Consider the following 69,183-nt stretch of genomic DNA (forward strand, 5'->3'; position numbering starts at 1 on the left):
CATAAAATTGTCAATCTTGGAAGTGTAATAGGCCTCATTCCCTATTCCAGACCAGGAATAAAATAAATGAGAGAGAGAGAGAGAGAGAGAGGAGAGAGCCAGAGAGAGAGAGAGAGAGAGAGAGAGAGAGAGAGAAGGCACAGAGAGACATAGAGACAGAGAAAGAGAGAGAGATATTTCCCTTATCTCCCTTTTGTTTATGATCTATTCCACTTGCTTTGGGAATGTAAACATATGTTTCCCATGCCAATAATGCCATCTGAACTGAATTGAGAGAGAGAGAGAGAGCTACTCATTAAACAACCAGACACTACAGCCAGGCAGGCAGGGGGCATTGCCTCAATGGACTTCTGACAAAGGGAAGGCAAAGACATCCTTTCCCTTTTCTATCTTCAATCTCAAACTGATCTGTTAAGTGTGCGTGTATGCTTTTTTGTGTTTGTGCATGTGGCCATGCCATGCAATGCGTGCGTGTGTGTTTGTGTGTGTCGGTTTGAGTGAGTATGTCAGACAGACAGAATATGAATATTCATGTCTCTCAGAGAGGTTTTAATGCTCGCACCGCTACCCCTGTCATTCAGAATGACGTGCGTTAGAAGGCTCAACTGACGAGTTCCTGTCTTGATGTGTGTGCCATGTTGAGTGTAACTATTAGGAGAAACAGAGAGGGAAGGTGCTGTAATGTTGGTCACCCTGACCTCCCTGTGGGATTCCATTCCTTCATATTGGAGGGATTTTAGCATAGCAAAATGATTTGTTTAAGCAATTAGGCACAAGGGTGTGTGGTATATGGCCAATATACCACGGCTAAGGGCTGTTCTTAAGCACGACTCAACGCAGAGTGCCTGGATGCAGCCCTTAGCCGTGGTATATTGGATATATACCACAAACCCCTGAGTTGCCTTATTGCCAACGTAACTAGAGCAGTAAAAATCTATGTTTTGTCATATCCGTGGTATACGGCCTGATATAGCACGGCTGTCAGCCAATCAGCATTCAGGGCTCGAACCACCCAGTTTATAATTAGACTTAAGACCAAGTCTAAACAAACTATTTTGCTATGCTAACATCCATCACTTATTGTCCATCACTTATTAGAATGGATTCAGAGCCACCTGCTTTACCTACTCAGGTGCAGTACACAGCTACCACTCCAATTATAGCATCTCTCACAAAGGCCTTTTCACCTCTTTTTTCATGATTGCTGTTTGGCTTTAGGGGTGGTAGTAGGGGTCATTCCATCAGCACCCAGAAGAGGGCCTCCAACCCAGCTAACTCAAGGGCCAACGTGGGACTGAAGTCTGAACAGGAAATAGGAGAGTGGAAGTGAGAGGTGGATGTAAAACAATAGAGTGAAAAAGGAGGTGGGGATTGTTTACATGAGTGAGAGGGAACAAACCCTTGGCATTCTGAGCTCGAAAATGCCTTTTCAAGACGTACACTCTCAGAACCAGAGAAGATAATTAGCTATAATGTGCAACACATCCCCCCCTCACTGTTCTCACTGTTCTCCCGTCGAGACTAAAATAAATCAATACACTTTCTCACTTGCATTAATGGATATAACTTTATAAGATAAAACATTGTATTATCAAAGGCTCACCAGTTCAATGTTTACAATGTTTACAACATTTTAATAATGACAATCACTGTACGTGTCAGACATGATGCAAGGTTATACGGTACCAACAAAACTCTAAATAGCTACATCTGCCCTTGAAATGTAGCCAAATGTAGCCAACTTGAATTCAAATCCCTGTTTTGATTGCGCATTAACACCTTCAAAACAGGCTTGGTTAGGACTGAAAGACAACACAGACAGCCATCTGAAGTGATTGGTTCTTCAACCACAAGACAACTTCATTTGTGGTAATCTATCTATAGGATTATCTGACTGTGTTTGAGAGCCCGCTGAACCTCTGAGAGTTTACAGACTCATGAATAAAATATTCTGTTGATACCCTTGAGCAGCGATGTTGCATTATTTGATTCATTCACAAGCCTTTTCATTTGATTCATTCACAAGCCTTTTCATTTGATTCATTCACAAGCCTTTTCATTTGATTCATTCACAAGCCTTTTCATTTGATTCACACTGTTAATATCCATGACTTGGCACAGTTGGCAGGCAGAGTGAAAGGAAAGAGATTCATGTGAATTGAAGGAGGGCAACTGGGCACCACCATCCTACCAGAAGAGGGCGTCCCAGCATCGTATGAGGACACTGGTGCGCAAGCACTCGTCAATGGGATTATTGATCAAAAATGAATGTAACTTCAATTCCTATTCTAATGTAAAGAATGCCTAGAAACTGGATAGATATGGGAATTGGATAGAAATCAGCTTTGAAAAAACACAGTATCCATTGAACAGGCCCCTCGTATGCCTATCAGACTCAGTGAGTCTTACTGATAAAACAAAGACATCTAAGCATCTGTGCCACAGTAACCCCTTGTTTACTTCAGCTGCTGTACACACTACTTTACTCTGATGTAGTCCAACGCTAAGCCTTCCTATTTAAACCCTCTAAATTCTTTATCTCTTCCTGGTTTGTACAGATGTGTTCTTCCTGGGTTCCCCCTGGTCTGGGCAGTGGGTCAGTAGTAAACAAAGAGAGGCAGAGGGGCCATTTGGGTTTGGACAGGGAGAACCAGAGGGATTAATGAAAATGTCACCAAACCTTGCAGCTGTGTGTATTTCCTATAAAACAAGTGATCAAATACCAGCCAGTCCACTGTACACAACCAAAACGTCTTTTTTATCCTGTGTTGAAGTGTTAGCAAGATTTCAGTAGACACAGAACACTTTCCCATGTACATCCGTCTGTAATAAATCCTTTAGCTCAGGGCATCATAGAAAAGTGCTGGTACTGATATCCCTGTAAGAACTTAGAAACTGGCAAGGCAAGTGTTAGACATTAGTTTCTATGTATCATATGTTCGATGTATTCTCCTCAGCACCTAGTAGTATCATCATGGTTAATAATAATCAACATGCTATTACCATGTTATTACCAACATGTAATTCATACACACACTATTATCAATGGGTGGAGAAAGGGTCTTTTCACACAGGCCATAGCATCAGATATGTTGCGTCTCTGCTAGATGTTATTTCAGAGGGGACCGACCAGTTTGTTTACAAGTCTTTTCTACTTGGTGAAACTGTCCACAGCTAAGTTGACAGGCCCTGTCAGGATGGTGAGAGTGTGTCACCATCTTAGTGGTGACTGGAGGAGACATACATTAGCTTATGCTGGCTAGCAACTCTTCTTGATGTGTGAAACTGTCACATACGTATTATAAAAGCTTTCAGACAACATCCGATTCTGATCATTTCAGAAAGTGTAGAGTAGAATCTCTGAGGACGATTTGTGTGATGATCTGTAAAAAAATAAAAAATAAAAAATGGTTCTCCATAGACGAACCCAACATGTGATTCCAACCATGTGGCTACAGACATATTCAGAGTTCTGTTTTATTCCTCCAAAGTATCCATTTTTGTTGTGCCTGAGCCAGTGCTGTTTTACTAGTGAGGTAGCTACGTTGTTCACCATGACCATACTTAGATGACCATACTTCACAGTATGACACTTTTTATTGACCAGAGACTCTTTGTTCCAGAATGAGCTGCCTCTGTATACTTGAAGAGTTGCCTTTCAAAACGAGAAATCCACCAATTTTTCACATTTGTGTTTTTTAATCAGAAATCATTGCTTATGTGTAAAATACAGTACCAGTCAAAAGTTTGGACACACCTACTCATTCAAGGGCTTTTCTTTATTTTTAGGATTTTCTACATTGTAGAATAATAGTGAAGACAGCAACACTATGAAATAACACATATGGAATCATGTAGTAACAAAAAAAGTGTTAAACAAATCAAAATATATTTTATATTTGAGATTCTTCAAAATACTCACCCTTTGCCTTGATGACAGCCACCCTTTGCACACTCTTGGCATTCTCTCAACCAACTTCATGAGGTAGTCACCTGGAATGCATTTCAATTAACAGGTGTGCCTTGTTAAAAGTTAATTAGTGCAATTTCTTTCCTTCTTAATGCGTTTGAGCCAATCAGTTGTGTTGTGACAAGGTAGGGGTGGTATACAGAAGATAGCCTTATTTGGTAAAAGACCAAGTCCATATTTAGGCAAAAACAGCTCAAATAAGCAAAGAGAAACAACAGTCCATCATTACTTTAAGACATGAAAGTCAGTCAATTCGGAAAATGTCAAGAACTTTGAAAGTTTCGTCAAGTGCAGTCGCAAAAACCATCAAGCGCTATGAAGAAACTGGCTCTCATGAAGACCGCCACAGGAATGGAAGACCCAGAGTTACCTCTGCTGCGGAGGATAAATTCATTAGAGTTACCAGCCTCAGAAATTGCAGCCCAAATAAATGCTTCACAGAGTTCAAGCCACAGACACATCTCAACATCAACTGTTCAGAGGAGACTGTGTGATTCAGGCCTTCATGGTTGAATTTCTGCAAGGAAACCACTACTAAAGGACACCATTAAGAAGTAAAGACTTGCTTGGTCCAAGAAACACGAGCAATGGACATTAGACTGGTGGAAATCTGTCCTTTGGTCTGATGAGTCCAAATGTGAGATTTTTGGTTCCAACCAGCGTGTCTTTGTGAGATGCAGAGTAGGTGAACGGATGATCTCCGCATGTGTGGTTCCCACCGTGAAGCATGGAGGAGGAGGTGTGAAGGTGTGGGGGTGCTTGCGCGTGACACTGTCGTGATTTATTTAGAATTCAAGGCACACTTAACCAGCATGGCTACCACAGCATTCTGCAGCGATATGCCATCCCACCTGGTTTGCGCTTAGTGGGACTGGCATTTGTTTTTCAACAGGACAATGACCCAACACACCTCCAGGCTGTGTAAGGGCTATTTGACCAAGAACGAGAGTGATGAAGTGCTGCATCAGATGACCTGGTCTCCACAATCACCAGACCTGTACCCAATTGAGATGGTTTGGGAGGAGTTGGACCGCAGAGTGAAGGAAAAGCAGCCAACAAGTGCTCAGCATATGTGGGAACTCCTTTAAAACTGTTGGAAAAGCATTCCAGGTGAAGCTGGCTGAGAGAATGCCAAGAGTGTACACAGCTGTCATCAAGGCAAATGGTGGTTACTTTGAAGAATCTCAAATATAAAATATATTTTGATTTGTTTAACACTTTTTTGGTCACTACATGATTCCATGTGTTATTTCATGGTTTTGATGTATTCACTATTATTCTGCAATGTAGAAAATAGTAAAAATAAAGAAAAACCCTTGAATGAGTAGGCGTTCTAAAACTTGTGACTGGTAGCGTACATGAAGATGTCGAAACTGAAGGCGCCTCATGGGGACACATACGCACGCACGCACACACACATACATACACACACATTCACTTACAGAAATACAGAAATGCATGCACACAGAAACACACACACTCACACTTCCCCTTTAACCCTTTCAAATCCAATCAGACCTAATAGACTGGCTGGCAGTAGCAGCATATGACGTTATCATTATCACCTTCTCAGTCTAACTCATAACCTTCTGTTTCAGCCTCCCCCCACCTCCGGCACTTTCTGCCCTCTAACCCAGATTTCGCAAATGTATCATTTGTACAGTTCTATATTAAAAATGTAGTTATTTGTTACATTTGACTGTCAAAAAATTAGCAGTACTACGTATTTCTCTGAGAGTGAAGCCGATATACAGCATTTGTCTTTCTGAAATGAAACCATCAAGTGATAGATTTTGAACAAATACATGTCTGTCATTGAACATGATTAAATAGTGAAAAAACACACCAATCTCTTTCATAATTTCTTCAATTGAACAATAAAGGCTAATTTACCAGCTTTTCTGAAAATGGATATATAGCATTTTGGAATGAAACTCTTCACTTTATCCCACTGGACTGTCGTTGGTTGGGGTTGGTTGGGCTCAGGGCTGATGAGTAAAGGTTGAGGGCAGGGAGAGAGGGAGGAAAGTAGAGGGGCAGAGGAAGAGGTAGAGAACTCAGCTGAGAGCAATGTATCACCCAGGTACGACAATTTCTTCATTAACGAAGACACACAGACATCAGAGGGTGAGGTGGGATGGGGAGAGGGGGAGAGGAGTGGTAGGGTGTGGGTGAGGGGGCGAGGGGGAGGTCTGCAAACACACCACCCCCTCCGCTGCGCTGACTAGCTGTTCCAGATTTGACTACTTCTTTTTTGGGCGGTGGAACCTCATAAATCACCCAGAATGCTTTGCTCTCTGGCTCTCTGTCATAACCGGGGTATTTGCACTGCTGAGGTCGCTCTCTGTCTCTCTCTCTTCTACTGCCTGCCCGCTCTGCAAAATATTCCTGGAAACAGAGGGATATGTGAGAGAACTCCTAGCCAAGGACAGGATAGGAGAGTAGGCCTCACTCCCAGAATAGCTTGTGATCTGAATGTACAGGTTGATGAAGGTTAGCCAATCAATCTATCTATCTACACTGAACAAAAATATAAACGCAACATGTAAAGTGTTGGTCCCATGTTTTATGAGCTGAAATATAAATCAATATGCACAAAAAGCGTATTTCTCTCCGATTTTGTGGACAAATGTGTTTACATCCCTGTTAGTGAGCATTTCTCATTTGCCAAGATAATCCTTCCACCTGACAGGTGTGGCATACCAAGAAGCGGATTAAACAGAATGATCATTACACAGGTGCACCTTGTGGTGAGGATAATAAAAGGCCACTCTAAAATGTGCAGTTTTGTCACACAACACAATGCCACTGACTTCAGGAATGTCCACCAGAGCTGTTGCCAGACAATTGAATGTCAATTTCTCTACCATAAGCTGCCTCCAATGTCATTTTAGAGAATATGGCAGTAAATCCAACCGGCCTCACAACCACAAACCACGTGTAACCACGCCATCCCAGGACCTCCACATCCGGCTTCTTCACCTGCGGGATCGTCTAAGGGGAGGTGAGGGGTGCTGAGGAGTATTTTGCATGTTGCGTTAACATATTTGTTCAGTATCTATCCATCTTTCTTTATATCTATATATTTATCTATTCAGCTCTCCTTGTGTTTTTAGTATACAGGAGATGCACCTAGGGTACCACTATGAATAAACTATACACAAATAAGTAATCAAGAGGACTTTCTACTGTCTGATTGGAGTTGCCTGACCCCTTAGGTGTTCAAAGAGCTTATCAAAAGTCAATTGACATCTTCTGTTTGGGACACACAGACCAGCCCTTCACAACTTAGTGCCGGGCACACTCTGTAGAGCGTATTTGGACCACACACACACACACGCACACGCACACACACGCACACACACACACACACACGCAATTAACGAGGACCAACAGAGACTGCAGGTCGTAGTGATCGGAGCAAGCAGACAGGCTAACACGCTGTGTACTCAGCTCTCTGGATGGACAAAGACTTGTATGTATGTATGTCTGTCTGTCTGTCTGCAGCTATACACACATCCCATAACAGAGCAGAGAGATGGCCTAACTCAGCAGGACTCATTTACCACTGGAAGACTAAGCAAAGACCAGCATGTGCTGCCCAATCAGCAAACATCTTCAATGAGTATCCAGAAATACTCACACACAAGCAAATGCACACACACACACACACGCACGCACGCACGCACGCACGCACGCACGCACGCACGCACGCACGCACGCACGCACGCACGCACGCACGCACGCAGGCAGGCACGCACTCACACACACACACACACACACACACACACACACACACACACACACACACACACACACACACACACACACACACACACACACACACACACACACACACACACACACACACACACACACACTGAGTTATTTCAATCGTTAGCTGATCCCATGTGAAAGCGAGTGCTCCTTGAAGCGCCAATAAAGTGGACAGAGATATGGAGTTTGAAGTCGTAAAATGAAGGTATGGAGGTATTCTGACTGGGGGAACCTTTGCTCCTTGCTCCTGCGCGCAGGCCTGCTGTCCTCCGGCCTGCTGCAGTCTAACCCTAACCCGGCCCTGCCAGTTGGATGTCACATTGCTGCTTCATTACTGTTTGCCGGTGGCTCTGTGACCCTGCAGCCTTCATTTACACCCTGGTGTGGAACCCTCCATCACCTTCCAGTCCTGGGACAGGTACCTGGCTCTGCTCCCTGAGCCTGTCAGAGAAAGAACACACAGAGAGAATGGTGACGTCATTCTTCAGTACATCTCAACCTAACCTGATGCCTATAATGACGAAGATGGAATAGAAGAGTTGAAAGTGTATGGGTATACCTATGATGAAAGTGTATGGATATACCTATGATGAAAGTGTATGGGTATACCTATGATGAAAGTGTATGGGTATACCTATGATGAAAGTGTATGGGTAGACCTATGATGAAAGTGTATGGATATACCTATGATGAAAGTGTACGGGTTTACCTATGATGAAGATGTATGGGTATACCTATGATGAAAGTGTATGGGTAGACCTATGATGAAAGTGTATGGATATACCTATGATGAAAGTGTACGGGTTTACCTATGATGAAGATGTATGGGTATACCTATGATGAAAGTGTATGGATATACCTATGATGAAAGTGTATGGGTATACCTATGATGAAAGTGTATGGGTAGATCTATGATGAAAGTGTACGGGTATACCTATGATGAAAGTGTATGGGTATACCTATGATGAAAGTGTATGGGTAGACCTATGATGAAAGTGTACGGGTAGACCTATGATGAAGATGTATGGGTATACCTATGATGAAAGTGTATGGATATACCTATGATGAAAGTGTACGGGTATACCTATGATGAAAGTGTATGGGTATACCTATGATGAAAGTGTATGGGTAGACCTATGATGAAAGTGTACGGGTATACCTATGATGGGTATTCATGGTTTTATAGTGATCCTCGCTATATGAACCACGTTAAAACTCCTACCAAGTGGGTGAACCCATACGCACTATACACACGTACATATGGATTTTGCATTGTAGATATGTGGTAGTGGAGTAAGGGCCTGAGGGCACCCACTTAGTGTGTTGTGAATTCTGTAATGAATGAATTGTAATGTTCTTAAAATTGTATAACTGCCTTAATTTTGCCAGATCCCAAGAAGAGTAGCTGCTGCCTTGACACTTCGTTGGTGTAATGCGTAGGATTTTTGACTTTCATGCCAGCGACCCAGGTTCACTTCCCTGTTCGCCCTGTTTGCTATAGTATAATACGGATTAGAGGATGTGTCATTTCAGGGACACATAAAGCAAAACAACCTTGAAAATGGAGAGTCAAAGTTCTAAATAAAACATTGAGGTGTTATTGCTTTCCATTTTAATTCTCTCCATGGTGCGATGGCGATCTGGCATGCTAGCATGCGGCATTTTGGGTTGCTATACTTTTGGGGTTTAATGACAGACAGGGATTGTAAACGTGTTAGCCGTGTGCCACACCTTCATGAAGATTGTCACAAAGATGCGTCAGCGATGGAAACCCCTCAGAAGGATTCCTCTATGTGAGTGGTTCCATCTCTACCTGTCATATCAATTACACAATTCACTTAGCATAGCTGTGTTGGTACTGGTATTTATAGAACACTCCATACAGCAGCCCCAAAAGATGATTGAATTTGGGTGCAGGAGACCACAACATCAGTGTAGGCAATGTGTGATAGGTAATGTGTTGGTTATGTGTGATAACCATAGGACCTTATTTTCAACAGTTATTTCCTCACAATTTGGCTCTTTATGAACAACTGGCCTGCTTCCCGTTTGTTTGTGTGGACTGTGTGTGAGTTGTTGTTGAGTTGTGATGATATAGGGTATAATACACGACGTATCTGTGTCGATGAATACCAGTTGAAGTAGGTATTGACTTTAGTCCAGCAAAATATTATTTATGCTTTCAATGCTGACACTCACTCTTTGACTTTAAGTTTTATATTCTAAACTTAAATATGACATGGGCTGAAATGTATAGATTCAGTCCCTCGTCACCTTTTAGGAAATGTACATTTTATGATTGTAGACAGTAATGTGGTGGGTAAGAAGTAGCTAAGGTAGTGGCTCATTTCATAGACACTGAATGTGACTGTGATTGGCACGCTGAAGTCATATTTGAGAAAACAAAGGAACTTTTAATTTATTATTAAAATTACATAAATAAACAAACTGAATGAGTCCAACAAATACAAATAGAATAGATATGTACATATGATTGGCAAGGAGGGAATGTACACAGAGCGAAGGAGGAGAGAAATCTGTTCTTACTCCTTGGCTGCTGTGGGAGGATACAGGGAACTTTCTTTCTTTCTTTTCTTATTTTCCTTCAGGCCACGAAAAGCAACACACTGGATCCAAAACAAATGGCTAAGAATGAAAATGGACGTTAATTTATACTTAACAAAAATATGAACACAATATGTAAAGTGTTGGTCCCATGTTTCATGAGCTGTATTTAAAGATCCCAGAAATGTTCCATACTCACAAAAATATGATTTCTGTCAAATGTTGTGCACAAGGATAATCCTTCCACCTGACAGGTGTTGCATATCAAGAAGCTGATTAAACAGCATGATCATTACACAGGTGCACCTTATGCTGGGGACAATTAAAAGCCACTCTAAAATGTGCAGTTTTGTCAAACACATCGCCACAGATGTCTTGAAGGAGTGTGCAATTGGCATGCTGACTGCGGGATTCTCCACCAGAGCTGTTGCCAGAAAATGTAATGTTCATATATCTACAATAAACTGCCTCCAATGTTGTTTTAGAGAATTTGGCAGTATGTCCAACCGGCCTCACAAACACAGACTACAAGGAACCACGCCAGTCCAGGACCTCCACTTCCGGCTTCTCCACCTGCAGGATCGTCTGAGACCAGCCACCCGGACAGCTGATGAAACTGAGGAGTATTTCTATCTGTATTAAAGCCCTTTTGTGGAGAAAAACTCATTCTGATTGGCTCCCCTGCCCAGTCATGTGAAATCCATAGATTATGGCCATTTGAATTGATTTCAATTGACTGATTTCCTTAGATCAAATGTAACTCAGTAAAATCGTTGAAATTGTTGCATGTTGCATTTATATTTTTGTTCAGTATATTTTATATACACACATACACATTTTATTATGTTAGATCACCAATATTATTTCATTTTATTTATCTGTATCATAATAATAACAACACTAATTGTAACAATAAACAGTCAAACATACAGTGCCTTGCAAAGTATTCATCCCCCTTGGCGTTTTTCCTATTTTGTTGCATTACAACCTGTAATTTAAATAGATTTTTATTTGGATTTCATGTAATGGACATACACAAAAAAGTCCAAATTGGTGAAGTGAAATGAAAAAAATTACTTGTTTCAAAGAATTCTCAAAAATGAAAAACTGAAAAGTGGTGTGTGCATATGTATTCAACCTCTTTGCTATGAAGCCCCTAAATAAGATCTGGTGAAACCAATTACCTTCAGAAGTCACATAATTAGTAAAATAAGGTCCACATGTGTGTAATCTAAGTGTCACATGATCTGTCACATGATCTCAGTATATATACACCTGTTCTGAAAGGCCCCAGAGTCTGCAACACCACTAAGCAAGAGGCACCACCAAGCAAGCGGCACCATGAAGACCAAGGAGCTCTCCAAATAGGTCAGGGACAAAGTTGTGGGGAAGTAAAGATCAGGGTTGAGTTATAAAAAAATATCTGAAACTTTAAAATCCCACGGAGCACCATTAAATCCATTAATAAAAATTGAAAGGATATGGTACCACAACAAACCTGCCAAGAGAGGGCCGCCCACCAAAATTCACGGACCAGGCAAGGAGGCAAAAATCAGAGAGGCAACAAAGAGACCAAAGATAACCCTGAAGGATCTGCAAAGCTCCACAGTATCTGTCCATAGGACCACTTTAAGCTGTACACTCCACAGAGCTGGGCTTTATGGAAGAGTGGCCAGAAAAAAGCCATTGCTTAAAGAAAAAAATAAGCAAACACGTTTGGTGTTCGCCAAAAGACATGTGGGAAACACCCCAAACCTATGGAAGAAGCTACTCTGGTCAGATGAGACTAGAATTGAGCTTTTTGGCCATCAAGGAAACGCTATGTCTGGCGCAAACCCAACACCTCTCATCACCCCGAGAGCACCATCCCCACAGTGAAGCATGGTGGTGGCAGCATCATGCTGTGGGGATGTTTTTCATCAGCAGGGACTGGGAAACTGGTCAGAAGTCTTCCAGAGATTGGAGACTAGGACGAGGTTCACCTTCCAGCAAGACAATGACCCTAAGCATACTGCTAAAGCAACACTCAAGTGGTTTAAGGGGAAACATTTAAATGTCTTGGAATGGCCAGTTGAGAATCTGTGATATGACTTAAAAATTGCTGTACACCAGCGGGAACCCATCCAACTTGAAGGAGCTGGAGCAGTTTTGCCTTGAAGAATGGGCAAAAATCCCAGTGACTAGATGTGCAAAGCTTATAGAGACATACCCCAAGAGACTTGCAGCTGTAATTGCTGCAAAAGGTGGCTCTACAAAGTATTGACTTGGGGGGGGGGGGGGGGGTGAATAGTTATACACGCTGAAGTTTTCTGTTTTTTTGTCCTATTTCTTGTTTGTTTCACAATAAAAAAATATTTTGCATCTTCAAAGTGGTAGGCATGTTGTGAAAATCAAATGATACAACCTCCCAAAAAATCCATTTTAATTCCAGGTTGTAAGGCAACAAAATAGGAAAAATGCCAAGCGGGGTGAATACTTTTGCAAGCCACTGTAAGGATTGGCCCCTTTTGTAAAGTTGTGGGGGTTACTTCATAAACTTAGCTTTGGGTAGCTAGTGATCCTGATTGTCTTACGTCAGTGTACGATTGTCTTTGAGTCCTGTGTCTGTACTGAAGGACACAACTACAGTAACACACCAGCAACTGGAACGATTGCGGAGGAAGTATTGTCAGATTGTCTTTGGCTTGTAACTGCACCTTGGAGAAAGCCAAGGAAACTCCCAATGGAAAAACACATGCCTCTTCCACTAAGACAGCAAGTGTGTAACTTAAGAATGGCAACCTATGGACTTTGGCTTAGAAAATCTAGGATCTTTGGAATGGAAAAACCAACCATTTCATGTTGGTAAAACACAAGGCCTGAGAGGACCCTACATCTCTCTGCTTCAGATAGATCTTCTTCTGAGTTGACTCTCTGCCTTTCACAGGCGTCCACATGTAATGCATCAACCCAAAGGTTTCCTAGGTGATCGTCAGGCAGTAGAGGAGAGGGAGGTGATGTGGAGCAGGATGGTGCTTGAGGAGAGTCCATGTCTGATGGAAGATGCATTGTGCTCAGTAGCTCTGAGCCACAGGTGCCCAGGAGGCGGTGAGCCTGGCGATGGAGCTTTCGAACTGGGCCTCGCCCACGCCTACACCCACCTCACTAAGGCTGGGGTCGTACATGGAGGATGGTGAGGAAACGGGCAGGGAGGAGGTCAGGCCAGTGTAGGAGGAGCCTCGCAGGAACTGGCTGGTCAGGCCGCCAGAGATGGAACCAGAGGAGGAGCCAGAAGGAGTTAGGGTCGTCCCGGCAACAGACCACAGGCTAGGATACTGGCTGTAGGGAAGAGAGAGAGAGAGACAGAGAGAGAGAGACAGAGACAGAGAGAGAGAGAGAGCAAATGGGGTTTGATTATGAGTTTTTTTCTGGCCGTGTGACCTAACCAGGAAGAAATTTGGGCCTAGTAAAAGTCTAAGCCCAAAATGTTTCCTGATCAAGTCATGTAGTCAGGAAAGTGCTGGAATATAAACAGTGGTATCAGAAACATATAGATGATAAACTATGACCATGTGTTGCCATACCTGGAGTTGGATGTGGAGTTGCTGGTATGGGCCAGGGTTCCCATCCCAGTGGAGTTAGGGATCTGAAGGGCTGACCAGCTGTCATGGGTGGGCAGGGCTCCCGACGAGTTGTCCATGTAGTTGTCTAAACAATAAAGTACATAGACAAATGATTAAAAACAGTATATTAAACATTTCTCTGATCAAAACAATGCATTTCCTTTAGGGGTGATTTCTCAAACATCTTTTATGAACCAACATCTTGAAATGTCCATGCTGTCATCTACACCTAGAAGTCTGACTCGTGACTAGAACAAACAGTAAACAGTGCATTCACAGACCGCTGGGTTGGGCAGAGGAGGTTCTTACTTGAGCTGGAGGAGCGGTGTGGGTAGTGGCTGGGGTAGGGGGCTGCCCTGTGGCCCCTCAGGCTGGAGTACCTCTCACAATAAGACCCTGAGGAGGGGCCAGGGGCCCCACTGAATGGAGGGGGGCTGCTGCTGGAGCACATAGGGCCGTTACCAGGTAGGAACCAACCACCAACTGAAAGGAAGAGAACAGACAAAATGGTTATATTCATATGCGTCCTTTTTTCATACTGTTCTCTATGTATAGTTTCCTTGGGGACATGGAAGGCTTTGAAAATAAAGATATATGAGGATAATTATTTTCTGAATGTTTATTAATAAGAAAAGTGTGTTTGAAAATTATGTCAAATATAATGACTTGGTTTGATTGCTGGAACTGAAATGGAGAGGTCTAGAAAGAGCTTTTCTAATGTGGTTGATGTTGTGAGACTGAAGGGAAGACTTACGTTGGGAATAACCAGACTGTTGACTGTCTCCACCATGGTCTGGCATGTCTTTATGGTCGCTCCTAAAATTGAAAACATAACATCAGAATTGGCACACAAAATCAAATAAACCCATAAGAAGCATATTTCTGACACAATATCAGTCTATTCCTCTTACCTCTCTTTGGCGTCAAGGAAAGCTTTAGCGAATGGATTGTGTTTGATCTTCAACGCAGTTATCTAGAAGGTACATAAATATGACAGCTTCTATTATTTTCTTCCTTCATTGTAAGCTGGACACAATAACATGTTTATTATTGTGAACAATGAGTATATCTGTGACTGTGTTATTCAGACCAACTGACCTCTTCGTTCTGGTAAGCAGTGACAGCGATGAACTGGGTCTCGGGGAAAGACTGGCTACTGATCATCTTCTGGAGCCCTCCAACCTTCACAATGTGTATCCTGGGCTCATACTTGTGCAGAGAGTTCAGCATGATCTAGAGATAAATTATACATTATTTTAATAATTTCACAATAAAGTACAATCAAAAACAAAGGTTCAAAACACACACTCAAAATGTATAAGATAGCAGATCAATTTAGTCCTACAGATGCCCAATAAAAAATTGTGAAGTTGATTTGCCATGAAATGAACACTGTTGTTCACCAGAAAAGGCTTAACTTTGTAATTCAGCACAGCAGGGTAGAGCATCATTAGCTCTGAGAGAGCAGGGCAATCTGAACTAGCCTACCAAGTTGTCTTTAAATTGATTTACATAGTAATAAATATGCATACTGCAAATACAAACAAAGAAGACGACAAAACCAATCGGGGCCTTACCTGTCCTCCCCCGTTGAGTTTATTGGACAGTTTGACTTTGCTGAATGAGACAGGCGCTTTCATCCAGTGTGCTCCGAAGTTAGGCGAGTCTGGGTGGATGTAGACGCAGCTAGGGCTCTGTGGCTCGGGCTTGCCACCGGGAACCCACTCGCCATTCACGTACTTCCACCGGTTGTTGTCTGCAGCCACGAAGTCCAATAGGACTGAGTACATGGCATTGGGGTCCAAGCCGCTCACATTCGCTCTGAGCACTGGAAACATCCGCCTGTAGGTTAAAATAAAGTTGTTAAAATAAACATATTGCCTAAGCAAGCCTAAATATTATGTTATGTTGGCTCAGCCGTTGATCTATATAATTGAATTATTTGGCGGTATATTTGTTTGCATTAATATTTGTTTGCATTACTTTATCCTACTAATAGGTTTATGCGATTTGACGGCCGTTGCGCATTAGGCCTAATTCTTGACATGGTGTTTAAGTTGCCACAGTGAAACATAGATAGTGCCCAGCCGGGCCAACACCCTCTCATCTAGCCTATTCTGAAATGCTGAACATGTCTGTTGCATATCTAACCTGGGCGCATCAGTTACATTTAGCTTCGTGAAGTCAAATCAAATCAAATTTGATTGATCACATACACATATTTAGCAGACGTTATTGCGGGTGTATCGAAATGCTTGTGTTCCTAGCCCCAACAGTGCAGTAGTATGTAACAATTCACAGCAATACACATAAATCTAAAAGTAAAATAATGGAATTAAGAAAAATATAAATATTAGATCGAACAATGTCGGAGTGGCACTGACTAAAATACAGTAGAATAGTATACAGTATATATATATACTGAGATGAGTAAAGCAGTATGTAAACATTATTTAAACATGCCTAGTGTTGCATTATTAAAGTGGCCACTGATTCTAAGTCTATAGGGCAGCAGCCTCTAATGTGCAGGGTTGCGTAACCGGGTGGATGTGATGGCTATTTAACAGTATGATGGCCTTGAGATAGAAGTCGTGCATAAATGCACTCTAAGATCTCTCCAGATAAACTTGGCTTTTAATGAGGCAGACCAATAGGCCTCGAAGACCTCATTTTGATCCGTTGCTAACAGCAACAACAACAAAAAAACATAGTCTACCTGCCAGTCTTGGTGACGATCATTTCGTTGGTTAGTTCTTTAAACTTGGTCCATAATTCTGCGTCTTCTAGTCCCAGTTTAATATCCCTCTCCGAGGCGTCTCCTTTCTCGCTGCCCTTCTGAAACTCGCTCTCCACCACGCTCAGAAGGTGGTCCAGCCGCTGGTCGGAGTTTGAAGAAGTCATATTTCCTATAGGATGAGTTCGTGTGGTGTTCCGCGAAATATACCGTTAGAATAGGATTCACTGTTTCTAGATTAGTTTTGACAGTGAGATAAGTACTACTGGCTTGGGAGCCCAAGGCCTGATCATATAAGGCCCCCCGGGACCACATGGGGATAGGGGTGTGGCGTTGAGTTCGAGACCACACCCCGATGGCCTAATGGTTGTGTTTCGAGCGTCTCTTCGATGTCCCCAATGCCAAAATGCCCATCATAATTGCGTCAATACAACATTTAAAATGTACCTATAGGCCTCTAGGCCTACTTTAAACAGGGTCATGTATGAATAAGAATAATTTATTCGCTGCCCTTTCCTTTAGGTTTATAGCCTTCATGACCGAGGCCTATGCATTTTCTAAAAATGTTTGGATATTCGTTTACTCTTGCATAGCTTAAAACCTTTTCAGAGCTGTTCATATTTCATACATTCGTTATGTATCTTAGAATACCCTCTAACGAAAAAAATACATGTTAAAATGTTATTAGGCCGTATTGCCAATAGCATACAATATGTTTATGGTATTAAACATAATTGATTAGTATCCTAGGTTATATCATGTATTTGTCAGAGGGGAAAAAACATCGTTGGATGATTAGGCCAAACACATTTTCTGAAGCTTTGCATGAAAACAAAAGAAGGGAAGAGACACGGCAGCAGCCACGGTGCCTTTGAACTCAGTTGTATATTTGCGAATAATGCTAATCTTTTGTTGTACCAAATACACACGTGAGGAGTGTGGTGTTGACTGTAGCCGGGCCATTAGGCTGTTCCTCTGTTCCTGTACTTGGCGAAGTGTGGATAGCCCGGAGGTGACATCGGAGATCTGCATAATGGGGCCGACTGTCTGTTTCTGATCTCACATCCACTCTCACTAACATCGAGGACACATTGATTCACACTTCATTGTAAAAGTATTAGACTCTTTTAGTATGATACTTTTTTATCATTAAAATCGGGGATTGAGATTATAGGGGATTAATATTTGTATCCTATGCAAAATGATCTCATCTGCCTTTTTTTCTCATCCTAATACCATGGTCCTGAGCAATGTCTTTAGCCTAATGTCTTGCTGTATATATAGGCCTTCTTAAAGAATATGGTGATATCAACAGGGTTGGGGAGTACAGGATTACATGTAAAAATGTTACATGTATGGGATTACAAAAACGGTAACCGTAATCCGTTAGGTTACCAGAAAAAAAATTGTAATCTGATTGCAGATACTTTTGAAAAAATAGATGATTACTTCAAGGAAAAAAAATTATTTCAGAAAGGATGTTTGCGAAAAAAATCTTTACACTTCTCTGAGCGAGTCTGACCACAAATCAGAGATCACTATGAAGACACACCAAATGTGTTTGATCGATCGCGGGAAAAGCGCAGGAATAGGGAGGAGTAGGTTACAGGCCAAGGTATGTCTTCCAATGGTGAGACTGATGTCGGCGTCCAAGATTATCCAACTTGAATAATTGCTTGGAGGTAGGGATGACAGCAGTGATGTAGTCTATGGCGATACGGATATCACTTATTGATATCTACATAGCGCATTGATGTGAATCACACTGCTGCTCTCTCATTTAGCTATTTGCGCCTTGCGGATTGTGGTTGTTGTAGATGGCTGTTCACAAGTCTAAATGTGTATTTGAACCCAATAATGGTTGTATTTGAAACCAATAATGGTTGAATTCAAGAAGTTTAAGCTGCCTATCAATCATTGTTTTTGAAACCAGCGGACAGCCAGTGAAAAATGCGCTCTTGCAACAGCTGCACAGTGCGGATCCCAGCCTATGGAATAAAAGTGGGTCTTTCTAATTCATGCTGATAAAAATAATACATCCATAGACCTAATGGACACATGTTCAAACTCACACACTTTTGATAGACTTAAAGGGACAATTTGTAGTTGCTACATACATTTATAAATTATATATAACTATATATATCCATTGGTTCTTGAAGAATATAACTTATAAATGCCTCATGACCTCAGTTCAACTGTCACACTTCATGACAACCCAAAACATTGTAAATGTAAACAAATACTACATAGCCTCAAAACATGGTTAAAACAATTATTTTGATATCGTGGATGGCCAGTCCTTGCATCTATAGCTCTGTCTATTAATCTGAGAGTGGTAACATTTCTCCAGGCCCATCCCTCAGCATTTGACCTAAACAGAGGCGGGGCCACCATTTTGTTATTGTTTCATCTGTGGATTTGCCCTTTAAACAGCTGCATATTATCAAGATATCAAAGTGTCACCAACATAAAGGTAAACAATAGGCACATAGCAAATGCAGCATGTGGAATTCATTTTTCACATGTAAATAGCACTATTCAGTAGTGCTCAAAGCATGCCAACCCATGAGCACAGCATTTATTTTTCAGCTTGAATCAATGTGCCTAATCAGTCCTCCATGACAACAAAATCATAAACAACAGAGTACTGCTGGCTAATAAGTCCATAGCTCAGGTTAAACAATGTTGCTAATCTAGACTTCCATATTTCCAAGTCCTATTCTTGAAGATCAAGGGGTATAACATTTATTGGAATGACTGGAATTCTGATAGACTTTGGTTTTTAATGTAAAGATATAATTTAATCGTATTATTATATGTAGTAGAAAGCGATGGGTTAGAAGAAGCCTACATATCCAACCCATAAAGTAAAAGTTAACATCCATATATGGCCAGCTATGTAAACATTCTAATGCCTCTTAAGGGGAAAGTAATCTAAAAGTAATGGAAAGTAATCAGATTACGTTACTGAGTTTGGGTAATCCGAAAGTTACGTTACTGATTACAATTTTGGACAGGTAACTAGTAACTATAACGCGTTACATTTAGAAAGTAACCTACCAAATCCTGAATATCAATTAAAATGTAATTTTTTGTTCCAGTTTATTATCTTCGTCATTGTAAAATAAGAATTTGTTCTTAACTGACTTGCCTAGTTAAATAAAAAAATACAAATTCATTTAAAGAATCTGTGTCCCTCCTTATAATGTCAGAATATTTAGGAGGGAACTTGTGCGGCTAAAGTCTTTCCTGATGCATGAAGGTTATATTAGGTCTAACAGTTACCATTGATCCTGAGGGAGGCAGAATATGGTGGGTCTGTGTGTTCTTGTGTTCCTGTCTGCTCTGTCTCAGGCTCTGTGATGTACTTGGAATTGAGTGGGTTCTGTGGAGCGTGACTCCAGTTTACTACTCCACTTCCTGCAGCTCTACAGAGGTCATAAATGTAAAGGGGTTCTCTCACACCTTTCCATCCCATATCATTCAGCTACCTCTTCTTTTCCCCTCTTTATTTTGAGGCCTGAGAAGAGAGAATTTCACCACCAGCTACATAATACAGGACTGTTCCCCATCCCGACCAGTCCCTCTGTCTCCGCTCCTCACTATTATCCCCCACCCCCTACACACACACACACACACACGGATGCACAAAGACACACACACACACATACGCACACACACAAGAATAATCATGTCTGCCAAAACTGACAACTGAGTTTAGATTGAAAGCTTTTTGCAATTTGTTAATTAAAAATGCTCTGAGTTTTGGCCATACACTACAAAACACAAATCATGGGGTTCAAAGTGGAGTTTGGGTTCTAGTTGTCCGTATTTAATTAAAACCTGGTGTTGAGTTGTACTGTATGGGTGCTGTACTACTCAACCAATAACACATACATGTAATTAATGAATTTCTAATGTGTACGTAAATGTTATTTGTACAATGGTGTTCCCATAATGTCCTTGGCCTTGTCCATTTGGTGACGTGAGGGTTAAACCATCCAGTGTCCTCAGGCATCAACACACACTCACCTAGGTGAGAAATATTACAGAGGCCTGGTGCTTCACAAAGGGACAGTTATAAGGCCAGGCATATTTTCCAGAGGACTTCGCCTTCGTCTTCACTGGTCAAAATAAGTAAACACAGAGACAGGAATGAGTCAGCCCTGGGAAGAAAAAAGAACACACACACACACGTCTCACACACACACACACACACACACACACACACACACACACACACACACACACACACACACACACACACACACACACACACACACACACACACACACACACACACACACACACACACACACACACACACACACACCACAGGAGGTTAGTGGCACCTTAATTGGGGGGGATGAGCTCGTGGTAATGGCCGGAGTGGAATTGGTGGAATGGTATCAAATACATTACATTTACATTTAAATACATCAAACACATGGTTTCCAGGTATTTGATGCCATTCCATTTGCTCCGTTCCAGCCACTATTATGAGCAGTCCTCCCCTCAGCAGCCTCCACTGACACACACACACACACACACACATCCTTTCATCCTCCTCTCTTTGTCTGTTTCAGGATATAAGGTAACAGATATAACAGTACTGTAATAACATGCTACTTCCCATGTCACTGTCATTTCAGCAGCTTCTTCTAGCCCCACCATAGACCTATACGTCTGTGTTTCCTTCTTTTGTTCATCACCGATAATTCAAGGTGGGTTTGAGTGGAGCAAGTTTGGGGTTTCTATTGCGGCCGTTGTATTGTATTTTAATGGTACTTTATTAGTGGCTGGTGTAACTTTGGCTCTGTGTGAATGAGGAAAGGTGTTGTTGTCCATAGGGACAGATAGGACCTGAGTGAAACACACCAATAGCCACTTTCCTAAAACCTCAGCATAACCCTCCTCCTACCCCCGCCCCCTACCCTCCTCCCTCCCAGCCCTCTCTGATGTGGATTGAGCCCTAAAATGTCTGTCACTTTTGCATTTTTGTTACAAGTTCAGGAAATCTAAACTTTCCTCTTCTAATCACTCAGGCCTTTGAAAGGGAGAAAAATAATTAGTGGGGACAGTAATTCCCCCCTCTGCCCCCCTTATCCCCCCCCCCCCCCCCCCCAACCCTCTAGAAGACTAGTGGAGGTGGAAGCACCTTTGGGATGCTAATGCAAACTCAGCTAATGCCAGCTCAGCTCAGGCTCAGCTTTGACACGACAGATTAACTTTATCTGTAGAGGGGTTGCTTTTGACTTGGGAAACTGTCGTAGGATACTGTAGTAGGATACTGTAGTAGGATAATGTAGTAGGATACTGTAGTAGAATACTGTAGTAGGATAATGTAGTAGGATATTTTGGTAGGATACCGCAGTAGAATACCGCAGTAGAATACTGTAGTAGGATAATGTAGTAAGATACTGTAGTAGGATAATGTAGTAGGATAATGTAGTAAGATACTGTAGTAGGATAATGTAGTAGGATAATGTAGTAGGCTAATGTAGTAGGATATTTTGGTAGGATACCACAGTAGAATACTGTAGTAGGATATTGTAGTAGAATACTGTAGTAGGATAATGTAGTAAGATACTGTAGTAGGATAATGCAGTAAGATACTGTAGTAGGATATTGTAGTAGGATAATGTAGTAAGATAACGTAGTAGGATAATGTAGTAGGATAACGTAGTAGGATAATGTAGTAGGATAATGTAGTAGGATATTTTGGTAGGATACCGCAGTAGAATACTGTAGTAGGATATTGTAGTAGAATACTGTAGTAGGATAATGTAGTATGATACTGTAGTAGGATAATGTAGTAGGATACTGTAGTATACTACTGTAGTAGGGAAGGTGTTAGAAGATCAGCTTTGGTCAAGCTAGGATTCTAGCTACTAGCTATAGCTAGGCCACTGTGACTGGACTGATAGTTCCCTTGACAGCTAGTTTTATAAATGTCTGCCATGCATGCTCTCATAGTGAAACATACAGTACTGGTCGTGGATGGAAGTGGTGAGTTAACACACACAGACATTTATTTAGGATGTTCTTATGCAACACAATGTAACTAGAACTGTGTGGTTCAGTACTATGGCTCTTACAGATACACTGATGTATCTCTATACAATATTTACAGTAACAATTACTTTTCTAGGACTACTGTCCATCACTGCCATTGAATTGAGCTGAAACACAGATTCACAGATTGTGGCTTTAAGTCATTGGATTGATGATTTAGATCAGGTATTCCCAAACTGGGGGGGTACGCACAAAGCCATCGGGGGTACGCCAAATAAAAATGTGATTCACATTAAAAAATATATAATAATAATAATTTTTATTCACATTTTCAAACAGTCCATTTATTTTTTACAACGGGGCTATACATTTGGGGGAGTTTTTTTTCTCACCTGAGTAGCCTCGTTTCACTGCCAAAAATACAATTAAACCATCAAGTGTTTAGCGAAATAACAACACAATGTCAAATACAGGTAGCCTAGTCAAATAATTAACATCCAATCACATTAACCGTTACTCTCTCACGGGAATTTCCCTAAAGGTCCATATGTAGCCAAACGTAGCTGCTGCTCATTCCGTTTGCTCCAAAATAGATAAATGGTTAAAAAAAATAAGGCCATAGAGACATATACCAGCTCTTAATCATTACTACATCTGCACCTGTAGACGACACAAGTTGTTCTGCTTCCACGAGCACATCCAATGCTAGCATCAGTAATTCTACATTTGTTGTTAGCCCAGCTAGCATGGACACTGACAGTTGTGAAGCTGATGCAGCCTAAGTGCTACTGCCCCCTTACCCGGGAAAGCACCGAACAACAGACAGGGACGTTGGACCATTGAAGAGACGCAAATATGATGAGAACTATATTGATTTGGGGTTCACTTATATTGGGAGTAGTGCCTTTCCTCAGCCACAGTGTGTTATATGTGCAAAAGTACTATCTCACAACTCAATTAAACCTTCACTCTTGCGCAGACATTTATTAACAAAACATGCCAATTTGGAAAATATGTTTTTTGAGTGAGAATTAAGACTACTTTCGAGTAGTAAGACATGTATAAAAGCAACAGATACAATTTATTAGAAGGGGCTAGAAGCGTCTTATATGGTGAGCTATTAATGTGGAGGACTTAATTCTTCCTGCTGCCGCAGATATGGCTGGGACAATGCTGGGGGAAAAGGCCAAAAAAACTATACAGACAATGTCTTCATCAAACAACACTGTTTCATGATGCATCAGTGACATGGCAGGAGATGTTTTGAAACAATTATTTCTTCGGATACAAGCCAGTGAATTCTATGCGCTACAGCTGGATGAGTCAACAGATGTGGCGGGCCTGGCACAGCTCCTGGTATATGTCCGTTACGTTTATGAGGGGTCAATTAAGGAAGACATCCTCTTCTGCAAACCACTGGAAACCAGAAGAACAGGAGAGGATATTTTTAAAGTACTGGCAGCTTTGTGACATCAAATGGACTTTGATGGTCAAGATGTGCTGGTATCTGTACTGATGGCGCAAAAACCATGACAGACAGGTAGATATACAGTAGTGGAGTGATAATGTGCGTTCAAGAAGTTGCTCCCGACGCATCTTGGGTACACTGCAGCATCCACTGAAAGGCTCTTTGTCACGATCGTCGTAAGAAGCGGACCAAAGCGCAGCCTGGTTTGAATACATTCTTCTATTTAATGAAGAACACTTAAACAAACTTACAAAAACAAAACGAATAAGACGAACGTGACCGCTATATAAACAATGTGCTAACATGCAACATAACATAGACAATAACCCACAACCCACAATACAAACCAGGCTACCTAAATATGGTTCCCAATCAGAGACAACGCAAAACACCTGTCTCTGATTGAGAACCATATCAGGCCAAACACATAGAAATATACAAACTAGACATACAACATAGAATGCCCACACAGATCACACCCTGACCAACCAAAACATAAAACATACAAAGCAAACTCTGGTCAGGGCGTGACAGTACCCCCCCCAAAGGTGCGGACTCCGGCCGCAAAACCTGAACCTATAGGGGAGGGTCTGGGTGGGCATCTATCCGCGGTGGCGGCTCTGGCGCTGGACGTGGCCCCCACTCCACCATAGTCAATCCCCGCTTCCGTGGCCTCCTAGGAACGGCGACCCTCCTAAATGACCCCACTCCACTGAGGGGCGCCTCTGGACTGAGGGGCAGCTCCGGACTGAGGGGCAACTCCGGACTGAGGGGCAGCTCCGGACTGAGGGGCAGCTCCGGACTGAGGGGCAGCTCAGGATTGAAAAGCAGCTCCGGACTGAAGGGCAGCTCCGGACTGAAGTGCAGCTCATGACTGAAGGGCAGCTCATGACTGAAGCTCATCCGCTCATCCGGAGCTGCCCCTCAGTCCAGAGGCGCCCCTTCAGCTCATGACTGAAGGGCAGCTCATGACTGGAGGGCAGCTCATGACTGAAGAGCAGCTCATGACTGAAGGGCAGCTCATGACTGAAGGGCAGCTCATGACTGAGGGGTAGCTCATGACTGAGGGGTAGCTCATGACTGAGGGGTAGCTCATGACTGAGGGGTAGCTCATGACTGAAGGGCAGCTCATGACTGAAGGGCAGCTCATGACTGACGGGCGGCTCTGGCAGCTCCTGACTGGTGGGCGGCTCTGGCGGCTCCTGACTGGCGGGCGGCTCTGGTGGCTCCTGACTGGCGGGCGGCTCTGGCGGCTCCTGACTGGCGGGCGGCTCTGGCGGCTCCTGACTGACGGGCGGCTCAGGCGGCGCTGGACAGACGGGCAGCTCAGACGGCGCTGGGCAGACGGGCAGCTCAGATGGCACTGGGCAGACGGGCAGCTCAGACGGCGCTGGGAAGACGGGCAGCTCAGACGACGCTGGGCAGACGGGCAGCTCAGGCTTGCCGAGGTGCACTTTAGGCCTGGTGCGTGGTGCCCGAAACTGGTGGTACCGGGCTGGGGACACGCACCACTGGGCGAGTGCGGGGAACAAGAACAGGGTATACGGGACCCTGGAGGCGCACAGTAGGCCCGGTGCGTGGTGCCGGAACTGGTGGTACCGGGCTGGGAACACGCACCACTGGGCGAGTGCGGGGAGCAGGAACAGGGCATACTGGACCCTTGATACGCACAGTAAGCCTGGTGCGTGGTGCCGGAACTGGTGGTACCGGACTGGGGACACGCACCACTGGGCGAGTGCGGGGAGGAGGAACAGGGCTTACAGGGCTCTGGAGACGCACAGGAAGCCTGGTGCGTGGTGTTGGCACTGGTGGTACTGGATAGACCGGACCGTGAAGACGCACTGGAGGTCTCGAGCTAATGGCATGCACAACCCGTCCTGGCTGGATGGTAACTCTAGCTCGGCACGTGCGGGGCGCAGGCACAGGGCGCACTGGGCTGTGCAGACATACGGGAGACACAGTGCGCAACGCCGGCGCAGGATATCCTGGCCCGAGGAGACCCACTGGCTGTCTGGAGAGCAGGGCTGGCACCATCTTCCCTGGCTGGATCCTCACCCTAGCTCGGCAGATGCGGGGAGCTGGGATGTAGCGCACCGGGCTAAGCACGCGTACTGGAGACACCGTGCGTTCTACCGTATAACACGGTGCCTGACCAGTACGACGCTCTCTCTCTCCATAGTAAGCACGGGGAGTTGGCGCAGGTCTCTTACCTGGCTTCGCCACACTCCCCGTGTTCCCCCCCCAATACATTTTTGGGGCTGCCTCTCGGGTTTCCTACCACGCAGCCGTGCTCGTTTCGCCAACTCCATTCTCCTGTAACCCTCCTCGCACTGCTCCAGCGAATCCCAGGCGGGCTCCGGCACTCTCCCTGGGTCGACCGCCCACCTGTCTATCTCTTCCCAAGTTGTATAGTCCAGATTCTGCTCCCATGTCCAGAAATCCTGACATCGCTGCCTCTCCTGCTCCTGCCCGTTACCACGCTGCTTGGTCCTATTTTGGTGGGTTATTCTGTCACAATCGTCGTAAGAAGCGGACCAAAGCGCAGCCTGGTTTGAATACATTCTTCTATTTAATGAAGAACACTTAAACAAACTTACAAAAACAAAACGAATAAGACGAACGTGACCGCTATATAAACAATGTGCTAACATGCAACATAACATAGACAATAACCCACAACCCACAATACAAAACAGGCTACCTAAATATGGTTCCCAATCAGAGACAACGCAAAACACCTGTCTCTGATTGAGAACCATATCAGGCCAAACACATAGAAATATACAAACTAGACATACAACATAGAATGCCCACACAGATCACACCCTGACCAACCAAAACATAAAACATACAAAGCAAACTCTGGTCAGGGCGTGACACTCTTGCTGCCAAGGGAACGTCTGACAGCTTGAAAAAGGTTTTTGACACGACAGTGAAAATGGTTAACTTTTGTTAAAGCAAGGCCCCTGAACTCTCGTGTATTTTCTGCACTTTGCAATGATATGGGCAGCAACCATGTAACGCTTTTACGACATACAGAAGTGAGCAGGTTATCAAGGGTCAAAGTATTGACACATTTTAAAAAAATTGAGAGACGAGCTTAAAGTTTTCTTTACTGACCATCATTTTCACTTGTCTGACCGCTTGCACGATGACGAGTCTCTCACACGACTGGCCTATCTGGATGATGTTTTTTCTCGCCTGAATGATTTGAATCTTGGATTGCAGGGACTCTCCGCAACTATAATCAATGTGCGGGACACAATTGAGGCTACGATTAAGAAGTTGGAGCTCTTCTCTTTCTGCATTAACAAGGACAACACAGGTCTTTCCATCATTGTATGATTTTTGTGTGCAAATGAACTCAAGCTTACGGACAATGTCAAATGTGTTATAGCGAAGCACATGAATGAGTTGTGTGCGCAATTACGCAGGTACTTTCCTGAAATGGATGACACAAACAACTGGATTTGTTAACCCTTTCATGCAATGCCTTCAGTCCACTTACCGTTATCTGAACAAGAGAGCCTCATTGAAATTGCAACAAGCGGTTCTATGAAAATTGAATTTAATCAGAAGCCACTGCCAGATTTCTGGATAGGGCTGCGCTCAGAGTATCCTGCCTCGGCAAATCGTGCTGTTAAGACACTGATGTCCTTTGCAACCATGCACCTATGTGAGAGTAGATTCTCGGCCCTCACTAGCATGAAAACTACAGTTGAAGTCGGAAGTTTACATACACTTAGGTTGGAGTCATTTAAACTTATTTTTCAGCCACTCCACAAATTTCTTGATAACAAACTATAGTTTTGGCAAGTCGGTTAGGACATCTACTTTATGAATGACACAAGTAATTTTTCCAACAATTGTTTACAGACAGATTATTTCACTTATAATTCACTGTATCACAATTCCAGAGGGTCCGAAGTTTACATACACTAAGTAGACTGTGCCTTTAAACATCTTGGAAAATTCCAGAAAATTATGTTATGGCTTAAGAAGCTTCTGATAGGCTAATTGACATAATTTGAGTCAATTGGAGGTGTACATGTGGATGTATTTCAAGACCTACCTTCAAACTCAGTGCCTCTTTGCTTGACATCATGGGAAAATCTAAAGAAATCAGCCAAGACCTCAGAAAAAAAATTGTAGACCTCCACAAGTCTGGTTCATCCTTGGGAGCAATTTCCAAACGCCTGAAAGTACCATGTTCATCTGTACAAACAATAGTACGCAAGTATAAACACCATGGGACCACGTAGGCGTCATACCGCTCAGAAAGGAGACGTGTTCTGTCTCCTAGAGATGCTCGTACTTTGGTGTGAAAGTGCAAAACAATCCCAGAACAGCAGCAAAGGACCTTGTGAAGATGCTGGAGGAAACAGGTACAAAAGTTTCTGTATCCACAGTAAAATTTGTCCTATATCGACATAACCTGAAAGGCAACTCAGCATGGAAGAAGTCACTGCTCCAAAACCGCCATAAAAAAGCCAGACTACGGTTTGCAACTGCACATGGAGACAAAGATCGTACTTTTTGGAGACATGTCCTCTGGTCTGATGAAACAAAAATAGAACTGTTTGGCCATAATGTCCATCATTATGTTTGGAGGAAAAAAGGGGAGGCTTGCAAGCTGAAGAACACCATCCCAACCGTGAAGCACGGGGGTGGCAGCATCATGTTGTGGGGGTGCTTTGCTGCAGGAGGGACTGGTGCACTTCACAAAATAGATGGCATCATAAGGGAGGAAAATGTTGTGAATATATTGAAGCAACATCTCAAGACATCAGTCAGGAAGTTAAAGCTTGTTCGCAAATGGGTCTTCCAAATGGACAATGACCTCAAGCATACTTCCAAAGTTGTGGCAAAATGGCTTAAGGACAACAAAGTCAAGGTATTGGAGTGGCCGTCACAAAGCCCTGACCTCAATCCTATAGAAAATTTCCTATAGAAAATGTGTGGGCAGAACTGAAAAAGCGTGTGCGAGCAAGGAGGCCTACAAACCTGACTCAGTTACACCAGCTCTGTCAGGAGGAATGGGCCAAAATTCACCCAACTTATTGTGGGAAGCTTGTGGAAGGCTACCCAAAACGTTTGACATAAGTTAAACAATTTAAAGGCAATGCTACCAAATACTAATTGAGTGTATGTAAACTTCTGATGAAAGAAATAAAAGCTGAAATAAATCTCTACTATTATTCTGACATTTCACATTCTTAAAATAAAGTGGTGATCCTAACTGACCTAAAACAGGGAATTTTTACTTGGATTAAATGTCAAGAATTGTGAAAAACGTCAACTGTAATACAGGCACTGACTGTGTGTGTAAAATGATTTAAGACTGAGACTCTCTCCAATGCAACCAAAAATTGCAGAGTTATGTGCATCCTTTCAAGCACACCCTTCTCATTAACCTGTGGTGAGTTATTCACTATTTCTGATTAACAAATAAGGTTTTATATGTAAGATGGTTAAATAAAGAGCAAAAGTATTGATTATTATTATATTATTATATTGTGCGCTGGTCCTATAATAGCTCTTTGTTTCTTCCCACAAGCCGGGTTGTGACAAAAACTCCCTCATTCTCATGTTTAATAAATGTATCGTATAGTGTGTGTGTGTGGCAGGCTTACAATGATGGTAAAAAACAACAATATTTGAGAGTGTGCTGACCCTGGTGCTGGAGGGGCTACGCAGCTGGAGGTTGAATGTTTGAAGGGGTACGGGACTATAAAAATTTGGGAACCACCTTTGTAGAGGCTGTATAGGAGGGCTCCAGACTAACTTTTCCCCCTGGTGCCACTGGTGCCCCTGGAACTTGTTTGGCACCTTAACAGTTCACCTTAACACCAGTTCACCTTAATACCAGTCCACCTTAACACCAGTTCACCTTAATACCAGTTCACCTTAATACCAGGTCACCTTAATACCAGTCCACCTTAATACCAGTCCACCTTAATACCAGTCCACCTTAATACCAGGTCACCTTAATACCAGTCCACCTTAATACCAGTCCACCTTAATACCAGTCCACCTTAATACCAGGTCACCTTAATACCAGTCCACCTTAATACCAGTCCACCTTAATACCAGACCACCTTAATACCAGGGCACCTTAATACCAGGGCACCTTAATACCAGTCCACCTTAATACCAGGTTACCTTAATACCAGTCCACCTTAATACCAGGTCACCTTAATACCAGTCCACCTTAATACCAGTCCACCGTAATACCAGTCCACCTTAATACCAGTCCACCTTAATACCAGGTCTCCTTAATACCAGTCCACCTTAATACCAGTCCACCTTAATACCAGTTCACCTTAATACCAGTCCACCTTAATACCAGTTCCTTAACATCAGTTCACCTTAACACCAGTCCACCTTAATACCAGTTCACCTTAACTTCTTATGGCTGGGGGCAGTATTGAGTAGCTTGGATGAATAAGGTGCCCAGAGGTGCCCAGAGTAAACTGCCTTCTCCTCAGACCCAGTTGCTAATATATGCATATTATTAGTATATTTGGATAGAAAACACTCTGAAGTGTCTAAAACTGTTTGAATGATGTCTGTGAGTATAACATAACTCATATGGCAGGCAAAAACCTGAGAAAAATACAACCAGGAAGTGAGAAATCTGAGGTTGGTCGATTTTCAACTCAGCCCCTATTGAAGATACCGTGGGATATTGGTCATGTTGCACTTCCTAAGGCTTCCACTAGATGTCAACCGTCTTTAGAAACTTGTTTGAGGCTTCTACTGTAAAGGGGGCTGAATGAGAGGGGATTGAGTCAGAGGTCTGGCAGAGTGCCAGGAGCTGGTCACACGCATTCACATGAGAGGTAGCTCCCGTTCCATTTGCATTTTCTGAAGACAAAGGAATTCTCCGGTTGGAACATTATTGAAGATTTATGTTAAAAACATCATAAAGATTGATTCTATACATCGTTTGACATGTTTCTACGGACTGTAACGGATCTTTTTGACATTTCGTCTGCAACTAGTGAACGCGCTTCGTGAGTTTTGATTTGTTTACCAAACGCGCTAACAAAAGTAGCTATTTGGACATAAATGATGGACATTATCGAACAAATCAAACATTTATTGTGGAACTGGGATTCCTGGGAGTGCATTCTGATGAAGATCATCAAAGGTAAGTGAATATTTATAATGTTATTTCTGACTTCTGTTGACTGCACAATATGGCGGATATATTTTTGTCTTGATTGGGCTCTGAGCGCCGACCTCAGATTATTGCATGGTTTGCTTTTTCCGTAAAGCTTTTTTGAAATCTGACACAGCGGTTGTATTAAGGAGAAGTGGATCTAAAATTCCATGTATAACACTTGTATCGTTGATCAACGTTTATTATGAGTATTTCAGTAATACCAGTCCACCTTAATACCAGTTCACCTTAATACCAGTCCACCTTAACACCAGTCCACCTTAACACCAGTCCACATTAAAATCGTTCACTGCTGTAATGTGAGAGTGAGCATCTCATAATATTTTCAGGCCTGTATACTATATACTAATTACAATTACAGGTATATGATTAAGGAAAATCCTCATTCTCTACGGAGGCTATATCATCAAGCCATTTAGTTTCCTGAAACCAGTCTGCCGGTCACACTGGTGTAAAGAATTTGGAGACAGGCGCAGGAAGACATCATCTGGGTTTTTAATACACCTCAACAAATAGGTCTACAAAACACTGGGATGTACCCAAACAAAAGAGCGAGGGTAAACCTCGTAGAACGACACGGGACGAGACCCGTAATACACAATGCACAAAACACACAGCACAGGCTGAGACAACGCATAGGTATGCACACAACCAACGGACATGGGAACAATAATCGACAGCCCAATGGGGAAACAAAGGGCACATTTATACAAACACAATCAGTGAGGAATTGGAACCAGGTGTACGTAATGACACAGTTCAATGCAGCCTAGAAGGCCGGTGACGTCGACCTCCGGAACTGGTGTCTGTCTGTGAGTGTGTTTCTGTTTTCAGTCTGTTTCAGTGGGTTTTGTGTTGGCTGGTGTAAATATGAGCTGCTGTTTTCAGTCTGTTTCAGTGGGTTTGGTGTTTCTGGTGTAAATATGAGCAGCTGTTTTCAGTCTGTTTCAGTGGGTTTGGTGTTGCTGGTGTAAATATGAGCAGCTGTTTTCAGTATGTTTCAGTGGGTTTGGTGTTTCTGGTGTAAATACTGTATGAGCCGTTGAGGTCAGCAGACACTAGTGTGTGAGAAAACATGTTTAAATCTGCTCAGCCCCAGCTGTGCCATCTCTTTAACCAGTGGTTAACATTTCTTTTTTTGACAACTTTTTTTTAACTTCACTACATTCCTGAAGCAAATAATGTACCTTTTACTCCATACATTTTCCCTGACACCCAAAAGTACTTTTGAATGCTTAACAGGACAAGAAAATGGTCTAATTCACACATTTATCAAAAGAACATCCCTGGTCATCCCTACTGCCTCTGATCTGGCGGACTCACTAAACACATGTTGCGTTTGTAAATGATGTCTGAGTGTTGAAGCGTTACATTAACTACATTAACTTTTTGATACTTACGTATATTTTAAACCATATACTTATAGACTTACTCAAGTAGGATTTTACTGGGTGACTTTCACTTTTACTTGAGTCATTTCCTATTAAGGCATCTTTACTTTTACTCAAGTATGACAATTGGTTACTTTTTCCACCAGTCTCTAACACACACACGCACACGCGTATGCGCACGCACACGCACACACACACACACACACACACACACACGCGCGTACGCGCACGCACACACACACACAGAAAAATAGTTTGTATTTTCTGAGTGCCTTTTCTAGGAAACCAACACCCTTTCCACTGGATATGAGGTGGCTGGGTTACATACTGTAGGTATGGCAGGAAGGACATGAGCTGGCAGGGTTAGGTATGGGAGTAAAGAGAGAATTGATGGAGAGAGATCTAAAGGACAGATTCACAGACACACAGACAGATAGTTCTGACAAACAGAAAGTGTTAACCACCCCCATACAAGGATTAATGGTTGCAGGTCTCACCTCTGAGGACGTTATTTACCCAGAAGACTGACTGGACGTGAGCCCACAGAGCAGACACATCACTAAGCACTCTCTTCCTGTTTCATCACTTTCTCTTTATAAATGCACAATCAAATGTTCACATGATACGGTGTCAGCTACTGATGAATGTTCTACGAGATATAAGGATTTCTTTTTTTATCTGTGATGAAGCTTTTGTCACCACTGACATACAACGGACTAACAAAACCATTTATTTTGATGGTCTTTTCTGGTGTTCATCCTGGGACACATAGGGGAGATGGATTAAGATGGTCTATTGCTGAGTAGTTGAATGTCATCTTTGGCTAATCTTTCTTATGAGAACACACACTGCTGAGGCAATTCCCGACAGAAGTGGTCCTTTTTTGACTGATCATCTACCCTATACACTACCGGTCCAAAGTTTTAGAACACCTACTCATCCAAGGGTTTTTCTTTATGTTTACTATTTCCTTCATTGTACAATAATAGTGAAGACATCAACACGATGAAATAACATATGGAATCATGTAGTAACCAAAAAAGTGTTAAACAAATCCAAATATATTTTATATTTGAGATTCTTCAAATAGCTACCCTTTGCCTTGATGACAGCTTTGCACACTCTTGGCATTCTCTCAACCAGCTTCAGCTGGAATTCTTTTCCAACAGTTTTGAAGGAGTTCCCACATATGCTGAGCACTTGTTGGCTGCTATTCCTTCACTCTGCGGTCCGACTCATCCCAAACCATCTCAACTGGGTTGAGGTCGGGGGATTGTGGAGATCAGGTCATCTGATGCAGTACTCCATCACGCTCCTTGGTCAAATAGCCCTTACACAGCCTGGAGGTGTGTTGCGTCATTGTCCTGTTGAAAAACAACTGATAGTCCGCCTAAACCCAAACCAGATGGATTGGCGTATCGCTGCAGAATGCTGTGGTAGCCATGCTGGTTAAGTGTGCCATGAATTCTAAATAAATCACAGACAGTGTCACCAGCAAAGCACCCCCACACCATAACACCTCCTCCTCCATGCTTTACGGTGGGAAATACACATGCGGAGATCATCCATTCACCTACTCTGCGTCTCACAAAGACACGGTGGTTGGAACCAAAAATCTAAAATTTGGACTCCAAACCAAAGGACACATTTCCACCGGTCTAATGTCCATTGCTCGTGTTTCTTGGCACAAGCAAGTCTCTTCTTCTTAATGGTGTCCTTTAGTAGTGGTTTCTTTGCAGCAATTTGACGATGAAGGCCTGATTCACACAGTCTCCTCTGAACAGTTGATGTTGAGATGTGTCTGTTACTTTAACTCTGTGAAACATTTATTTGGGCTGCAATTTCTGAGGCTGGTAACTCTAATGAACTTATCCTCTGCAGCAGAGGTAACTCTGGGTCTTCCATTCCGGTTGCGGTCCTCATGAGAGACAGTTTCATCATAGCGCTTGATGGTTTTTGCGACTGCACTTGAAGAAACGTTCAAAGTTCTTGAAATGTTCCGTATTGACTGACCTTCATGTCTTAAAGTAATGATGGACTGTTGTTTATCTTTGCTTATTTGAGCTGTTCTTGCCATAATATGAACTTTGTCTTTTTCCAAATAGGGCTATCTTCTGTATACCCCCCTACCTTGTCACTACACAACTTATTGGCTCAAACGCATTAAGAAGGAAATAAATTCCTCAAATTAACTTTTAAAAAGGCCCACCTGTTCATTGAAATGCCTTCTAGGTGACTACCTCATGAAGCTGGTTGAGAGAATGCCAAGAGTGTGCAAAGCTGTCATCAAGGCAAAGGGTGGCTATTTGAAGAATCTCAAATATAACATATTTGTTTAACACTTTTTTGGTTACTATATGATTTCATTTGTGTTATTTCATAGTGTTGATGTCTGCATTATTATTCTGCAATGTAGAAAAAGTAAAAATAAAGACAAAACCCTTGAATGAGTAGGTGTTCTAAAACTTTTCACCGGTAGTGTATGTGTCCCAGGTTTTCCACGTAGGAAGGAGCCCCTCTCTAGGCAGCCAGAACCACAGCTAGGACAAGAGCCAGCCAGGGCCTCAGCCAAGCATCTTGTCTGTCTGGCCAGTCTGAGGGGGCTAACCAGGAGCTGTAGCCCAGCAGACTATAAAACGGAATAAACAAAGGGGTTGGGCATGAGCAGGGTGCTTTTTACTGCATTCCCACGCCAGCAGCAGCAGCAGCAGCTTACTGAGAAGTGCTACCTGAAAAACGCAGGACCCCCCCCCCCCCCCCCCCCCCCTTCCATCTACCCCCATCCCTACTACCAGCAGCAGGAGTAGACAACCAATCCAAGTCGACTGCTGCAGCCCAGGTGTACAAACACTAAACACAGCCCGAGATCAAAGGGTCTCATTAAAGGACAATAGATCCCTATCCCCCACCCCCCTAATCCAGACTTGTACCACAGCATGGGCTTTCTCTATATCAATCCATTCCTTAGACTACACCTGCTAGAGCTCCACCTACTGGCTGGTCAAACCTGGGACAAGACAGTCACTTTGAGTCAGGGAATCAATGAGGATTGTAACACTTCCCCTAGTGGTCGGTTACTTTGGCCTTTGTCCTGATCTTTAAACTTTGCTGAGATTATAGGTGCTTTGCTTGGATACAACATCCATACAACTCTACTTTATTATCACCCAAGACTTTACAGGTTTTAATGTATACAGACAAATAGACACAGAACAGTACTGAGCTATAAAGATAGTCCAAAACAATTATTCACTCTGTCCAGTAATTTTGGACAAGAAATGAAAAGTTTAACTGATACTTAGCAACAGTGGATTTCAGCCTGTCCAAGTATTCCACCACACGTATGAGTGAGCAGTGAAACTGTATCAGCCTCTTATAATAAGATAAACAAATAGAAACACAATCAACTGGATGCCGTGTCCCTGTGATCCAGATGTGCTGTTATTACAACAGCTTTACATAGCAATGATAAATATACAAGAGTGGGTAGATATTTTATAGCGGAATCATCCTTCAGAATTTGTGTGTCAACTCAGGCAGGTTCTCAAAAACAAGCTGCAAAAAACAAGTCAGAACCCTATAGAAATCATTTGATTTAGATTTAGAAAACTTTATTGACAGATGTCAGTCAGATCAGGCCTGGGAAAGGTCTGTCTGGACGGACCTCAGAGCCCGCTACCAGCCCCGGTGTGTCTTTGATGGGGAGGCCCTCTCTTTGTAGTTGGCGTGTTAGTCAGTAAAAGTTAAAGGGCCTAAATGGTCCCTAACAGGAAGCAGTTTACATGGTGACGCTCAAGCTGCCTGTGGCCTCTATTGTTCCCGGGCCCCTCACCACTTCATTACGATTTCCATAAGAAAGGAACAGTAATTTACCCTTTTCTTCTGGTCTCCCTTCATCTTGGTGGAGTGGACCTCTCTCTCTCCTCAGTCACGTGTTCCTTCTCTCCTTCATGCTACCAATGTATGGGTTGGAAATCTATGGGTTGGTGATGTAATGGCCTTGTATGTTTTGAAAGCAATTTTGAAAGCATTTAAAAATCATGGAGACCAGTTAGTAAGGATTACAAATAAGTACAATTGCCAAATTAGAATAAAACTGTATAATGTACAAGCATTTGTCTGTTTTGTGACGAGAAGTAGGACTAATTTGCAGAGCACCTTGACCTGAGAAAGTCAGGTCTGTCTATTGATGAAAGACTGGCCTCGAGTTCATGAGGTGAAACTTGGTGTCTTTGGTGCTTCTGAGGAGGTTAGCATAACTGAGCTGTACACAGAGAAGATGTTCAAATCCTGACTGACTGAAGGGTCACTGTGACTGGCCACTCTGTCCACTGATCTGGATAGAGAGAAGACTAGTGTCCACTACCAGCTGAGCTATAGAGACCATTGTGGAGAGCGTTCAAACTGTTTCACAGAAAGAGAGAAGGAAAGATCGACATAATGGTCATCCACATTATAAGGCATGGTGTTCAAACCCAGCAAAGTTGACTGTATAGTGAATCCCAGCTGTGGCAACGCACATGAAGGTAAGACACCCCCTCTCACACACACGCCTCACCACACCCCCCGCTATCCCCTTCCCCTAACCCTCATCCCACACTTTGAACTTCTAAAGTGAGAAATGCAGCGAGAACAGAATGAATTTATGCGGAGAGAACGATGTGTAACATCTCCAGTTAATCCCATCAACCCTGATGCATGGACACGTCCTGGGACACATGCAAACACCAATCAAACATGTCCTCTCTCGCTCACGCCTGGTAGGATACCCCAGGATCCCCATATACCCCACTGAGTGGGAAATACCCCCTGACTCTCCTCCTATGATAGACATCAGTCCTGTAAACCAGTGAACAACCTTGGTATTACCCACAGATACAATGCAGGACACGTCTGGATCACAGCATTACATGTGTTTAAGAGTGTTTGTTCACACAGATGCTTTAGTTTGTTGAATGCGGCAGATTCTAATTTCAGCCCAACAGTAGCCCTGACACTTCATTAACAGGAGTAGGTGGTTTGATTGTTTTCCATCACTTTCGGAGGTCACTTGTCAACATGAGGTGAAACAGTCTGTTATTATATAATCCAGGGTGGTTATAACTCAGGCTATAACACCAGTTATAACCTATATAAGGACCCATGGTGCGCTCTCCCTATCTTTCTGTTTCCGAAGGGTCTTGGCTGGAAGGCTGGTTGTTGTTCCTCCAGTCTGAGAAGGGGAGGGCAGCCGGCAGCCGGCAGCAGACCCCCTCAGTGAGCTGGGCTGTTTTACCCACGACCCCATGCAGACCCTAACAATAGAACCCGGCTGGAATCATTGTCTGACCTATTGTTGCAGGGGGAGCCAGAGAGGCTGGGGTCGGGTTGAGGTCCAGAGCCCATATGTCTCAGAGTAGGAATGCTGATCTAGAATCAGGTCCCCCCTGTCCATGTACGTCTTACTCATTATAATCTAATAGGCAAAACAGATCCTAGATCTTAAAACATACTCTGAGAGGCTTTGCCGCCGCAACAGCAGGCCTCCTTATTAATACGCTAAATCTCCAAACCTCATTTCCAGGTTATATTTATATTTATGTGACCTACAGTTTACATACACCTTTGCCAAATACATTAAACTCAGTTTTTCACAATTCCTGACATTTAATCCTGTCTTAGGTCAGTTAGGATCACCACTTTATTTTAAGAATGTGAAATGTCAGAATAATAGTAGAATGATTGATTTCAGCTTTTATTTCTTCCACACATTCCCAGTGGGTCAGAAGTTTACATGCACTCAATTACTATGTGGTAGCATTGCCTTTAAATTGTTTAACTTGGGTTAAACGCTTCAGGTAGCCTTCCACAAGCTTCCCACAATAAGTTGGGTAAATTTTGTCCCATTCCTCTTGACAGAGCTGGCGTAACTGAGTCAGGTTTGTAGGCCTCCTTGCTCGCACAAGCTTTTCAGTTCTGCCCACAAATGTTCTATTGGATTGAGGTCAGGGCTTTGTGATGGCCACTCCAATACCTTGACTTTGTTGTCCTTAAGCCATTTCGCCACAACTTTGGAAGTATGCTTGGGGTCACTGTCCATTTGGAAGACCCATTTGCGACCAAGCTTTAACTTCCTGACTGATGTCTTGAGATGTTGCTTCAATATATCCACACCATTTTCCTCCCTCATGATGCCATCTATTTTGTGAAGTACACCAGTCCCTCCTGCAGCAAAGCACCCCCTCAACATGATGCTGCCACCCCCGTGCTTCACAGTTTGGATGGTGTTCTTCGGCTTGCAAGCCTCCCCCTTTTCCTCCAAACATAACGATGGTCATTATGGCCAGTTCTATTTTTGTTTCATCAGACCAGAGGACATTTCCCCAAAAAGTACAATCTTTTTATGGCGGTTTTGGAGCAGTGGCTTCTTCCTTGCTGAGCGGCCTTTCAGGTTATGTCGATATAGGACTCGTTTTACTGTGGATATGGATACTTTTGTACCTTATTCCTCCAGCATCTTCACGGGGTCCTTTGCTGCTGTTCTGGGATTGAATTGCACATTTCGTACCAAAGAACGTTCATCTCTAGGAGACAGAACGCGTCTCCTTCCTGAGCGGTATGACGGCTGCGTGGTCCTATGGTGTTTATACTTGCGTACTATTGTTTGTTCAGATGAACGTGGTACTTTCAGGAGTTTGGAAATTGTTCCCAATGATGAACCAGACCTTTGGAGGTCTCCAAAAAAAATCTGATGTCTTGGCTGATTTCCCCATGATGTCAAGCAAAGAGGCACTGAGTTTGAAGGTAGGCCTTGAAATACATGTACACCTCCAATTGACTCAAATGATGTCAATTAGCCTATCAGAAGCTTCTAAAGCCATTACATAATTTTCTGGAGTTTTCCAAGCTGTTTAAAGGCACAGTCAACTTAATGTATGTAAACTTCTGACCCACTGGATTTGTGATACAGTGAATTATAAGTGAAATAATCTGTCTGTAAACAATAGTTGGAAAAATTACTTGTGTCATGCACAAAGTAGATGTCCTAACCGACTTGCCAAAACTATAGTGTGTTTAGAGTGGTTGAAAAACATGTTTTAATGACTCCAACCTAAGTGTATGTAAACTTCCGACTTCAACTGTATATTTATAATCTTCTCTTCATTGGAGGGTTCTAAATCAAAAATACCATGAAACCCTCATGGGTAACGCAGTAATATTCACTTAACCATTTCCAACCTATGAACTACAAATATTGATGTCATCCACTCTATACACACACAAGTTGTCTGCCTGCTCCAGCCCTACCTGACACCTGCTCCTTACTTTATAAACCTGATTCTATATGAGATCATATTTAAAGTGATTCATAGGAGATCCATACAAACCTCAAGTCTCAAGGGCAGCACACGTTACATAATAGCAACACATGGTCACTCAACACAATGAAGTTTAATTTCAAACTTGTTAAATATGTCAGTCAGCCAGCAGCCCTGGGGCCTGAGGCTTGGATGTCCTCCAAAATAAAAATGACTACCGGTTAACCTGTCCTTCAACTACATTTTATGATTGGGTAATAAAAACAATAGGAGAACAAATAAAAAATTGGACATTTGGCACCTTCCCCTCTCACTTCTCCGAAAGCTCTGGTTACATTCTACAATGAACTAAACTGAACAAATATATAAACGCAACATGCAACAACTTAAGAGTTACTGTTCATATAAGGAAATCAGTCAATTGTAATAAATTCATTAGGCCCTAATCTATGGATTTCACATGACTGGGAAGGGCCACAGCCATTGGTGGGCCTGGGAGGGCATAGGCCCACCCACATAGGAGCCCGGCCCATCCACTGTGGAGCCAGGGCCAGAATGAGTTTTTCCCCACAAAAGGGCTTTATTACAGATATAAATACTTAATCAGCTGTCCAGGTGGCTGGTCTCTGACGATCCCGCAGGTGAAGAAGCCGGTTGTAGAGGTCCTGGGCTGGCGTGGTTACACGTGGTCTGCGGTTGTGAGGTCGTTTGGACGTACTACCAAATTCTCTAAAACAACGTTCGATGCTTATGGTAGAGAATTGAACATTCAACTCTCTGGCAACAGCTCTGCATGCCAATTGAACACTCCCTCAATTTGAGACATTTTTGGCATTGGGTTGTGTGACAAAACTGCACATTTTTGAATGGCCTTATGTCCCGAGCACAAGGTTCACCTGTGTAATGATCATGCTGTTTAATTAACTTCTTGATATGCCACACCTGTCAAGTGGAAGGATTATCTTGGCAAAGGAGAAATACTCACTAACAGGGATGTAAATAAATTTGTACACAAACTTGGGAGAGAAAGAAACTTTTTGTGTGTATGGAACATTTCTGGGATCTTTTATTTCAGCTCATGAAACATGGGACCAACACTTTACATGTTGCGTTTATATTCTTGTTCAATATAAATGCCTAATCTGCATGATAGTTAATCTCACATGGTATTTCAGTAGTTATTTTTCTCTTGCAGTAAAGTCCTGATGATGCCATATTTCACTCAGGCTCCCGAGTGGCGCAGTGGTCTAAGACACTGTGTCTCAGTGCAAGAGGCTGCAGGCTGCATCCCATCCGGCTGTGATTGGGAGTCCCATAGGGCGGCGCACAATTGGCCAAGCATCGTCCAGGTTTGGCCGTCATTGTAAATAAGAATTTATTCTTAAATTACTTGCCTGGTTAAATAAAAATGAAGGTGGTTTGAATCAAGTTATAAAAAAAAAAAAGTCTCCAAACATTTCTTTAAAACACTCAGAACACTCTCACATGGAACAGAACATTGTAGTAACATCTGTCTTCAAGTTTCTGTCGCAGGAATGAGACTAACAAGAAGCCAGTATCCCATGACGACAGAAAAGGGGAGAAAGAGAGATGGTGATATAGACAAAGAGAGTAAGATAGGGGCGATTCAACTGTAACATCGGCGCCGGAGGTTGCTTTTGATAACGATTCAGTGGTTGTTTTGTTTTCTTGGGCAGAGTAAGAGTGCAGATGGGTATGGAGGGTTGGCTGGGGAACGACAGCCACGTCTCTCAGCTGAATTTGGCTTTAGAGAAGTCCATCTCCGGGTGCTGCGTCATGAACCTGGAACACAATGATGGGGGTCACATCATGGAGTCTGAACAGTGAAAGAGTAGCCTGGTCCCAGTCTACAAGGAACTGGTAAATGACAATAGGAGTTTGCAAGACTATTTAACTGCATCTAGCTTAAAGACAGCATACTAGCCATGTGTAAATCAGACTAGACAGGATAAAGTCATCCCAGCGTTGAGCCCAGTAAGGGGACAGTGGAGGAAGCGAGGCTGGGAGCAGCAGTGACGGCGGATAGAGATGCACCGTTGTGGACATTAGGGGTGACACCAATAGCCAATATTTTATTTGCAATATTGACCTATATCTTGGTTTTCTCACCTCCGCATCGGGAAAATGCAGATCTAAATTATTTTGGCTATTATCGTCCATACCTAAAGTAACCATATCAGACTGACATCCATTTCTAAAGGACTTGAATGTCTGCTATTGTGTCAAACAGTAATGAACATACAGTAAAGTCTAACCGTAGTAACCATACCAGATCTTTTGAATAGGACACTTTCATAAACTAGAGGAAGTGTGAGGTGATGCAGAATGACACGCATATAACCAGACACAAGTGGACAACCACAGCTAACCTACCATTGGCCTTGTCATGACCAGGACAGGAAGTAGAAGGGGTTAATAACCTGAACTCTGATAAGAGACTGTCCTCCACATCGTCTCCGACGGCTCCTTCCCTAGATCAGGGTTTCCAGTAAGCCACAGGGAAACGTAACGCTGGCCTTGCTCGTGACTGGGACTAGAAGGGCTTTAACCTCCACAGTGATAAGAGACCTTTACATCTATCTCCAACGGCTACAGCTCCTTCCCTCTATCCCGTACAGACCCCGCATCGCAGTGTAATCGTCCTAATACTTATACTAGTCTAGCGAGTCATACAGAGACTAAATATTTGCCAACCATCACTAAATGCACCTCAAATTGCCCAAGTCACGTTGCTAGGAAAGGACATTGTCATTGTCTGGTCATGTTTAGAATATGGAGCATATTCACAAGACTATGTAGTATGTAAACTGAATATAACTTTGTTCTTCAATAAAAACAACAGGGCACATAAACTGTGCAATCCACCTGCTCATATAACACAGTTGGAGACATTATTTTCCCACAAACACCTTGGGACACGACTCGTAAAAAAGCAGTGTAATGGGAGACATGTTTCCTCCCCAGACACCTCGGGTATTATGACGGTAGAGGAGCAACAACGAGGTCAGCTCTGGTCCCCGACTCCGTACGGAAGCTGGTACAGACGTCTCACTATCCGTTTATGGCTGCAGTGATTATGTAACCTGACCTTGACAGAATTCAAATTCACATTTTACCTCCTTTTTATGGCGATGTTAAACTATACAGTAGCTACTAGAACATGTTAGACAATAAAAAGCAAAGCACCAAGTGGGCGCCTAGTGGTTTGAGCATTGGGCCAGTTACCGAAAGGTTGCTAGATCAAATCCCTGAGCCGACTAGGTGAAAAATGTGGAGATCTGTCCTTGAGCAAGGCCCTTAACCCTAAGTGCTCCAGGGTCGCTGTCAATAATGGCTGATCCCTGGCTGTGACCCCATTATCAGCAGGTGTCTCAGGCGAATGGGATATGCAAAAACCTAATTTCCATTTCCCACCACACACACTTGTACATGTGTGAAACAGGACAAATATGCCCCCCTATTGTACCTTTACCTGTGAGAAAGTTAACAGAAAAGAGAATATTTCCTGTCAGTAGGTAAACTAGTCAGCTCTGTGTCAGTAGTTAAGTCCCAGGGATGTCTTGACATGGTTCAAACTTTACACTGTATATGTGAAGAAAAGTATTGCACTACTTAAACGTTATCATAACAGGCATGCTATATGATGGTGCTATAAGCAATGTGCTGAAAGCTACTTTTTGAGGATGTCTTGTTTCTTCTGCTCTTCGGAGGTGGGTAGACCCATGGACTTCTGTCTCTGATCATACATCATCTTCTCCACCATACCACGGGTCTCCCCATCCAGATCTGACAGCTGAGACCGCAGGATCACAGAGAGAGATGGAAGAGGAGAGAGCGAGAGAAAAAGGGGGGAAAGAGGAGAGAAATGGAAGAGGAGAGAGATGGAGGGTGAGCGATAGAAGGAGATGAGATATGGAGGGTGAGCGATAGAAGGAGATGAGATATGGAGGGTGAGCGATAGAAGGAGATGAGATATGGAGGGTGAGCGATAGAAGGAGATGAGATATGGAGGGTGAGCGATAGAAGGAGATGAGAGATATGGAGGGTTAGCGATAGAAGGAGATGAGAGATATGGAGGGTTAGCGATAGAAGGAGATGAGAGATATGGAGGGTTAGCGATAGAGAGGTGAGGGAAAGAGTTTTAATAAGTGGGAGATGCATTACCCTTTTACTTTTAAATATAGGAGACTAATCACATGTTCTCTTGCAATATACAGTGAGCCTTGCATCAGTAGCTTGGCGTTGGTTACCTTCGAGTTCTCCGGACAGATCTTCTTCGTGTTGAGTTCTGGATCCGTGGTCACTATCTTATTCCACCACTCCATCTTGTTGATCTGAAACAGACAAGGCATGACTTACTGACTTATAAAATATTTCATGCTAAAACCATCTCAATTAAACCAATCGCAATAAAATAAATAAAAGCATCCTCTCTGAAGTACCTTCTCCAGGTGAATAGTGACCACCTTGCTGTCCTCAATGAGCCAGGAGCTCTCCTCCACCTTGACATGGTTGTAGAGCTGACCCTCGATCACAGGAGGATGGCCCTTCAGACCCACCTTCAGCACACCACGCTGGATGTCCACCTCCACATCCTTCCCTTTCAAACGGAACTTCACATCAAAAGGCACCACCAGCTGGGGGGGCGAAATAGAGGGCAACACCAAGTTAGAATGAAGGCACCACTAGCTAGGAGGCAAGGACATAGGGGAACCAACAGAATGCCTGATTACCTTGTCTGCCCAGATTACATCTTGTCCAACACTAAACCAATCCCTAGCGACTGCAGACAAAAAGATAAATCAACATCCGCTCTGAAATAGAGGGAGCTGCCTATGCACGATTAGCTACACGAAGGGACAGCACAAAGACCTCTATTGTTAAAGCAAAATCATGCTCCAGTTAGACAACTTTAATATCACTAGGGAACATAGCAGCACGGTAATCACTGAAGACAAGGGAAACAAACTCACGTCCACTTCAGACAGGGACTGTGTCCAGCGATAGTTGGCCAGGTCAGCTCCGTTACCTGCGTTGGGTTTAATCTTGTCCTTGTCTTTCTCATCTTCTTCTCCATCGGAATCAGTCTGGCAGAAAAGAAGAAGACTGTGATTAATTGTCTTCAACATACTGCACATACATAAAATACCCCTATGCTGTAAACTATGTGCATCAGTTTTTCCCCTAGTTCATTTCCCAGGTGGGACACCCCACCTATACCTCTCATTTATCTACTGAGGCATCCCAACAGTATCTCTTACCCCCTTGTCTCCCTTCTCTCTCTCTTCCTTCTCAGCTTCCTCAGCTGGAGCTACTGCATTTGTGGCCTCTTTCTTCTCCTCTTGTTTCTTTTGCTGAAACCAAGACAAGACAAAGACATTAAAGTAGCGCATATAAACTTCATCAAGACAATGACATTGTTAAATCTAGTGTGTATAGTACATCAATCAATCATTCATAACTGACAATCAGTTTTTCTTACCTGGTCGATTTCAGACTGAATTCTCTCTGCCTCTTCGTCTGTCAGTTCTTTGATTTTGGGCTCGTCTGCGTTCTTTCTTTTTATCTCCTCTTCCTCAGCTAGCTTGGCAGCCCTCTTTGCCTTCTCTCTCTTCTCCTTCTCCTGCCTCTTCTCCTTCTCTCTGTGGGCCTTCAGGGCAAGACCACTGTGGTGGGCAAACGACTCCTTCACCAGCTGGGGACAGAGGGGTCGTCACTAGGTAACACAGCCACAAAGTCATAAACCCCTCACATTTCTACAATTTCTCTTCTTAAAATCTGATTTTAAACCTTATCCTAACCTAAACCATACTGTTAACCTTAAGTATAACCCTAACCTTAAATTAAGACCAAAAAACACAGTTTTGTTTTAATAATTTTTACGATATAGCCAATTTTTTACTTTGTGCTATCTAGTTGAAACCGGACAGAGGGGAAAAGGGGGAGGTTAGACCGCGAAACTACTTTAGCAGTTCTGCATCTTTTGACATATGCATCTTTGTTATGTTTCACTATGTTGGATCACTCCGCGGCGGGGGGATACATCCGAGGTGAGGATTTACAGATTTACTCCCGTGTACGGCTGGGGTCCGCCCCTATATATAGACCCCATGACCGCGACACACTTCCATTTTCTCAGTGGACGTCTGTATGGTTTGAGGTACAAACTTTCTGAAGCTCGCTTTGGTAAGTGTAATATCTTCCTTGGAAGTTCTCTCACTGGCTGTTTGCAGCCTGGAGCAGCTGGCCACATGGCCGCCCCTCTTCAGTGCTCCACTCGCTGGGCGTGGTTGATCTGTATCTTCCGCCCCTGGTTTGTCGTACTTGTGTTTCGTTAGTGTTACACTACGAGTCCGTGTGCATCCATTAGTACGGTGGCTCTTGCTGCCACAAACTGTATTTATTTTACACAACTTGCCCACTGGCTTGTTCTATGTGTGTGTTGTGAATTGCTTTAACATTCTGCTTTTCTTCTTCTTCTTTCCCCTGCAGAGTGTAGGAGTATCGAGTCGGACCGTCAGGAGGTTGATGACGACAGCTGTTCCCGGTTGGCCAGTGATAGGCTGTTCCTGGGGGACGATGCTGGCACTGTTCACCACCGTGAGCGGGGCTATCAGGCTGACAGGCCGTCAGAAGCCGCCAGCGGGGCTTCATCGCCCCCAGCGGCTCGAGAGGCTATGAGGAGCCTACTCACTCGGGTAGCCACTGCACATCAAACTGGTGGACAGTGATGACTCTCCATCTGTCCCCATCTCCGCTGAGTTCCGCGAGGCCTTGCAGGAGAGCTGGGCCTCTGCCAGGGGGGCGCTTCCGACTCACAGCAGAGACTGGACCATGGAGTTATGTTGCGGGCGCGGAGTCACTTGGCCTCCGGGAGTACCCGACCATGGACACCATGATAGCTGCCATGGTCCTCCCGGACCGGGAGATTATAGGGCGGAACCTGCGACTGAGGCCGGGAGCTCCCCCCCCTGCTGAACGGCACCAATGGTCCATGTTAGGACTACAGAGGGCGTAGTGAACACCATGCAGAGTTTAAGGGCACCGGCTACAACCGCGACATACCAGTTGCCCTGGTGGTTGTTCTGCTCTTGGTGCACTAGTATTGAGGTTGTGCCCGAGTCATGCAGGGTGCAGTATGTCCTCGTATGGACCCCGGTGGGAGGAGTACATCTCTCCACTCCAACCCCTCATTCCTCCCGAAGGTTGTCAGACAGGCATGTGAACATCCCTTTAACCTGTCTGCTTACAACCCCCCGGCAGTGGTGGGGGGGGGAGTCTGGGCCTCCCTCCGGCATGCTGTGCCCTGTACGGGCACTGGCAGCCTATGTGGAGCGGACACGTCAGTGGGAACAACAGACCAGCTCTTTGTCTGCTATTGTGAGAGAGTCCTGGGGGCTGAGCTATCAAAGCAGAGGCTCTCTCACTGGATCTTGGACACGATTACGACAGCATACCGCCTGGCTGGCATACCAGTGCTGGGATCTGTGGTGGCACATTCAACACGAGGTGTGGCAGTGTCCTGGGCTCTACTGAGAGGAGTGCCCCTCACTGATATCTGTGCTGCAGCCAGTTGGGCTTCCTCTTGCACCTTTGCTAGGTACTATCGGGTAAATGTGGCACCTCCCACTGCAGTTGGTTCAGCGGTCCTGGGCATCGCCACTCCTTCCGGGGACTGTGCCGGGACCACCCTACCACATTGACGGCCCCTGCGTCTCTGTCCCGGGACTTCGCCGCTGGCTGGCCAGGTCCGTCTACCACCGATTAAATCTGGTATGGGTATACCAATATATTGGAGTGATCCAATATAGTGAAACATAACGAAGGTTACGTATGTAACCATGGTTATGTGAGCTATATGGATCACTCCAATCCTCTACGGTGCTAGAGGCACCTCAAAAATGATGTAGAGAACGTGTGTCGTGGCCATAGGGTCTATATATAGGGGCGGACCCCAGTCGTGACACAGGTGTACATGGGAGTATATCTGTAAATCCTCACCTCGGATGTATCACTCCACCGCGGAGTGATACTCCACCGCAGAGTGATACCAATGTATTGGAGTGATCCATATAACTGTGGTTACATAAGTAACCTTCGTTCTGTTACATCTTGATCACACCGATAGTAGCCTTGGGCAAAAGAGTAGGCAGCATCATCTGCTACCATTTCTGTCAAGCCGTCTATGCATACAGTTTGACGCATACGGTCGATAAACATATGCACCACACAAAACGCACTGCAACTGCCTCTGCAACGCAATGCTGAATGGCAAGGTGTCCCAAAATGCTATGACACTGTCGGTTTGATCGAGGCGTTAGGTAGCCAGTTCTGGACTCACCTTCTCTGGTGCGCCTGCCTCTCCACCCGTGAAGAAGTCTGTTTTACGCCGGAGGAAGCTGAAAAACGTGTTTACTAACTGTTGGGAGAATAAACATTACATTAGAGATGATACATAGCCAACCTAAGCCTTAAACACGCCTATTTGCTATGGCTTACTAAAGGTTGCCACACCACCAGCATGCCTAAACACAACTAACTAGCTAAACTGTGGTTAACGAATACGCTACTGGTGTGATATTTAATATACGCAACTAACATTAACTACTGGTTTGTGGTGCCATATTCATGGTGGAAACGCCGGACACGTTCCAATCCCCATCATATAGCTAACGTACATTAGCCGGCTAGCCAGTTGTTTTATGATGAATTTGCTAGCATCCTAACAAGCTGAAGTTTACCTCTTGTACACCTCCTTCATGCTGTTGTGCCATAACAAGCAACATCCCGTCATACTTCTCATCATCACCCATTTTCTGTCCTAATGTATGAACTTGATTAAAATATAATTTGAAATGCAGGCTAGCAGGGAGCTAAAATGGAGCAATGTGAAGTCACGTTGCTGTGCTACTTCCTGGAAACAAGCACCGCCTTGTTTCTAAGCGAATTAAACGTTTGACGCAAACAACCAGGCAAGATGAGTCCAACCTTTTGATTGGCAAACCAAACAGCCAATTAGATCGTGTTAGATGGCGTGTTCAAGTTTTGACGGTGTGAAACCGAGTGCAGCGGGGAACCGAATATTCTTGATGAGAAATTAGTGTTAGATTGATGGCAAAAAAGTATTGGTAATTCATTATGACATAATTATCGTATATTCATGTCATTTCACTATTATACTTTTTTCTTAGGTTAATCTGTTATAAATTAGCATTTGAATGAATTTAAATGTATTTATGTACAGACATTTTCACATGCAAACACGATTTATATGCTCAAGGATTACTTTCTGATTCTGAACATCTTTGGTGTAGCCATTATATCTAATCTCCCCACCTCTAAATTGGCAATGACCCTTGTTTGTCTTCAGAAATCCTATTGAAAATATTACATTTGATAGTTGGATAACGTCATTCTAATTCCAATCCTTCATATATTAACAGTGATCGTGATTTAGCAGGAGATATCTCTGATGGATAGGTGTCAATGACCAACAGCTCAATGTTCCATTTTTTGACCCAGATAACATACTGTATCTTGACGCCATGACTGAACTATTCAAATATACTGAAATAAGGGTCACAGTGACTGCCACACAGTGTTATGTTGAGTGATAAGCAACATGGGTGGAAAGATTAATTTTTTCTAGGATACCTAGCCTATTTGCAAAAACACATGAAAGGCCAAAAATAAAGTAGGCTATTGATAATTAGAAAAAAATTATACCTATCTACATGATTAGGATCTATGCTACTTATGTCATTATTTTCCTAAAATTATATTGCTCTTTGTCAATACCAAATGCTGATATCCTATGATCCTGAGTTTGCATTTACCCCTTAACTAGCAAGACATAGAAGACTGAACCAAGGCTGTGTGTTGGGGTGGTAGTCTGTATGGGAGCATTGACCCCGTCCTTGGTAGTCAGATCAACATGATAAATGTCATTGATCTCGTAGTGCAGCCGGCTTCCTCACGTCTCTCCCTCCCTGCAGGCCAAATGTCACAATTGTATTGAATATGCCCTATCACCTCGCTCCACGTTGAGAGAACCTAACGCAGAGAGCTGAGCAGTCCAGGGTCACTCTGTTGTTCTCAGGTGTGAGTGTGTGTGGTTTGAGGGGGAGGGGTCAAGGCTGACTTGTCACACACAGATCAGAGGAGCGTGTCCTGTCTTCCTATAAATAAGACTCAGTCTACTGGAGTTGTCAGACAGTCAGAGCTGCTGATCACACTGCTGGACAACATTTCAAAGAGAGAATGTGGCTATTCTCATGTCTGTAGCATAGCTCTGTAAAGCCTCTGCACTGGGGACATCTTATCATCTATTGATTGATTGATACTTTATTGATCCTCAACGGGGAATTCTCCATGATGTTTCCTCTTGAAGAGATGAAGACCACCTGTCACTGTTCAGGTTACCGGGAGCAACAACAGCAGCCTCACACCATCCTGTACAACATCCTGAGCCGGGCGGACAGTAACTACAGCAACAACGACAGCCTGATCAACAATAACCAGGTGAACCAGTACAACTACAATAAGATGATGCCTCACAACTGTCACTGCAAGCGGCAATGGGCAGTGTGTCTGAAGAACTCTGAGGGAACCTGTCAGATGGCGTCTGATGTTCTGGTCAAAACCATCTGCTTCATGAAGAGTTTACCCTCCTTCAGTCAGCTTCCAGTGGAGGATCTCTGCTGAGGGACTGCTGGGTGCCCCTGTTCTGTCTGGGCCTGGCCCAGGAACGGACTGTGTTCGAGGTGAAGGATGTTCCACAGGCTAGCATGCTGAGGAGGATCCTCCTCAACGGTCAGGGGCCACAGAGTGAGGAAGAGCAGGAGGTGGAAGATGAGGGGAAGAGGTTGCTGCCTACCCTGGCTGGGGTGCATAAACTCAGATCCTGTCTGAACAGACTGTGGACTCTGGATCTCAGCCCAAAGGAATATGCCTATCTGAAGGGAGCTAAGCTGTTCAATCCAGGTAAAGATCTTCTTCTACTTCTTCTCAGCATGCCATGATGTAATGAGAAACTCCAAATCTACTTAAACTGACATTGTATTCATTTCATTTGATGTAAATATTTGAAGCAATCAATGCCATAAATCGATGATTATTTAATCATCTAACATGACAAATACGGCAAACAGCTTCCCTCTTTCTTCTGTCAGTGTTGAACTACTGATGGTGGAATACAATTGATTTGACATGACATTGCCCTCACTTCCTCTTAACAGATATCCCAGGACTAAGCACCACTGTACTCATCAAGTCTCCAACAGGAGGCCCAGAGAGCTCTACAGGAGGTTGTGCTGACCCTTCACCCAGGAGACTTGGGTCGATTCAGCTGCATCCTACTATCGACCTCTGACTTACAGACTGTCAGCCAATCACTCATCACAGAACTGTTCTTCAGAACTGTTATTGGTCAGGCGGATCTGTTTGGTTTGTTAAGTGAGATGCTGTTCATTAGACAAGAATAAAGCTGAAAGTGTGTGTGTATGGTGTATGTGTTTGAATGATATTTTAGGGTATTTTCTACTATGACAAATATGAACGTGAAGAATGCAACCAGACAATAAAAGTTTCATAAACTAAATGTTTGTTTATCCTCTCTTCTATACACACATTTAGTCATTGTTCTATCATTTACTTTTGGCATGTTTCTGACAATTTATCAGTGGTGTGATAAAATAAATGAAGTGAGAGCAACGGTATTTTCTATTGATCGAATAACCCTGTAATATTGTACTGGCTCTTAGCATGATATGTACTCTGTCTCCTACCTGTGGTATTCTACCTGTAACTACAAGTATCTGTTGTGCTGTACACTGTACAGGGTATGGAATGGAAAGTAGCAAAAATCCCTTGAGTGACGTGACCTGGGAAACTCACCAATGCATGATAAGGAAGGCTAGCAAAATACAGCTTTAGACTGTGTATTAATACTCCAACAATGTGTCAACACTCATATTTCCTGTAAACCTAGCTCTTATCAATTTCCTGTCTATGCCCAGGACCAGAATGACCTGTTTTACAGTCATTCGGTGGTCTGTATTATTTTGTCCTTGCCAAAGATAAAAGTTGTCCCTAGGGGGCACAAGTGAACACCCTGGTACTGGTACTGTGCACCTGCCAAAGATATCTGTGTATATTTGGGCCTGTTCAACAGGGCAAAACATTACATTACAGAACACTCAGACAATTTTTTTAAAAGTAGAATAAAATATATGCTTGCTATCCATAGTAGAATCGATCTTTAATTTCAATTCGCAACCATCTAAACATTTCACATCACAGAACCCTCATTGGTTCGCAGTCTGCATGTTGTCAGAGATTCTTCCATTTCAATACATCAACATCCACACAATAGAAGTGAGTTGTAGATAGATTGGAAGAGTACTGTGTGTGAGTAACTGGCTGATTCATGTCCAGTAATGCGACGGGAAAAGGCTATTTAGAAAGAATGAAAACACAGAAATACACAGAGATTAATGTCAACAACACACACAAAACATATGACTGGGACTCTTCTACTGGTGAGCTAATGAAAAGTGAGCTAGTCACAGGTTGACATTCTTGCCTGAAAGATTTTTTTTATTAACAAGTCATTAATTTAGACATTCTTAGAGAGGCGGATCCTAACTTCCACATAGTACATAACTAAAATTAGACTTCAGTGGAAGTAAGAATTTTCCCCATAGAGAGCAACATTATACCAGCCACAATAAAACAGAAGACAAAATGCGCAAGAATAGCATGGCATCAATGCCTTCACAACTTAATTTATGCTTGTCCATCCCTTTTTTAAAATAGTTTTATATAAATCACAGAAATGCACACATTATACAATTTAATTTCAAGTATATACTCATTGGCGTCTACAATGAGATCATGTTAATCATTAACCAGGCCACATGCTCGTGAGAGATTTTGGACCCTAACCAATTTTAAAGCAATACAAACATATTAGGATTACCGTTATGGGTAACACTTCACTTGACACCCAGCGTCATAACACATTATGACATGGTCATAACCATGTTTTAATATGTCATAACCTTTTGTAATACGGTCATATCCCTGTCATGACACATATTGCGTTATTTTATGGCTGGTTATGACACCTACATAAGAGTGTCAAAACCTACCACACAAGGCAAAACATTCCATTACACAATTACACTGTTGACATGTTCTATATTTGTGTGTGAAATTGACCACATGAAATGATCACTGTAATTGCACACACATTGATGTCAGGCATGCACCTACCCCAACGCTCCGTTGCTGATGACTGGGATGAACGCAGATGCAGATTTCAGGAGCAGGACAAGACTCTCTTTTTGACTGATGACGTATATAACAGCATGTACGCGATAGGTGACTTATAGGATGATGGTCATAATGCTTCATGACAGTGTCAAAAAGAGTATTTTCTACAAGTTACTTAAAATATAACAAAAACATGACTGTAAAGAATTCATTAGAACAACAAAGGATTTAAGAAACAATCTTTAAAAACGAAAGGACACTTGCGGGGGAAAAAACTATTTTGAATAAATGTGAGTTTTGATTCCATAACCAGCCATAAAATAACACAATATATGTCACAACAGGTGTAAATATATGGGTCATGACAGTGTAATGACCATATTATGACCGGATATATCAAGTGTTGTGACATATGACATGGTTAAGACCATGTCATAACATGTTATGACACTGGGTGTCAAGTAAAATATTACCTAGTTAGGTACAGGACTATGATATTCTCTTGGCATCAAAAAGCACATCTACAATTGTATTTCAAAGTCACCAATATGTCAATAACATTCATTGTCTTTGAGGTGTTCCCTCTTCATCCGTTCCAAGTGTTTTTTTGGCCCCCAGTACATTCCAGGTTAGTTCATGGTGTCTACATGTTGCACTATAAAACCGTTGACCAATCAAGTGTGCAGTTATCTATCTTCCTCGAGTCAGTTTACTTTACCCTGCAAGTCCCTGGATGTGAGTACACTACCTTGAAACTGATTCTCGTGTCAGTGTTGTGGGTTGAAGTGATAATGCAGAAAGAGGTCCGGCAGCAGTGGAGAGTCGAGTTTCATATCAAAATAGCTAGTTGTTTTTCAAGGGTAAAGGAACACACACCACCACTGATGTAATTGGAGGGCAATAAGAGGAACGGACAACAAAACTGGGGGAGCTGCTGGAAGGGTTTGGTAAGTAAGTCTACAGTGGCTTTTCTATGAGACAGGCCAACCCCCAAACAAGGGCACAATATGCCAGAATCAAAGATACATTCACTACCCTGGTTACATTATAATCCTTCAATATACAGATGACACGATTCATAATATCGCCTTCAAAGTAAAGTCATGGTCTTCGGAGGAGTTTGCATATGCATAATACTCCTCCCACTTCATTTAACATAGTGCAATTCTCAGGCTCCTTAAAGTTTCCAACATAGAATTAAATAGAACATATAATATGTGTATCTGTATGGCTCCCAACCTCTTCAGCTGGAGACTGGTGAGTAGCTCCATGGTATCAGTAGTGTTGAATATGGATGGATGTTCTGACTGAGGTCCCGGGCAGGGGCATGCCAAACACAGACATCTGACGTTCAGAACTTTCTGCTTAAATCAAAATATGATAAAGAAGGCATGAGATGCAGAACATAATAGAACAGACAAACTTCATTGTCCACGCAATGTGGAAATGTGTAGTTCACACAAAGTTCATAGTTCACACAAAAATACAAATGACATAAAAACTCAAAATCAGGAGTACCTCGACATCAAGATCGCTAACGTAAACTTACAAAAAAAAAAGTGTGCAAAATGCAGTTTGAAGACCACAGGTTTAGTCATATATACATAATTGGTTCAAGACCATCATCGTCAAGAACAAATAATCTTCATCCCTCAAACTGAACCTCGAAGTCAGTTCCACTCATAGTTCCTCTAATCAGAGACTGGTTTAGTCCTGGGACTCCAGGTGGGTGCAATTAATGATCAAGTAGAAGAGAAAGCCAGCAGGCTCCGGACCTCGTAGCTTAAGAGTTGAAAACCCCTGCAGCAATGTGCCACTGCTAAATGAACACAGGGGACACACTGTGATTTCAGTTTTAAAAAAGTGTGTATTGAAGGACACTAACCCAATCCTAACAAGCTCTTAATGAGGACTACAATAACACTGTGCAGGACACACAACATACAGTACCCACGGCAAGTCTCTTACCTGCTCCACTGTTCATCCTCATGTTCCTAGCGTTCATATCAGAATCTGTCTCCTTGGATATCTGGATATCGTAATCATCTTTGAGGTAAAACAGAGTGACAGTCAACTAACAGTGGAATAACAAATGAAAGCCCATGAAGTATTCCTTCAACAAGTACGTAAAATAGGGGAAAAGCGGTTGTTTATCAGTAGAGGTGTTGCTTACTGTTATTGCCGATGGTTGATGTTTGGTAGTTGCTCATGGTTTCGTTTCCGCTGTCGGAGGTTCTCCTCTGTGACCTTTGGTACGGAGGTCTCTTCTTGCTCTTCCTAGTGCTGATCCTGAATGGATAGAACGGATTAAAATAGTATAAACTTTATTGTCCATTTTACAAAAGGAAATGTATTGATTTGCTGTCACATTCCCAACAGCTTGCATGCACACACACAGACTTGTTGTGCCCTTGATCAAGGCAGTTAAACACTACCAGTAAATGTCAGTGAATGGTAGCTACCTGATGATGCCCTTGACCAGTCGACCTTCTGCGTCCTGCTCATCAAGCTGATGCTCCTCGGCCAGGTCACTGATCAGCTGGCTGATCTCACCGGTCTTCTTCAGGAACACTGAGTCCGAGGTGCAGTGGGCCAGCTCCTCGATCTGGTACTCAGAGTACAGCTCCAAAAGCTTCTGGGTGATCAGAGAGTCTACGTCACCCATGCTCAGATCACCCATATCCCCCTCATACCAGGAGTAGGATGGAGGGCTGTACAGTCTCCCTCCTCCACCTCTTTCATTGTGTAACGGAGGCCTGGTAATGACCACCGGCTCCTCCTCCATTTTGGGAATGTCCACTTTGACCCCTCTGATGTAGATGTCCTCCGACCAATCAGAGCCACTACCCCTGCCCTCCTTCCTGGTTTGGGGGTCGTTGGCCCCAGGGTAGCTCTGGAGACCCCGGAGGTTGACCTTCTCCTGATCGTCATCTGGGGACCTCCCTGTGGGACTGGGGGCCAGGATGGTGCTCCGACACACCATGTAGAGTCCACAGGTCAGCAAGCTGCACACCCAGTTCTTCCAGCTGCCTGGGGAGGAGGGGGCACAAGGACCACACCCTTGATCCCCTGGAGGAGAGTCTGCTGATCCGGGGATGAAGCCGATGGTCTCCTCAGCCGCCTTGCTCTGCACATCCCCGCGGTGGGCCTTGTGGTGCCTCTCCTCCACCGGGTCCACACATCGCTCCTCATAGCAGGACTCCTGGCTGGTGCTGCTGCCCCGGTAGAGGAGATGGTTGGGTTCCACAGGGACGAGGCCGACCTGGCCCACTGGCTCTGACCAGGGTCTGGGGCTCCCTGTGATGCTGCTGGGCATGGTGGCTCACTAGAGCCAAGGCCTGGGAAAGAAGAGGACGGGGAGTGTGGGGGAGGGCAATTCATTACATTAATGTAGGAAATATGTATGTTATATATATTTTAAACATTGCTTAATCCTGTCATAATAATCAGCGGCTTCAAATAGACAACAAAGTAGCCGTGAATCAATAGACTTAATATCTATGTAGTATTGTCTATGTCAAATGTTTGCTGCAGGCCCATGGCATGGAAAACTAAACCTCTTCCAAACCGACCAACAATACCGATCACCACATATCCCTTAGTGCCAAGCAGTTACCCAACTGGTTCTATAGGGCTCAAATTAGTTTTAAAATCAATGAAACACAAGCAGTTTAAATACAAAAACTGCTCACACTGGTGCACGTTTCTGTTCTAGCCCAGCATTAACACACTTGATTAAACTAAATCCAAGGCTTGGTGATTAGGTGAGAAATTGATTCAGGTGTGATATTGCTGTGATAGGAAAAACATTTGCAGCCTGGGTCTCCAGCACAAGGAGAAGCCCCGAGGGGTAATTATTGAATTAGCCAGCTAACTTGCTTAAATATTCTTAAATAACTTTTTATTTTTTAGAAACATAAGCTTGAAACGGGGATGGCCTAATTGATTAAACAACCAAAAACACATATGTAAGTTTAGCTTTCTTAATGAGCCAGAAAAGCGAGTTATTTCTAGTTGTTGATTGAAGTGAGCTGGCTAACTCATTGAACCTGCTATGTAGTATACCCTTCTGGCCTGTAGGCTATGTTCAAAACGTACTTTCAAAGAAAGTCAACAAAGGCCATATGGAAGCCAGGATGAAGACGGTGTCCATTCAACGTAGGCCAAAATTTAAACAAATGTGTCATAAAGTGAATGTAATGGGGGGGGGGGGTGACTAAAACAATGTTCTGATCAGATGTTTGATGAAAGCAGGGCCGGGCCTACTTCATACAATGAAAGGTTACTACTGTCATATGCTGAGACGCAGAACAACTGGTTGAAATGGACGACGACCTTTTCAGTCCATCTACAGCCTTTTGTCAACAACAAAAAAAATACAATTGTCAAGGTGCTACTTCCAAAACACATAACTATATCTAATCAACTTTCGTTCTATCTGTAATTGATACTTTAAAATAAGTTACACCTGGGTTTATTAATTTGGCTGTTTTAGCGTTTCCATGTGTTCAGGCGATGTCTTACTCACGGCATCCGAAGGGTGATCGCGGTTCTCCACCGAGTTTTCGTCCGAAAGGTTATATTCCATAAAGAGGAAGAGTTCACTTTTTTATTTTTTTTTATTGAATTACCCACAAAAAAGACGCGGCATAGTTTCGTTTCTCAAATGCTTCCTACAACAGTTTTTCACCTGCGCGACAAGGTAATAAAGCGAGAGAGTTACTCCAACCAAAATCTATCACCGCAGTAAATTACTTTTTAGGCTACTTTAGATATTCAGAGTTCGCTCGTCAATAGCTGTCCGACGGAACGTCCTAGGGTGATATCTAGAATCAGATGACGGTAGAGAGCAAAATACACCTTTTGTTTTTACCGATAGTTGAACTCTTCCCTTAATAGGGTCGAACAGAAGGCAATATTCTGTTTTCTGGCGCTCAGGTGGTTTAGGGACCGTCGTAAAAGTGCAATACCAGTGATTACATGTAAAAGAAGAAAAGTTTTTGCATTCCCATTCAGGAGGGTTAGCCCTATGAAGATTACACACAGGTTTCTGCCTTTCTATGGAGTTTTTGCGAGCCACATCTGCATTGCTTGCTATTTGGGTTTTAGGCTGAATTTTGTATAAGCACTTTGTAAAAAAAAAAAAAAAAAAAGTTTTATAAATACATTTGGTTTGATTTCATATGGTTTTAGATGTACACTGTGTACAAAACATAACACCTGCTCGTTCCATGACATACTGACCAGGTGAATCCAGGTGAAAGCTATGATCCCTTATTGATGCCACTTGTTTAATCCACTTAAATCAGTGTAGATGAAGGCAATGTGACAGCTTAAACAAGGATTTTTAAGCCTTGAGACATGGATTGTGTATGTGTGCCATTCATAGGGTGAATGAGCAAGACAACATATTTAAGTGCCTTTGAACGGGATATGGTGTGTCAAGAACTGCAACACTGCTGGTTTTTCCACACTCAACAGGCCTACAGTATTTTGTGACAAAACCATCAGTAGAGGTGAAAATGGAATGGAAACCAACTTGTATATATTTTTTTATTTGGTACATGGTAATTGAACCGCTAAAGTAATTATGTAAACTACATCATCATGCACAGCCTTTTATCCGCAACAAGTCAAATTGATAAAGAAAATGCGAACATTTGCCAATATTCACATAAATCTGTTGACAATTGGATGGAAACCTACCTAACTAACTTCAATGATGTAGAGGCCTATCATTGGTTCCCACCAGTGATTGAATGAGCTCTAATCATATTTTAGGGCCACACTGCTAGGTTTCCATCCAATTGGCGACAGATTTATGAATATTCTAGAATCCGCGTGAAGGAAATATGCAAATTGTCCCACTAGTGGTGTGTTTCCACCAAACGGACTTGTTGCAAATACAAATCAGTGTGTGATTTCGCAAACGTTTTCATGTACTGAACCTCACCACAAATGGACCAAGCAGCGTGGTAAGGGGGACTCATGGACTTGGGAGGAAATCCTGGACGGTAAAGGACCCTGGAGGCAGGCTGTGTAATATCGTTGTCCCAAAGAGGAGCTGGAGGCAGCAAAAGCGTAACGGCATCATTACGAGGGAACACGGCTAGCAAGGAAGCCCCCAACATTTTTTGGGGGGGCCCACGAGGAGATTGGCCGAGTCAGGTTGGAGACCTGAGCCAACGTTCCACGTACCAGACTGCCCATACGTCTCCTCACTCCAGTGAGCACATGTGACAAGTTTGATTTGGTCATTTCCTTAATGAAATACTTCACAATCAGATAACTTTCAGGAGGGTTTTAGTGAGATAGAAAGCAAGTGCATTAGAGCCACCATTAATATTAAAGGCATCGGGCCCTAAACACTGCTTCAAGCTCATTGACTGCAGAGGTCCAGTGATGCAAATGATCCTGTCCAATGCCAGAGAACCAACATTTCTTCTACTGGAACAAGCAACCTGATTACCACAACACAGCATTCAAAACATTTACATTTAAAAAGAAAAACAAGACTAAAATGTTTTAGAATCAATTTTATTTAAAACAATTGAAGTAGAGAAGTCCTGACAACACTTCCAGGTCACAGCACCTAGAAGACAACATATTAGTAACAAGCATACATGAAAGCAAAGACAGGTGGCAAGGCTGCATTTACACAGGCAGCCAAATTCTGATCTTTTGCCTAAGAGCCAATCAGCAAAAAGATCAATAAACTGCCTGTGTAAACCTACACAGCCCAAGTGGCATAAAAATACAGAGAAGCCGAAATCTCACCTCAACTGGTGGCTACAGATCCCACTTCATGTTCTGGACTCCCCTAAAGCTCTGGACTCAGACGTAGGTAGTGCTGGGGCCTTTCTGCTTGGCAGATAGTGTGGTTTGTCTGTGGCTTTCCGACACTTGAAGAGCTGGGTTGAGTGGCTAGGGGAGGCCCTACTCCTACTGAGTAGGGTCTTTGAGCCGGTGGATTGGAGATCCGCCGTACAATTCTGGGATGCTGTGGATGACGGTCTGGGCAAAGCGTTGAGGGGTGGTCGAGATGGCACTGCTGGTCCTGCTCTGGGTAGGGCCATAGCTGCTAGACAAGAGGTTCTGGGTGGGACCTCTGGCAGCGCCAGTGTTGGACTTCACTTCATTGAACATATAGCGTTGACTGGGGGCAGGTTCAGAGCCACTTGACTTCTGGGCTGTGGCAGGAGCATTCTGGATGAATGTTGAACTGGCAGCCTGGGTAGAACTGAAGACTGGCCCACTACTGGCAGCATAGCTGGGCTGGTAACTCCCCCAATGAGCAGACATTTGGCCATACTTCCTTTGGGTAGGTTTAGCAAGGAGATTCTGACTGTATGTTGAACCCTTTCCACCCTGGTTAGAGGTAAACAGGCTTTGGCTTGGTGTTGCACCAAGGTCATAGCCAGGCTTGTAGGCGCCATAGGAGTTTCCACTAGCTGTAGAGCTAGGGCGAAAAAGACTGGAGCGAGAGGCCAGGCTAGAAGTGGGCATGCCACGACTTGAGGTAGAGGCTCCATCTATTCTCTGGCCAGAGGTTTGGGCATATTGATTGGAAGTTGAAACACTACTGGCAGAGCTGCTCTGGTATTGCATAACATCTTGGGAGAAGCTAGGCTTGTAGCTTTTTGTTGCACTCCACCCTTGAGTAGAACCAAAACTCAGAGGACCTGGTCTAAATGAAGTTAGTGAAGAACCACTTGAGGGAACTTGACGGTCAGGAGTGGAAATTGACTGGGCAGAGATTTCTATTGGTCCCTTGGAAGCCAGGGTAGGGAAGCTGCTCCCTTGCTTCAGTTCCTGGACATAGCGGGTGAGGGAGGTGGTTTGGGTAGCAGCTTGACCATAGAGGCTGGGGGCTCCTCTACGCTGAGTCTGGACAAGGCCTTGGTTGGGTTGTCTGGAGGTAGAGAACTTCAATCCACTCTGGGTAGAGCCATAGTTAGGAGTAGATGGTTTCAGGTTAGAGGCAGTTCTACTGTGGACATTAAACATAGCATATGGACTCTGGACTAATCCAGAGCTGCTGGAGTGAGGCTGTACTGGACGAAGAGTGTAGGGCTGGATTCTCTTTGCCTCCCAACTTGAAACTGGCCTTACTGCACTGGGGTCAGTGACACTTTGACCATAGGTTCTGCTGGCCTTGGTTTGATGCTTGTTGTGGATGGCAGAGGTTCCACTGGCTATAGAACCAGAGAGGCTAATGTCAGTATTCTTGGCACGGGTCCTCTTACCCTTTGTCTGGGCAGAGGTAAAGCTGCTGGGGTTAGAGCCACGAGAGGCTGGTCTGAATTGATCCTGGGGATAGCTGCCACCGGTTTGCCTCTGCTCAACTTCCATTCTGGAAGAGCCAGAAAACCCATAGCCTCTTACTCTCTGGGCATCTAAACAGAACAAAGGCAAGTTATAGATTCAGTGACAAACTTGAAGGTTGGTCTGACAAAAGTGACAATGTTTGGTGTTCATGCCTTACCACGTGGAGCCCATGTAAAACTTGAGTGTTCTGCAAACAATGAGCAAAGGAACACAATCCTGTCAAGAAAAGAAGTGGCCATTACACATCAACATTGCAAATACAAGCAGCAACCTTGCAGTAGACCTGAAACACATTGTTCAAAGAATCTTACCCCAAATTATTTCCAAAAGCCATATCAAAGCCTTAAACCACCAGACCAGCCAACGCAATACTCCACAATTAGTAGCTCAATGCCTTGCTGCCTTGCTTAGTTCACATACTAGCTTGGTGTGTATTTATTGCCTGAACCTGCAGTTGCCATCCAAGCACTGGCTTATTGATTGATCATTCTCAGCTGTATGTCTTTGTGGAGTGGACAGATTTTAAAACAACCAAGGTGAGGAGAGAGGACGCGAAGAGTTAAGGAAAGACTTTTGAAATTCACACAAAGAGGGCTAACGTTATGACATCACAACGACATGCAGCTGAACATGATCAATCAAACAGTGATGACGACTGGCTGTTCAGGCTAGAAATATACACTCAGCTGATATATCAACAACTCAAGGCAGTAAGGCTGCGTTTACACAGGCAGCACAATTCTGATCTTGTTTTCACTAATTAGTCTTTTGACAAATCAGATCTGCTCTGAAAAAGAGCTGATTTGAAAAGATCTGATGTGATTGGTCAAAAGGCAAATTAGTAGAAAAAAGATCTGAATTGGTCTGCCTGTGTAAAAGCAGCCTAAGTTAGCGAGCTGCCAGCTATTGCGTTGTCTAGTCTGTGGGTTCTGTAGTACTTCATTTAAATATAGCTTTTGGAAAACATTTTGGTTACAATGTTTGGGAAAAAAGTGTTTCATACCTACTGAAAAGTTTGTGAAATATGTTGTGTAATTTCTCTCTTGGCTTTTACGTGATTTAACTTGTACAATTTATTCTCTTGACAGGATCTGTTTGTTTTGTTCATTGTTTGCAGCTTGTGTAAACTATGTGTGTCAAATCAAATCAAAATTCAAATCAAATTGTATTGGTCACATACACATGGTTAGCAGATGTTAATGCGAGTGTAGCGAAATTCTTTGCTTCTAGTTCCGACTATGCAGTAAAATCTAACAAGTATTCTAACAAATTCAGCTACCTTATACACACAAATACACACAAACGTAAAGGGATGAATAAGAATATGTACATATAAAAATATGGATGAGCGATGGCAATGAGATGAGTAATGTAGGATATGTAAACATTATTAAAGTGGCGTTATTTAAAGTGACTAGTGATACCTTTATTAAGTCAGTTTATTTAAGTGGCCAAAGATTTTTGTCTGTATGTTGGCAGCAGCCTCTCTATGTTAGTGATGGCTGTTTAACAGTCTGATGGCCTTGAGTTTGAAGCTGTTTTTCAGCCTCTCGGTCCCAGCTTTAATGCACCTGTACTGACCTCGCCTTCTGGATGATAGCGGGGTGAACAGGCAGTGATGATCTTTTTGGCCATCGGGTGCCGTAGGTGTCCTGGAGGGCAGGTAGTTTGCCCCCGGTGATGCGTTGTGCAGACCGCACTACCCTCTGGAGAGCCTTGCGGTTGAGGGCGGTGCAATTGCCGTACCAGGCGGTGATACAGCCCGACAGGATGCTCTCGATTGTGCATCTGTAAAAGTTTTTGAGTGTTTTAGATGAGAAGCCACATTTTTTCAGCCTCCTGAGTTTGAAGAGGTGCTGTTGCACCTTCATCACCACGCTGTCTGTGTAGGTGGACCATTTCAGTTTGTCCGTGATGTGTACACCGAGGAACTTAAAACGTTCCACCTTCTCCACTACTGTCCCGTCGATGTGGATGGGGGGGTGCTCCCTCTGCTGTTTTCTGAAGTCTTCTTTGTTTTGACGTTGAGTGAGCAGTTATTTTCCTGACACCACACTCCGAGGGCCCTCACCTCCTCCCTGTAGGCTGTCTCGTCGTTTTTTGGTAACCAGGCCCACCACTGTAGTGTTGTCTGCAAACTTGATGATTGAGTTCAGCGGGGTGGAGATGTTGTTTCCTACCTTCACCACCTGGGGGCGGCCCGTCAGAAAGTCCAGGACACAGTTGCACAGGGCGGGGTCGAGACCCAGGGTCTCAAGCTTGATGACGAGTTTGGAGGGTACTATGGTGTTAAATGCTGAGCTGTAGTCAATGAACAGCATTCTTACATAGGTATTCCTCTTGTCCAGATGGGATAAGGCAGTGTGCAGTGTGATGGCGATTGCATCGTCAGTGGACCTATTGGGGCGGTAAGCAAATTGGAGTGGGTCTACGGTATCAGGTAGGGTGGAGGTGATATGGTACTTGACTAGTCTCTCAAAGCACTTCATGATGACAGAAGTGAGTGCTACGGGGCGATAGTCATTTAATTCAGTTACCTTAGCTCTTGGGAACAGGAACAATGGTGGCCATCTTGAAGGATGTGAGGACAACAGACTGGGATAGGGATTGGTTGAATATGTTTTTTTGTTTGTAGCACATAGCCCTTTAGCTTCACGGTTGTTTTGGATTATGTGCCACAAACAAAGTTAACCTCCCACAAAGACAGGTGGGAAAAAGGGCTACCTAAGTATGGTTCTCAATCAGAGACAATGATAGACAGCTGTCCCTGATTGAGAACCCTACCCAGCCAAAACATAGAAATACAAATAATAGAACTAAAGAACATAGAATACCCACCCTCAAATCACACCCTGACCACACCAAATAGAGACATAAAAAGGATCTCTAAGGTCAGGGCGTGACACCAGTCACTCTATGGGTAGCTTTACTCTGGCCTGAACCAGCAGTACTAGAGGCTGGTCTGAGTTGATCCTGTGGTTAGCTGCCACTTGGTGGTCCCTGCTTAACTTATAAGACTGACTTATAAATGAATATTGCATGGCCCAGACTGACTTATAAATGAATATTGCATGGCCCAGACTGACTTATAAATGAATATTGCATGGCCCAGACTGACTTATACATGAATATTGCATGGCCCAAACTGACTTATAAATGCATATTGCGTGGCCCAGACTGACTTATAAATGAATATGGTGTGGCCCAGACTGACTTATAAATGAATATGGTGTGGCCCAGACTGACTTATATTTGAATATTGCATGGCCCAGACTGACTTATATTTGAATATGGTGTGGCCCAGACTGACTTATAAATGAATATGGTGTGGCCCAGAATGACTTATAAATGATTATGGCGTTGCCCAGAATGACTTATAAATGATTATGGCGTGGCCCAGACTGACTTATAAATGAATATGGTGTGGCCCAGAATGACTTATAAATGAATATGGTGTGGCCCAGACTGACTTATAAATGAATATGGTGTGGCCCACAGTGATGTTCTGTGCATTCAAATGACTATTTGTTAAACTCTCCTTTGTTCTCCAGAAAACACTATTTTATAATAATAATAATGTAAGGCCCATGTACAATGGTTCACAGCGCCTTTATGCAACCACTTCTGTTCTTCAGCAATGTTGCACATGTTTACATTCCAAATAAGTCATTCATTCAAATTTGTACAATTGAATGTACATTTTATAAAAACAACGTTTCCTAAGTCGTAGACGACTATGTTTGTTACTACGCTGTACCACAGCGCCGATAAAAGACGATATCCATCTGGTGTCACGTTCTGACCTTAATTTTCCTTTGTTTTGTCTTTAGTTAGTATGGTCAGGGCGTGAGTTGTGGTGGGCAGTTCTATGTTGTCTGTTTCTCTGTGGGGTTTTCTAGTTTGGCCTGACATGGTTCTCAATCAGAGGCAGGTGTTTTGTTGTCTCTGATTGGGAACCATATTTAGGTAGTCCGTTTTGTATTGTGGGTTGTGGGTTATTGTCTATGTCATTACGTAAGTTGCCTGTGTCTGCACTTGTCGTAGTATAGCTTCACGTTCGTTCGTTTGTTGTTTTGTTAGTTTGTCAAGTGTTCTTCGTTTCGTCTTCGTTAAATAAATTCAAGTATGTATTCAAACCACGCTGCGCTTTGGTACGATCCTTGCTCCTCCTCAGACGAGGAGGATTACGACGTTCGTGACAGAATAACCCACCAAACCAGGACCAAGCAGCGTGGTAACGGGCAGCAGCGACAGCAGCAGCAGTGTACACAGGACTTCTGGACATGGGAGGAAATTCTGGACGGTAAGGGACCCTGGGTTCAAGCTGGAGAGTATCGCCGCCCTCGTGAAGAGCTGGAGGCAGCTAAAGCCGAGAGGCGGTGGTATGAGGAGGCAGCACGGAAGCGAGGCTGGAAGCCTGAGAGTCAGCCCCAAAAATGTCATGGGGGGGGGGGGGGCTAAAGGGGAATGTGGCGAAGTCAGGTAGGAGACCTGTGCCAACTTCCCGGGCTTACCGTGGAGAGCGAGAGTACGGGCAGACACCGTGTTATGCGGAAGAGCGCACGGTGTCTCCTGTACGTGTGCATAGCCCGGTGCGGTACATCCCAGCTCCTCGTATCGGCCGGGCTAGAGTGGGCATTGAGCCAGGTGCCATGAAGCCGGCTCAACGCAACTGGTCTCCAGTGCGTCTCCTCGGGCCGGTGTACATGGCACCAGCCTTACGCATGGTGTCCCCGGTTCGCCAGCACAGCCCAGTGCGGGTTATTCCACCTCCCCGCACTGGCCTGGCTACGGGGAGCATTCAACCAGGTAAGGTTGGGCAGGCTCGGTGCTCAAGAGCTCCAGTACGCCTTCACGGTCCGGTATATCCGGTGCCACCTCCTCGCCCCAGCCCAGTACCACCAGTGCCAACACCACGCACCAGGCTTCCTGTGCGTCTTCAGAGCCCTGTTCCTCCTCCACGCACTCGCCCTGTGGTGCGTGTCTCCAGCCCGGTACCACCAGTTCCGGCACCACGCACCAAGCCTCCTGTGCGTCTCCAGAGCCCTGTACGCCCTGTTGCTGCTCCCCGCACTAGCCTTGAGGTGCGTGTCCCTAGCCCGGTACCACCAGTTCCGGCACCACGCACCAGGCATACTGTGCGCCTCAGCAGGCCAGAGTCTGCCGTCTGCCCAACGCCGCCTGCGCTGCCAGTCTGCCCAGCGCTGCCTGCGCTGCCCGTCTGCCCAGCGCCGCCTGCGCTGCCCGTCTGCCCAGCGCCGCCTGCGCTGACCATCTGCCCAGTGCCATCTGAGCCGCCCGTCTGTCCTGAGCCTTCAGAGCCGCCCGTCTGTCCTGAGCCTTCAGAGCCGCCCGTCTGTCCTGAGCCTTCAGAGCCGTCCGTCAGTCAGGAGCCGCCAGAGCCGCCCGCCAGTCAGGAGCCGCCAGGGCCGCCCGCCAGTCAGGAGCCGCCAGAGCCGCCCGCCAGTCAGGAGCCGCCAGAGCCGCCCGCCAGACAGGAGTCGCCAGAGCCGCCCGACAGACAGGAGCCGCCAGAGCCGCCGGCCAAACAGGAGCCGCCAGAGCTGCCCGCCTGCCAGGAGCCGCCAGAGCCGCCCGCCAGCCAGGAGCCGCCAGAGCCGTCAGTCTGCCAGGAGCCGCCAGAGCCGTCAGTCAGCCAGGACCGGCCAGAGTCGTCAGTCAGCCAGGACCGGCCAGAGTCGTCAGTCAGCCAGGACCGGCCAGAGTCGTCAGTCAGCCAGGACCGGCCAGAGTCGTCAGTCAGCCATGACATGCCAGAGCCGTCAGTCAGTCCTGAGCTGCCCCTCAGTCTGGAGCTGCCCCTCAGTCCGGAGCTGCCCCTCATTCCGGAGCTGCCCCTCAGTCCGGAGCTGCCCCTCAGTCCGGAGCTGCCCCTCAGTCCGGAGCTGCCCCTCATTCCGGAGCTGCCCCTCAGGCCGGAGCTGCCCCTCGGTCCAGAGGCGCCCCTCAGTCCAGTGGGGCCATTTAGGAGGGTCGCCGTTCCTAGGAGGCCACAGAAGCGGACTAAAACTATGGTGGAGTGGGTGCCACGTCCAGCGCCAGAGCCGCCACCGCGGACAGATGCCCACCCAGACCCTCCCCTATAGGTTCAGGTTTTGCGGCCGGAGTCCGCACCTGGGGGGGGGGGGGGGGGGTACTGTCACGTTCTGACCTTAATTTTCCTTTGTTTTGTCTTTAGTTAGTATGGTCAGGGCGTGAGTTGGGGTGGGCAGTTCTATGTTGTCTGTTTCTATGTGGGGTTTTCTAGTTTGGCCTGACATGGTTCTCAATCAGAGGTAGGTGTTTTGTCTCTGATTGGGAACCATATTTAGGTAGTCTGTTTTGTATTGTGGGTTGTGGGTTATTGTCTATGTCATTACGTAAGTTGCCTGTGTCTGCACTTGTTGTAGTATAGCTTCACGTTCGTTCGTTTGTTGTTTTGTTAGTTTGTCAAGTGTTCTTCGTTTCGTCTTCGTTAAATAAATTCAAGTATGTATTCAAACCACGCTGCGCTTTGGTCCGATCCTTGCTCCTCCTCAGAGAGGATTACGACGTTCGTGACATCTGGACCTTTGCCACCGAGGAAATTTGTGTCACTGGACCTTCTCAAATGGTTTAATACCGAGGTAAAGTTGGTTTTATATTCACACATTCGGACATGCAAGAGACATTCAACAGACATTCGCCAAAAGCAATTTAAAAATGCAAAAATCAATAACTAATTCACGTTTGTCACAGAATCATCAAGCTATATATGATTTATTCTATAAACGTCTAGCATACTTTTACAACCTTCGTTTCGAGGAAAAATTCCAGTTTTGATTTAATAGAACTACATAAAATCTATAAAATGCCATTTAAAGCGGCAAAAATCAGTAACTAATTCACTGTTTGTCACAGAAACATCAAACTATGTATGATTTATTCTATAAATGTCAAGCATTCTTTTATAACTTGTTTTGAGTAAAAATTCCTGTTTTGATTTGATAGAGGTCATGTAGTCCGTCTAGAGGGCGTGTGGTCAAAGTTCTAATGAGTCTGTTATACCCTATTAGAAGGGGCCTGGCAGGAAATTCTGCATCTTCACCAAGACAACCAAGAGGATCAACATGGACATTCCACAGTGGAGATAAGGAAAACAGAGTGAACCATAACATACACTACCATTCAAAAGTTTGGGGTCACTTAGAATTGTCCTTGTTTTTAAAGAAAATCAACATTTTTGTCCATTAAAATAACATCAAATTGATCAGAAATACAGGGTAGACATTGTTAATGTTGTAAATGACTATTGTAGTTGGAAACGGGAATATATGCAAATGAACATTAATACCATTTAAATGTAGATGTTTTTTGCATTGGATATATTTACCATATCATATGGAGACAGAAACATAAACCTTATCATAAGTAGACATAATTGCAAATTATGAAATCCTTCCAATAGAAAAACAACAACAATTTAGTTACGAATTGAACTTTAATTAAATGAGTTGACTCTTCACATGGGATGATTTCACTGAACAACAAAAGAAAGGGAATATTTAATG

General features: G+C 43.9%; 3 protein-coding genes and 1 pseudogene across 6 annotated transcripts; 1 reads left to right on the forward strand and 3 right to left on the reverse strand.

Moving 5' to 3' along the window:
- Positions 1-13,365: 13,365 nt before the first annotated feature.
- On the reverse strand, positions 13,366-16,815 carry LOC120021962 (T-box transcription factor T-A-like). Its single transcript, XM_038965756.1, has 8 exons — positions 16,631-16,815; positions 15,492-15,756; positions 15,013-15,147; positions 14,826-14,887; positions 14,669-14,730; positions 14,224-14,397; positions 13,876-13,999; positions 13,366-13,630 (listed from the first exon to the last, which is right to left on the reverse strand). Exons 1-8 carry the CDS (start codon positions 16,813-16,815, stop codon positions 13,366-13,368), a joined length of 1,272 nt encoding a protein of 423 aa, XP_038821684.1.
- A 24,543-nt stretch (positions 16,816-41,358) lies between these two features.
- Positions 41,359-48,952, reverse strand: LOC120022699 (nuclear migration protein nudC-like). The gene is made up of 9 exons (XM_038966683.1): positions 48,772-48,952; positions 48,372-48,449; positions 45,513-45,725; positions 45,292-45,384; positions 45,004-45,117; positions 44,473-44,667; positions 44,281-44,364; positions 43,705-43,823; positions 41,359-41,812 (listed from the first exon to the last, which is right to left on the reverse strand). Exons 1-9 carry the CDS (start codon positions 48,841-48,843, stop codon positions 41,761-41,763), a joined length of 1,020 nt encoding a protein of 339 aa, XP_038822611.1. The 5' UTR covers positions 48,844-48,952; the 3' UTR covers positions 41,359-41,760.
- Positions 48,953-50,220: 1,268 nt separating this feature from the next.
- Positions 50,221-51,599, forward strand: LOC120022675 (annotated as a pseudogene).
- Positions 51,600-52,600: 1,001 nt separating this feature from the next.
- On the reverse strand, positions 52,601-58,238 carry LOC120022496 (keratinocyte differentiation factor 1-like). 4 transcript variants are annotated; one of them, XM_038966435.1, is made up of 5 exons: positions 57,834-58,238; positions 55,768-56,643; positions 55,479-55,594; positions 55,274-55,351; positions 52,601-54,666 (listed from the first exon to the last, which is right to left on the reverse strand). In XM_038966435.1, exons 2-5 carry the CDS (start codon positions 56,619-56,621, stop codon positions 54,581-54,583), a joined length of 1,134 nt encoding a protein of 377 aa, XP_038822363.1. In that variant the 5' UTR covers positions 56,622-56,643; positions 57,834-58,238; the 3' UTR covers positions 52,601-54,580. The 4 variants fall into 4 exon arrangements, with proteins under 4 accessions (XP_038822363.1, XP_038822360.1, XP_038822362.1 ...); XM_038966432.1 differs by having other exon boundaries at positions 52,601-54,669; XM_038966434.1 differs by having other exon boundaries at positions 52,601-54,669; positions 57,830-58,238.
- Positions 58,239-69,183: the final 10,945 nt, after the last annotated feature.

The sequence above is a fragment of the Salvelinus namaycush genome, chromosome 27 (genome assembly GCF_016432855.1).
Source record: "Salvelinus namaycush isolate Seneca chromosome 27, SaNama_1.0, whole genome shotgun sequence".
Classification (NCBI taxonomy): domain Eukaryota; kingdom Metazoa; phylum Chordata; class Actinopteri; order Salmoniformes; family Salmonidae; genus Salvelinus; species Salvelinus namaycush.

Excerpts from the sequence above, each read along its gene's own strand:
- LOC120021962 (XM_038965756.1), bottom strand. The coding sequence starts at position 16,815 with ATGACTTCTTCAAACTCCGACCAGCGGCTGGACCACCTTCTGAGCGTG. Across the intron at positions 15,148-15,491 it reads AACTCAACGGGGGAGGACAG|ATCATGCTGAACTCTCTGCA; the intron begins GTAAGGCCCCGA and ends ATTTATCTCTAG. Across the intron at positions 14,888-15,012 it reads CTGCTTACCAGAACGAAGAG|ATAACTGCGTTGAAGATCAA; the intron begins GTCAGTTGGTCT and ends TGTACCTTCTAG.
- LOC120022699 (XM_038966683.1), bottom strand. The coding sequence starts at position 48,843 with ATGGGTGATGATGAGAAGTATGACGGGATGTTGCTTGTTATGGCACAA. Across the intron at positions 45,726-48,371 it reads AGGCAGGCGCACCAGAGAAG|CTGGTGAAGGAGTCGTTTGC; the intron begins GTGAGTCCAGAA and ends CTCTGTCCCCAG. Across the intron at positions 45,385-45,512 it reads TTCAGTCTGAAATCGACCAG|CAAAAGAAACAAGAGGAGAA; the intron begins GTAAGAAAAACT and ends TCTTGGTTTCAG.
- LOC120022496 (XM_038966432.1), bottom strand. The coding sequence starts at position 56,621 with ATGCCCAGCAGCATCACAGGGAGCCCCAGACCCTGGTCAGAGCCAGTG. Across the intron at positions 55,352-55,478 it reads ATCAACCATCGGCAATAACA|ATGATTACGATATCCAGATA; the intron begins GTAAGCAACACC and ends TTTACCTCAAAG. Across the intron at positions 54,670-55,273 it reads GAGGATGAACAGTGGAGCAG|CAGAAAGTTCTGAACGTCAG; the intron begins GTAAGAGACTTG and ends TTTTGATTTAAG.